Source organism: Aythya marila, assembly GCF_965140915.1.
Source record: "Aythya marila genome assembly, chromosome: 19".
Classification (NCBI taxonomy): domain Eukaryota; kingdom Metazoa; phylum Chordata; class Aves; order Anseriformes; family Anatidae; genus Aythya; species Aythya marila.
In genome coordinates, this window is record NC_139060.1 from 7,765,126 (window position 1) to 7,834,997 (window position 69,872).

General features: G+C 52.5%; 2 protein-coding genes across 6 annotated transcripts in view; both read right to left on the reverse strand.

Moving 5' to 3' along the window:
* Positions 1-1,723: 1,723 nt before the first annotated feature.
* FUBP3 (far upstream element binding protein 3) lies at positions 1,724-39,856 on the reverse strand. 3 transcript variants are annotated; one of them, XM_082775286.1, is made up of 19 exons: positions 39,711-39,856; positions 33,423-33,528; positions 27,240-27,290; positions 26,689-26,719; positions 24,731-24,780; positions 23,226-23,297; positions 22,340-22,397; positions 19,558-19,720; positions 18,596-18,694; positions 16,570-16,674; positions 16,088-16,190; positions 15,320-15,420; positions 14,093-14,234; positions 9,389-9,549; positions 8,478-8,551; positions 7,909-7,985; positions 3,936-4,007; positions 3,084-3,211; positions 1,724-1,989 (listed from the first exon to the last, which is right to left on the reverse strand). In XM_082775286.1, the coding sequence occupies exons 1-19, from the start codon at positions 39,795-39,797 to the stop codon at positions 1,981-1,983; spliced, it is 1,689 nt and encodes a 562-aa protein (XP_082631412.1). In that variant the 5' UTR covers positions 39,798-39,856; the 3' UTR covers positions 1,724-1,980. The 3 variants fall into 3 exon arrangements, with proteins under 3 accessions (XP_082631412.1, XP_082631411.1, XP_082631413.1); XM_082775285.1 differs by having other exon boundaries at positions 26,689-26,722; XM_082775287.1 differs by lacking the exon at positions 27,240-27,290 and having other exon boundaries at positions 26,689-26,722.
* Positions 39,857-50,779: 10,923 nt separating this feature from the next.
* The window catches only part of ASS1 (argininosuccinate synthase 1), a 25,590-nt gene continuing 6,497 nt past the window's right edge, over positions 50,780-69,872 (reverse strand). For all 3 annotated transcript variants that reach the window (XM_082775998.1, XM_082775999.1, XM_082775997.1), the window contains exons 7-15: positions 66,776-66,846; positions 66,361-66,391; positions 62,784-62,874; positions 60,946-61,030; positions 60,289-60,353; positions 56,199-56,330; positions 52,920-53,076; positions 51,586-51,651; positions 50,780-51,076 (exon numbers count right to left, since the gene is read on the reverse strand). In XM_082775998.1, coding sequence (XP_082632124.1) covers positions 51,022-51,076; positions 51,586-51,651; positions 52,920-53,076; positions 56,199-56,330; positions 60,289-60,353; positions 60,946-61,030; positions 62,784-62,874; positions 66,361-66,391; positions 66,776-66,846 — 753 coding nt within the window. In that variant the 3' untranslated portion in view covers positions 50,780-51,021. The remainder of the gene's footprint in view (positions 51,077-51,585; positions 51,652-52,919; positions 53,077-56,198; positions 56,331-60,288; positions 60,354-60,945; positions 61,031-62,783; positions 62,875-66,360; positions 66,392-66,775; positions 66,847-69,872) is intronic.

Below are 69,872 nucleotides of genomic sequence, written 5' to 3' on the forward strand. Positions count from 1 at the left end.
CCCCGGCTGTAAACTCTCCGCTACAGCTGTCTGGGTAACAGCGGCAGAGCTCTTTTGGGTGGTGGAGCACAAACCTTGCGTTTTACAAGGCAGGGCAGAGCCGCCAGCAGCTTTGGCCTGGTTACAGCCTGAAGTCCCCGCGCTCTCTGCCTCTCCCCATCGGCCCCACACTGCTCCGCTGATCCCATCCAAAGGGTGCCCGGCGAGCCCCAGGCACAAGGAACCAAAGCTGTGGAAGAGCAACAAGTTCAGGGTGTTGAAACCAGGGGCTGAGCCTCCTTGACAAGCAATAAAACACTTATACAGCTGCAGATTGAGTCTCTGTGCCCGCTTATAGAAAACTTCCCATTATTAAAATTGATCTTTTGGGCCTGGATGGCTCCAGTTACAGCACCTGACTGGGGAAACACAATGTGGTGGTGCCAAAAGGCACTCTGATGTGACAGGAATGGGGTCGCACTGGAATTAAGGCTCGAAGTTGAGGTATTGGAGTCATCCCCAAGTCCTCACGCGAGCCCCGGGCGGCAGCGGGGAGCTCGGCGCGCAGAGAGGGAGCAAACGGAGAGAAAGAGACGGGAGATACTTCACCCACAAGACACCTTGTGGGAATTTTATTATATAGAGTGTAAAATGCAACTGTCAGTCAAATAAAAAGAACACTTTTTTTCTTTTTAAACACCATGCTCAACATTATCCAATCGCGTTTTCTTTATAGTTAGACATTTCAAGCATAAGGAAAAATAAGGAAAGAACCCAAGAACAGTAACTTCAGTACATTTCAAAACGGAATGTCCCGCAGGGCAATTAAAAAGGCAAGAAAAAATAGCTTCAATTCCGTTTTTTCCTTTAAAAATACACTGTTATCTGTACAAGAAACACTACAGTAAACATTGGAAATCATATTATCCCTTTTATTAAATCAAAATTATTTAGCGCATACTGTGGTTAATACTAGATTCATTTATTTCTCTAGGTAATTTGACAAATATTAGATAAGAAAATATTTAAAAGAAATGAAAAAGCAAAAAACACCTTGGAATTAAAAAATAGTTACTACCTTTTATATGGTTTTATGTTCCACAGTGTTTGTTAAAAGGTACTAATAGCAGGTTCATTTTAATATTAAAAATAACAGTATTTATATTTCTGAGAGCATAGAGGAAGGTCTTTTTCTTTTTTTTTTTTTCTTTTTTTTTTTTTAAACAAGCTTGGAGGTCTTAGATACATAAATGCAACTAGCAATGGAGACATGAAAAAATGTATTGCTAAAAAATTAACACGTTTTTATATTACCCCTTTAGACTCTAGAAATTATACAAACCCTACAAAATGCCCCCCCGCCCATAACTTGTCTGACAGTAAAACAGTAACTGTCTCAATACAGAATTCACATAATTAATTACAATACATATCATAGTTCAGTTTTTTAAAAAATGCAATAAAATCAAAGACAGCCAAGATACAAGAAATTAGAAGTAAAACATTTAATGAATTTACATATTTAAGAATATTTAAATACTGTTTAAAATTTTTTTTCTTTTTAGGATTTGTTACATACCACCTAAGACTTCCAAGCCACTCTTTCTGTTGCAACAGAAAAGATCGAAAATTAAAAGGAAAAAAAAAAAACACACAAAAAAACACATGTTGAAATGTCACAGCTCTGGGGTGCGTTTTGGTGCCTGCAAATTCTCTGGCTTCTCTCCAAAAAGAATCCCGGAGGTTGTTTTTTTTTTTTTTTTTTGCTGTTTTCTTTTTTACAAATTTAGAAACAGAATTACCAGCATGTCCATAAGTTTAGTACATTACTAATTGTTCCTGATTCTTAGAAAAGTTCAGTATAGATTATCCTACAGCTAGTGTTTCACAAACAAACAGAAAAGTCTTCATCAAAATGTTGCAAATCTAGAAACCTCTGTTACAAAAAGGTTTTCTTCCACAATGATTCCAAGAAAAAAAAATTGCCACGAGGACCTTGTTCTACTGCTCCTAGAGAGAGAGAGGGGGGAAATAAAGGAAAAAAGTTACTCGGCGGCGGCAAATTCTTACAGCTGCCTAACCCTCCTCCCCCGACACACACACACAGGTCTCTCCGTCCCCGTTGCAGCAGGGCAGGCTATAACCTCAACCGATGCTCCCAACCGCGATCGCGGAGCTCTCTGCCCTACCGCCTGCCTTCCCCGAGCTCTCTCCTTCCAGGAGCTCGTGCCTTTTATTGAACAACATCTCCCTTCTCTAGAGGCTCGGTCTTTGCGGGAGCGATGAAGAGAACTCCCCTTTTATCACCACTTCTGGGTCACACTTCACCGGCGCCCGCGGCAAGCGCCGATGCCGCACCCGTCTTGCGCTGCTCGACCCCGGCGGCGCGGGGCTGGGGATGACAGCGGGGCAGGCTCCCCCGTGCCTCCCGTATCCAGAGCTGCTGGCTCTGAGGAGCCAGAGGGAAGGCACGACTCAGTGGGGAGAAGCGCCTGACCCCGCTAAGGTGCCCGTGGTTTGCTCGTGCTTTTTGCCAAACGCTTAGATGCTCGCTCTGCAAACCCGGCATGCAGGAAAGCCCTGAATTTATCAGGATAAATCCCACAAAAAATCTCTCCAGTGCTCTGAAGGACAGGTGAGGCAACGTTTTTCTTGGCAGCTGGTTAATTCAAATTGTTTTTCTCCAATAGTTTTCCCCTCCTTTTCAGGGCAGGTAACTCCCCAGGCAAGCACGCTGCTCCTACCCTAGCACAAAGCTTGCAAGAGAAAAGGCGAAGTCTGCACGACGGAGCAGTGTCACGCTGCCTGGATCCATCGTTCGCTTTACCTAAATTCCCCAAAGCCACGAAACAGCTTGGGGATTATGAGGAAAGCCCCCAGGAAAACAAACAAGCAACCCCTTGGTTATCCCCCGAAAAAAACCACCCTGTCCAGGCAAATTAGACTCTGGTGTTGAGGTAACACGACGGTAGCAATCGATAGCAACGAGCAATTTTTCAGGTCCTCGGCCACAAAATACCTCCTTGCTTTGCCACAGGAACCCAACACTCCCCCCAATTCCCCAAGGGGAGCAGCAGCGGGGTTCAGGGAACACGAATACAGACCTGGCTGTGGGCCTGAGCCTGCCCTAGTGTCTGCCCGTAGTAGGCAGCCTGCTGTCTGTAATACTCTGCCCAAGCCATCGTGTAGTCCGGCTGGGAACTTGCCTGAGAAGCAGCGCTGGCAGCATGACCTGGAGGGGACAAGAAAAAAAAAAAAAGGGGAAAAAAGGGAGAGATGAGCAATTCGGCAAGCTCAGGGTTAGGGGTCTCCTCCTGCAAAGCTCAAAGAACAGCCAGCCCCCTTCCGACAGCTGCAGAGCCCTGAAAGAGCGACGCCGGTAGCTGCTGTTTGGATGCGACAGGACAGGCTTTACGCTGGCTGGCGAGTGACAAGCCAAGAGCAGGCAGAAAGCGTTAAAAAAAACCCTTCCCACGGCTGCTGGGACAGTCTGAGGGCCTGCACAGCTCATCTGTGGCCCGGAGGCTTCAGCAGCAAGGTGGCAAATGCAGATCCAGAAGCCGGAGCCACGTGCCTCGTAACGGAGCAGAGAAAGGCAGGCTCAGGTTTTTCCCCCCACACCTCTGCGTGGAGTTTTCCTGCCTCCTGACAACCCACCTTCACCTCTCTGGGTTTTGTGAGCATCAGTGCTCAGCGTGTGCTAATTTTCCCCCAGGCAAGCCAAGTGCCAGCATGGACACGGGGGCTACTGAGGGCTGCAGCTCAGCGGGAGCACCCAGCAGCAGGCAACACGACAGAGAGCTTCCAGCCAAAGAACTACATGCACCATCACCAGCAGGAGGGACCAGAGGGGGTTTGCAGGGGACTAGAAGCTGGCAACGCCAGGGGACGGAGATGCAAGTCGTCGAATTAGTTAACTCTGTTTCGCTCATCTCCAGGAACCCTGTTTCACTCACTCTGTTTTTTGTAATACTCCTCCCATGCTTTGCTGTAATCGGGATGGCTGTTCTGCTGCTGGCTCTGTTGGCCTGTGCAAAGATGACAACAAGGGGCACGTCAATATGGAACAGGTGACAGTTTCCAGCCAGTGACATCTGCTTCTCCACTAGACAGGCCCTGGCGCTACCTGAATTGCCCAGACTCCACGCTTCAGCTTCCACATTTCCGCAGTGTTGGGCGCCCTCAGTTCAGGGAAAGCCAAGGAAAAAGCCCGAGCTCCTGATTTTGTCTCACCTGTGCGTCGCTGAAGTGCCTTAAGCCTAATTCCACCCCTCTCCTCCGCCCCGCTGGGACGTGCTCAAGCCATAACACACCGACTGGGAGCTGCTGGGTTTGCACGTGGACCACCCGAGGCTCTAAGCCCACTCCCAGCTAGCACAAGGACAGCACAGCTCAAACACCTGAGATCCCGGCCCCTCAGCCTCCAGCCACTGCGGAAACGGGCGCATTTTGAGCCATCTCACTTGGATTTTTGGGGTCTGCATCCTTGCCCATCCATCTGCACCACAAGGCTGTGTGAGCCTGCAGCTTGCTGCCTACCCGAGCACAGAGCTCTGCGGTAGCCACACGGCTCCTGGCTCAGTCCTGCAGGAGCAGAGGGGCCACGAACTCTGCACAAAGCCCCGGCAGTGCTGAGGGCTGGGGGGAGCTGCCACAAACACACCAGCAGCCGTGAAATCCAGCACGGGCTGGGGCACTGAGCTGAGACCTGCACAGGCAGACCACGCAGACCCCAAAACCTCAGAGAAAGGGGGGAAGGGTCCCCTCTTTCCCACACCAAGACGCCTTCAATCCAGCACGTCCCGGTGTCGAAGGGGAGCATCCAACCTGCTGGCTGCAGGGGCAGGGAGCCTGCGCTCCCTTGGAGCAAAGGGCCCTCAGCAGGCAAAAATAAACCTGAACGGAAAACACAGCGGTTAAAAAACTGCAAAGAAAGGCAAGTGCAAGCCACTAGGCGCAGGGATGGCAGCGAGGAAGGGGAGAGAGGTGGAGGGAGCTCTCCCAGCCCGGCTGAGCGCCCCTGCTGCATCCCCAGCGCGGCCGAAAGGAGGGCTTTGAAGTGGGGGGCAGGGGGAACACAACACTGCGAGCGTGGTGGGTGGAGGGAACAGGGCAGCAGTGTCCTGTCCGGGGGCATAAAAGCGGGTTAAAAGACTTGACCAACGCTACAAGTCAGGACCTTTGCTGGCAGAGGTCAAGGCTGCCTCAACTGTCCACCTGCTAATGCCGACAAAGGGCCTCCTTCAATGCCTTTTCTTCTGGGAGAATTACAGTCCGCAGCAGGCTGAAAGGACACGCAGCTAAATGCGCTTCACGGCCAAACGTTTCCCCGGCCAGTTAATTTATTTAAGATGGGGGAAGTAATTAAAATCTAAATACATGTGTAGGGGGTGGGGGCCTGCCCCTCCTCCCACAAGGAGGGCACTCTGGGATCTGGCCCTCGGAGCCGGGGACGGCTCAGCCCGTGCTTTGATGGGCTGGAGGAGCCACGAACACGGGCTGCAGCGCTTGGTTTCCTACAGGCAGGGAGGGGAACCCTTCCTGAGGCTGTTTTCAAATTAAAACTTAAAGGGTAAAACCAGGAATTCACCCAGTTTCTGATAATAATCCTCCTGTGCTGTTGTGGGCTCCACCTGGCCTGACTGGGTCGCGCTGGGAGCTGCAGCAGGAGCGAGCGGTGAGGTTTGCACGGGGCACTGCCTTACCCCATCTGTCCTCTCCTTACCGGGACTGCCTGGCTACAAACAGGAGCGTGGAGGATCCTAACGGACATAGAACTAGAGAACTGATCTTCTTCCGTCAGGTTCAACAGCAGAAATAAGACATCTGCCCCCAAATCACATCCTCACGATGCGAAACCCAGCACAGGGGTAGGATCACTGAAGGCAGACCCTTGGGAACCACAGGAAGCTGACAAACTCCCTGCAAAGTGCTTGCTGTCGGGATGCAAGCTGCACTATCGGGGGGAATCAAAGGTCTGGGCTTCTTCTATTAACTACCAAACTCTAAAGCCAGAGGATGTGAGCGTGAGGACAAGGCTGTGTGTTAGAGAAGGGGAGATTTTTCTCCCAGTAGCAGGTGGGTAGGGTAAGAGAACATCTGGGGGAGACAAGGAAGAGGGGAAGTTACTCAGGTGAGTTTCTAGACACCTCTCAAAGCAATTAGCAAAGCATGTTTCAGCATTTATTCAAAGGTTTTAAGTAAAGACAAAAACTACATCTTTTTGTAGGGCTTTCCCTGCCCTACTGACCGCTCTGCTTGTGCAGGAGCAGGCTGATGCCTCGAGCTCAGGAAAGCTCAGTGCTCTGGGGACTGCACAGGAATGGATTTGAAAAACATTTCTTCCTGTAAAACAAGCTAGTGGGAAAATTCTGCTCTTCAGTACTGTACTATTCCACTCCTGTACAAAAAAAAAAAAATCCTTTCAAGCCTGCCACTGCATTTTGCTGTCCTGAAAACCAAGCTACTGACTTTTTACATATCCCTACAGCTCTATGGAAAAATTATGATTTTTTTTAGACTAGGATTTCCGAGGAGCAGAAGCCCTCTCCCAAAGCATTTTTCAGAGCTTAATGCCAAGTCCCTGGTCCCATGCAGGGTTTCTATGTCCAGCTGTAGCACACTAGAAATGCACAAACATGAAGAATGCACCATTGAGGACTTCCGTATTTCAGATATGCACAATTTCATCAACAATAAATGTGATCAGTGCCATAGGGAATCAAAATGGCAATCACTGGTGGCGTTCCCCCAATACTTCCTCCATCCCAGGTACCTCAAACAGGGGGAATTCAGACTGAAGATAATAATCTACTCCAATGCTAAACAAGCCACAGCACCAAAAGACACCTGTCTTTAAAACCCTTCACAATTAAGCTTACCCCCCCCAACCCTTGTCCCCAGCTTTTTTGGTGCTAGCTTTTGTTTTCACAGGAAAGATTCTTATTTCCTGAAAAACTGTGATTAAAAAAACCACTCTGTTGGGCATTACTGCCCATCACACAACCTTTCAGATTAACAAACAGACTACAAACCTGCTCTGCTTAGGACAAACCATTGCTGAGGCAGTTGAAGACAGGACGATGCAGTTACCAACATCACTACCAGCGTTACTTCAGTTATTCTGAAATGGGGAACTTCCATTCCAGCCTGCTGAATTTTGACTGAACGGTTTGGGGAAAAAATGGACACCTTGAACCCTGAAGAATAACAGCCAGCCAGGAGCAGAAAGCCCAACGGCAGAGATGATCTGGGCTCAGTTCCTGAACTCACGACTACCAACCAACATTTGTGCACTGTTATTTTCGTTTGAAAGCTGGTTATCTGGCTGGGTACGTTCTGGGGATTTAGCACTGTGGAGGCTGAGCAGTTCCCATCAGCTCCCAAAAGGAGATAGAGAGGACACTGATACAGTCAACCTCTTCTCCATTTTCTGCACCTACTTCCCAGTCTTTCCATCAGACTGGGAGTTGAAGAAGAGTTCATAAGGAGCAGGTTCAAAAAAAGAATCAAGAATCCATACGGTTAAGAGCACAGAGATGGGAGGGCTCACCGTCATATGTGGTGTGCCTGCTAGGGGAAAGTGGGGCTGGCAAGTGCTTGCTCAGAGAATCCTGGCAGGAGAAAACCTAAAACAGATTTTATTTTTTGCTAGAGAGGAACAGATAGCAAGGACTAAGTTTCTACACAAAAAGGGAAGCAATAAGCAGTTAAGCACACAAGAAACATTACTGTTTTTGATGGACTTTGGCTTATTCTGAGCTCTAACACCACAGCACACCTCCGCATACCTCCTTTACTCAGGAATTCATTTTGCTGTTATCACAGCAGTGGTCTTACGGATGAACCTACATTTAGTGGACATGAAGTGGCAATTGCAAATGGGCAATTTCTCAATTTCCTTCTCAAACCCAGGTCCTAAAAACTTACTTGGGACTTGCTGTCCAGGCTGCTGCCACGTCTGGTAGGTACTGCCCCAACCCTGTGTCATAAACGCCTGAGGACCACTGCAGAGGACAAAAAGGCATGCTGAAGTAGACAGTAACACACTTCACAGGTCATATGCATGAAATTGGCCGGAGAAACAAAATTATTTGCAGTCAGCAACTGCTGAGCGAACAGGCGAACAAGGGAACAAAAGGAATATTTTAGATGTGTAGATGTTAACAGCTAACCATGTGGATGTTGGTCTGTTCATGAAGCCAAGGTGAGGACACTTTGTACTGAACAGCACCCCAGTGTGTGCAGCTCGAGCTTCTTTCTGCACTCACTGCACTAGAAACCAGAATTTTGGAGACACCAATACCTACCTCGCTTATGATTTAGTAGCTGAAATCCTTCCTGTAGTCAAGCTGAAAGGTTTCATCTCTTCTGGATGCTCCCTTTCAAGAGGCTCCACTTACATACCACCCATTCGGGGCCCACCACGCTTCTCCCCATGCTTTTACAGCTCCCAGCCATTCCCCACAACACACCCGTGATGAGATGGAGAAGCTTACTTTTGATGAGGTGTAGCGGGTGCTTGGCTGAACGGGCTTTGACCAAATCCTCCAGGTCCACCCATGCTGGTACCCTGTCATGGAATCCACAAATACTTAATGCCAGCTCTAAGCAGAGGGTGAAGGTAGCTAGTATGAGCAGTAAGAAAGGGGAGAAAACAGCCTGGAACGTGTTCCATTAAACCCAAGCATCTGAAAGAAGTGACTGATCCTCCAAGGACGCAGTTCTCAGGACTGTCAGCACACTCCAGGAGCTCAGCTTCAAAAGCAGCTCTGGCCAGCCACAAAGGGGCTAACAGGACTATGGAACAGATAGAAGTTTTCCTCTGAATAGCTTGGATCCTGAGGTTGGTATCAAGCTGCCTCAAGTAATTCAGCACAGAGGTTGTTTCTCAGTTCTGTTCCCCAATTCAGTATTCTCCTTACTTTCTTTTAACAAGCCTCCCCCTCCAGCAGTACTCCAGCCTGACATTATTAAGCTTCAATACCACAGCGCTGCGTTAAGTGGAAGATAAAAGTCATCCTGGATTTACTGGAGCAAGGGGTTCAGTGTGGTGATGCCAGGACTGTGCCATTTTCACACAGTAACACTGTTGTCTTCCCTTCAAAATCCTATTTGCCAGCCTTCTTATCCCTTATTATAGTTGCTTTTCCCTCTCATACAGCTGCCCACTACACTCAGTGTCAGCAAACAGTTCGATCTTCCTCTGGGACAACAGCAAAAAATTAGTCCAATGGATGCTTGAGGACCAAAGATCCACATAGCTGTTAATGAGCAAATAAATGGTTTTGAAGCTAAATAATGTAAGCGTGTGCATTCTGTGCCATCCTGCACGTCCAGGCCTACGTGTACCTAACAGTGAAGAAACCACTTCTGAAAGAGACAGACCAAGATCAGAGATGCAACTTACACCAACTTTCTCGTCTATGAGATGTCTAGCGAGTTCAATTTGCTGGGGAACTCCTCTGATTGTGAATATTCGTACACCGGGGTCTGTGTTGGGAGGTGGGTTTCTCTGGAGCTCCACGTGGGCTCCTGACTGTTGATTTATGCTCTTGATGTTCTCGCCACCTGAAGAAAAGGAAATCAATACAAAGGGTTTCAGCAATTCCTTCCATAAAAGCATAGAACGAGACTCTGGGAAAGAGGATATGGTTTCAGCTACCTTCTGTGTGCCTCCAGCAAGGCGGGCTGGGGGTGGCAGTAGTGTAAGCAGCCACAACACCTGAGCTCATGTCACTTCTTCCTACTACCTCGTAAGCATGACCCAAAACCATGAGCTATTGAAATGCTTTCTAGGGCACTGATGGTGCTGTTTTAAGAACACACCACCTTCCTGCATGCACACTGCCAGGCTCCCAACAAGACAAAAAGCAACCAGCCACACACCTCGTAGCTTAAAACCAAAGAAAAGCTATCTCAGTGTGCTGTTCAATAGCTTATTCCCTGAGAAACCTCTGCTCAGCACGCTTCCTAGGCACAACACAGCACACACAGCCCTCCACGGAGCAGGATCCCAAGCTGTCTTCCATGATCTCAGAGTCAGTTGTGCATGCAGTGACCACGTCTGGCTACTTTGCCATCTGGATACACCAGAGCACCCGAGTGCTTCGAGCAGGATGCTCCGGGGCCAGCCAAAGAGATCTGATTTCCTGAAGACCTGCTAGGTCCCAGTCTCTTAATGAAATTTGCTTAACAAAAGCTTCAGCCAACATTACAATGGTTCAATTCTTCTTTTGGAAGCTCACACAACTTACAGACCAGCTCCGCTCGACTGGAGAAATTAAAGGGTACGGGGAAGGAAGGGAGTTTACAAATCCTAAATCACAAACCAAAATCAGCAGCCAAAAGGACACGCAGCAAGCACAGTAAAGCAACCAGAGATTTTTGTTCACTTTTAATTAAAAAGCCTCCAAAACCCTCCTCAATTTTGCTCGCATTTCCATCTCTATACATCCAGCACAACTTCAAAACAAACTGTGGATGTCGCAGACACTTGTTCGGTTCATTGTAATGGACTCGTGACCTTTTTAACATTTTAAAGCCTTTCTGGGGAAGGGAGGAGGAAAGCTTGCCAAAGGGCAATTAACTCTTTCCAAATGAATTTTAGAAGATGCATTTAACAAAAGATAGTCGTGTCACACCCCTGGGCAGACAACAGGGATTGTACTGCATAGCCGAAATCGAAGCCACTCATTTTCAGCCACACAAGGGAAAGCCGTAAGATGGAGCTGAAAGTCCAAGAAGTTTTATTTTATTCAATGCTTTTATCAGATGCAGATTTGTATCAAGCCCTTGTTCTTACATATTAGGGTGAGATCTGAGTCAACAGCCACTTCCCGTGCTTAATGAAAGCACAGGAGCCAACACGCTATGGGTCACGAAGGAGAGGGAGAACTTTTTGTGGGGACAGAAGCATAAACACAGGCTGCTGCGTGCACAGCTGACTACCCTGCTCCTTCCAAAAGCAGACTGAAATTTGAAGCATTCTCACCAGACTGGAAGCGAGAATATAGATTTCAAGTCATTTCCCCACTTAGCATTCAGCACCAAGCTGGGAGTTGCTGGGGCTGTTTCCACATCAGCTCCCTCCTGGGCAGCGCCGAAGGATCACGTCCCTTTATTTTCGGGGTTTGCTGAGAGGCCCCAAGCTCCTACCTGCAGCACCAGGACTCGGTCTCCTTTTTCTCCTCGCCCTTTGGAGCCTGCCACTTGCCAAAGCGCCCCCTCCCATCCGAGCTTTCCTAACTCGGCCTTGAGCATGCAGATGAAGTGACACGGCCAAGAGGATGCCGTGTGGTGCCGGAAGGAGTTCACCTTCCCTCTTGACGGGGTGACCCGCTGGGCACATGGTGGCTGTCTATAGCTGCATTCAGCAGCCCTCTCCATTCTTCTACCTGATGGGGGGCAGAAGCGATCCAAGAGTGGCCCCCCAGCTGGACGTGAAATCGTAAAGCAATTAATCAAACCTGCTAAAAGGCAGAGCTGACAAGAGCCAGGCCAGCCACGTTATCTGTCAATATTGCTGTATTTATCATGGAAATCCAGCGGGGGCCCAGAGAGGCTGCGGTTTGTTTCCAAGCACCACCAAACAGAGAAAGCTCTTGACATGTGTATGGTGCTCGTCTCCACCCTTCCTCGAGTCTTTCAGAGAAGAAAAGCTGCACCTACCCACCCTCTAGAGGAAAAAGCTACACACAGGATTTCCAGGGAGCCGAGAACTTGGTATCGGCTCAAAAGGGCTCCAACTCTGAAGCTGAGAAGCAGTCCTCGTAAGAAGAGGGCCCTGGATCTTCTGTTGTACGTGCTGCAGAGACTGAGCTGAGGCCAACTTCCTTGTCTCCCTCTCCTCCCTGCTTCTGGAGCGAGGACACGGAGCTGGAAGTACAAAAGCAGTTACCTGGCCACACCTGATACCCTATCCCCAGGGGCCCAAGAAATGCACTGCTCAGGTGTGAGCCTTGGATACCAAGCTACACGTGCCCGGAGGGCTTGGCCAGATTTCACACGGAGGGCTAGCAGCCAAGCTCTGTATCACAGGGGCAAAAAGAAAAACAAACAAACAAACCAAACAAAAAAACACACAGCAAACATTAACAGCTAGAAACTGCTCAGAAACTAAAGGGGAAGCTGGGGCGTGAGCAAAGGCTTTGAAATTGGTGACTGGTTAAAAACACTAACCCCCAAATTAATATCCCCTCTCCCCTGTAATGCCCCACAGGCAGTGGGAGAGGAAACAAGAAGCAGCAGACAAGGGTGTGTTGCATCAAAAGATGGAGAGTGTGGTACATCCACCCCGTCCAGACCCCAGAAGGTAATGCTGCAGCCATCACTCACTTGACAAAAAAATGAATGCTGCAACAGTCTAAGAGCACAGGCACCGTAAGAGCACCGATTGCAAGGTGGTATTACAAAGCTACGAGCATTCAAATCACCATACAACTAGTAATTAGTCACTCCAGAAAGCTTCTGATCTGGCTGGGTAAGAATCCCTGTTTTGTTGTTGTGGAAACAAAGGTAAAAAGCTACCCTTCACCCCCACAGCGAGCCTGTGCCAGGCCTCGCACTTGACTGCTAGGACATCTAACTCCACTACCTGCATTTATCTTTTCAGCACAGTGCTCTCTGTAGTCGCAAATGCTCCACTTCAGTGCACTGCTGAACAACAAGTGACCTTTTCTGATCCTTTATTAAGGATGACTAATGGATCCGGCAATAAAGTTTCATTATAATTTGATTTTTCCATCCACACAGCTCTCACTTGTGGGCTTAAAATTTGCTTTGCTCGATCTATGCCCAACCGGACCGTTCGCTGAGCTCAGGCGCAATCGCTCTGCAGCATCTGCATAATGGGGAGTGCAGGTGTTTTGCCATACTGAGAAAGTTCCCAGGTTTGTGAGCAGGTTTACAGCAAAGAACATCTGAAACCGACTGCAGATGCACTCCTTGCACGCCCGTGTCCCGTAACCTGTGTCCCTTGTCATCCAGTTCAGGGTACCACAGGGCCCAGACGTGTGAAAGGGATCAAGCAGGGTTGCCCGGCCGTGGAACAAGGGCACAACGTGTTTCATCACGAGCTCAGCCCTGCCCAACAGGACAGCAGGAAACTAAATGCCACTGGAACGTGGCACAATGTCCTCCCGTCTCTGCCTCCTTTACCGTCACGGCTAATCTGTTCCTATTCTACTCACCTCACCTCTGCTGACACTAAAAGCCAACTGTGATTACTTAAATGCTACTTTAGGCATATGCCATTCTTTCTAAAATAAGCAGATGGAAAACTTAAATACAGCCCCTTTGATATATCAGTGTATTAACTCCAAAGCATCGCAACAATTAAAAGCCACAGGGCTATTCCTGGTTCTAATTCAAGTACTGCTGTTACCTGGTGCTCTACAACAATTTGAGACTGCTGCTGCTGCTCTGTTTTTATTAGTGTCTTGGAGGTGGGCTGGTTCTTGAGAGAAAGGCCAGGTGCCTTGTCCACGTCCTTAGCATGGAGAGATTCAACGGTTTAGGCAACAAAGGGGCCTCCGTGGCAGCAAACGTGCTCGCCTGAGCAAGATGAGGTGCACGTGGGGCACCAGTCTGTTCTGTGACAGGCTCAGGCGTGAGCTGTGATACAGACAAGCCCCACCGCTTCACTTTGTTCATCAGATGCTTCAGGTCTGTGGCTGGAAGCAGCTACAGTTACTGCCACATTCAGAGCCCTGCCATTTTATCACACGGCACTCACAGAAATTCATCACGACAAAACGACTGTTCTGCTCGTCCCTGATAAACTGTCCTTTAAATGAGTTCTCTCTAAAAAGGATCCACAAACGAAACTGCCTTTTCTCAGCCAGCTGCTTGTTATAACAGGCTTACTTGACAGCTCTGCATGAAGAGCTCCTCTTACATATTGTGAACAAGGGCCTGGAGAGTACAATTATGAGCGAGAACACCACAAAGTAAACAACCACAAGTGCTTCTCGCTTATTCCTGCGCTGCGTTCACAGGCCACTAAATACCTACAATTACAAAAAACTCCAAAACTCCACTGTCAGGCAGCAAGAAGGTGACCATCTAGAGACAGAAAGACTGCAAGCTCTAATATTTATGTTTGTAGACCTACCTTTGCCTATAACAAGACCACACTTATCAGCTGGCACCGTGTAGGTTATTTCTTGCATGCCCCCAGGTGTTCCAACGCTCCAGTCTCCACGGCCACGACCTCTTCCTCGGGCGACAGCCAAACTTCCAAAGCCATCTCGTTCCTTGGAAGGCAAAAAATTGGTATTAGTGGTTTTTTTGCTGGCACCAATGCACATTAAAAACAAAATAAAGCAAGGTAAGTTAAATAGCATTATAATCAATGGCTCTGAACTAAGATATTCTTGGACTTCAGTTCCACATTCCAGATTTTGAAGTAATTTAAAGAAATGCCAGTGATGTAGGTTTGCAGCTGCCTTCCTGACTCAGGAAGATAAAAATATTTTTTAAATGCATTCCTATGTATCTGCTGAAATAAACCTTTAAACGCGCATCAGCTACTAAGGGACTTTTAGGTTGTGGTGGGGGCTTTCATCATAACAACGAATAGAACTTGGCACTGACTCACGCAGAAGTTACCTTCGAAACCCTTTCAAGTGTCATTCTTCAAAGAACTGCTGGAATTACTCAGCTGAAATGCACATTTTCCAGAACTTCCAAAGGCAGCTTTAAAGTTCAAAGACATTTAAAGGACATAGCTATTTTGGATAACTGATTTCTCCAAAAGCAAAGGCTGTGAGCCCTCAGAGGCTGCCACAGCAGGCCTCAAAACATAAGCGGACAATTACCAGAGTTCTTCGAGCACAGTAACTGCGTACACCAACATTTGTTGCCTCCTCCTGCCTCCCACAGCCACCAGACCTGAGGACTGGAGTCTGAAGAGGCAGCAGAGGAGGCACTGTCTGAGCATTGTTAATACTGTGCTACCCCAAGTGTTACTCAGCCCTTCTGAGCAGAGCCTCCAGCCTCTGCCTCGTGCTAACGCTGGGCTCTATTCCATGGGGTCATCATTTTCAAATAACTTGAAAACAACTCACCATGAGGGTAAAAATGGAACTACAATGAAGCCTCATGATGCTGCCTGAAAAAAAAGGGAACCTTCCTATAGCTCAATGAGCCCAGATCCAATTTAAAAACAAAACCAAACCAAAGCTGGCAGCTCTCTCCTGGGCAGCAGCATGTGTGGTCTACCAGAGGAAAAAATGTAACACTGCTATTCTTCAGACAGCAGGGTCCATCCACACAGCTGCATGCACAAATACTACATTCTCATATAAGCTCTTTCCACCCAAGAGCCTCCAGAACCCACCTGTGCTGTGAGAATAAGCTCATTGATGATGTGTGCTGCATGTTGACACCTATCGGGAAGCCCCATGACCTGTGCGACTCTTTCAGGACTAATCCCATCATCTGTGAAGAGAAGTGACAAAGACTAAATTAAAAGGAGAGAACATCCACCCACCAACAAAGGCTTCCTTCCAGCACCAGCACTGCTAGCAGCACGTTCACAAAACACATCTAGCCCAAGAGCTCTCCCTTCCCTCCACCTTCAGCCACTCTTCCAGGTACTGAAAGGAGACAAAACCCCAACCCCACTGCAGAGGGGACAGCGTTTAAAAGGCAACACTTTCAATGTCAAAAAGCCACGAGAGAGGTTGATATAATTTTAAGAGGACAAAGGCAGCTTTGATAGGTGATCAGACAGCCAAGGACCCAGAGAAAGTTACTTAGAATTAATCAACTCCTGATCCCCAAAGGCTTTAATGTCCTGAAGGAGAATTCTTTAACAGGAAATAAAAGTGGGTTTGGTTACTGGTATTTTGTTTTCCCATACAATTACCAGTCAAGACATTACTGTTGTGACATCTACTGTTTGCAAGTAAGATGTGTAAAATCTTACTCTCTGAAAAACAAAGTGCATGAGAAAGCAGAGAGTCATTCAAACAGGTTTCAGAAAGAGACAATGCACCTTTAAAGGAGGAAAGCCTAGCTGCTGGAACCTCAGAGCAGAATCACCGTAGCGATCCCAGAGTGGAACACTGGTAAGGAAGTAACAGCTCTCCATCCTCACACAAACCTGGTTTAAATTGAATCCTAACTCCAGCATCATTCTGAATCTTTTTGATCATTTCTCCATTTCTTCCTATCACAATTCCAACAGCAAACCTGGGCACAGAGACCTGATGGGAAAGGCAAAGCAGTGTGAAAGCTCAGAACTAGACCGAGTGACTCTGATTTTACAAGGAGATGCACTTAACTACGAGGATGGGCCACATTAAGCTGCTCCAGGCTACACAACCATATCCCTTAAGAAAAACAAACACGTGGCCGCAAATTCCTTCCCCGCTAAATGAACTCTGCACTGCAAGAATGTGGCTTCAAAAGATAATTAGAGAAGCACCATCTGGGAGTCCATGAGAACTCCCCTTTGCAGCCAGACTCACTCTTCTGGCAACAGAGCACATTGCTTTTCAGAAGCAGCTTACAAGTTACATGCAAAATTCGAGGACTTCCACCCACTGCCCATCCCACAGGGAGGTTAGCATGAAGAAAACATACCTCTATGCTGCCTCCTCCCATTCTAGAACTGAAATCATTGCGTACGCCTCGGAAGTCTGCCTGATCTTTCTCTCGGATGATCTCCAGTACCATTTCCCTCGCTTGCTACATGGGGAAAGAAGTTACAGTTAGCTTAAATTTACTCTGCTTGCCATCTCAGCGTTGGGGCCTCAACAGGGGCTAATTTACCAGTCGGGGAAGATCTGTTTTGGTCAGACGTGGAAGATGTCAAAGTGTGCCAGGTGTGCGAGGCTGCAGTTCCTTGTGTGCAATTGCTTACTTCCAAAGGGAGGAGCTTTAGCTTTTAAAATATAATCACTGATTTTTCCCACCAATTTTTTAAAATTAAATGAAGGGAAGGCCCTTTCCTACTGGATAGGGCTGAAATAACAGTATGGTACAAGCTGTGGCAACACAGCACACAGTATATCCACTAAGAGGTAGAGAACATGTATCAAGGAGGCAGGTGGGCAGTACTGAGCTTACTGGCACTCGGAGAAGTTATGCACAAGTCTGCAGCAAGACATTTTCTGAGACAAACGGATATTCTTCCTACCTACACTTGCAGCTCTCCAGGCCTTTTAGAGACTTGCACATAAGCCCAGCTAGTTAAAACATGCCTTAGAAATAAGCAAGCAGTGCCACCATTTAAAAAAAAAAAAAAAAAAAAAAAAAAAAAAAAAAAAAAAAAAGCCCACATGTGAAAACCTTTGAGCCTTTGTCTCAATATATTAACTGTCAATCTTTTGATGCTTTGCTTCTATTTGCAAGTTTGAGGGACACTGGCAAATCTGACTCCTTTCACATATATATTTTTTTTTAATTTTCCATGTCCCCTTCCTAATTATTACATAAGGGGAAAACCCAAGACATTTCAGAGACATCAAGATAGAAATAAGGCATCTGAGATATTTGCTAGTGATTTGAGATGGTTAAGAACTTTGTACATTGAAGCACAGAGTCCCCCAAAACCCAAGGCTCATCGAGCTTCTTAAGTGCCTTCTAAGCATGCTGAACTTTAAGTGCCTCCAAGATCTTCCAGCCTATGAAGTCTCTGTGACTGCTTGCCATAACTTATGGCATGGAAGATGTGACAACAGCAAATCTTGCAAGGTAGAAGAAACCATCTGGAAAGCATCAGCACTAACAGCATGATTTGGTTAAAAGTAGCAAGACTCCCATTCATGTTTTTGCATATCTATACTTGTAGTAAGCATAAGAATTTTGAAAATTATTTAAATCTAAAAGTCCAGTTACATTAAGTGGCTTGAAAAATGCCACCCAAACATACCTGAGCAGCATCAACTGTTACAGCAGTTTATGCTTAGGGAGAGCCTATGAAACAAAGCTATTTTTATTAGAGACAAGAATGCTAAGCTAGATTTAAGTACTTAGCAAGGTATGAAAGGCACTTGCTGAGAAGCGGAACGTGCCACAGCTCAACTTTAATTCCAGAACTCCTATCATGCTGCAATCTTCCAGCCTCTGGCTGATCACAGGTAGAACCCTGACACAAGGAGACCGAAGTACCAATATTAAGCAAACCCCTTGGTTTCAGGAGTTGTGGTTATTTTCCTTTTTTTTCTCTACTTTTAATTACCTGCGTCAATTGGCTGTCTGAAATACTTCTGTGGAAGGTTCACTTTGTCAAATGTCTGTGTAGGTTAGTCACTACGAACCCATTTGCTTAAGTACCACGTATCTACGACTTCTGCTTCAGACTGGAAACCTTTTCACAAACTTTCTCCAAACCATCCTCCTCAACTCTTCTCCTACCCACGTCTACCATCTACATGGAATAAGAGCTCCTAGGTTATACAGTAAACAAGCCAACACTTGATAGTCCTTTTTTAACTGATAGTCCAGTTTTAACTGATTCTACTCATACTTTAACCTTATAGAAGAAACAAAACCAGCAAGGATGATATCATTTACAATTTGATTTAACTGTTAGACATTCACAAATACACTTATGTTTAAGCTTCTCATCAGTACTCTGGGACAACTGCTTACTTATATTACGTACCTGTACTTTAAATGCATCTCCAGTAATACGGAGAGGTTTATCTGCTCCAGTAGGCAATGGACCATCTTGGATCATAATCATTTTCACACCTGTTCGCTCCTGAAGAAAAAGCACAGAGCACTTTGCTAAGCAGAGTCCCTAAAACTAGGGACTATATTTTGGTTACTAAACGTTACGTAGGTCACTTTAGCAGCTTTGCAGAACACTACCTTAGCTCTTCGTATGTATTTATAGCATAAATTCAGTAATAGTCCTGGAGTGTAAAAGATTGCCAGAAAGTGTGCTACTCCTGAAGATCTCAAATACCTGAATCTCTCGTAAAAGCAAAACCCCTCTATTTCACCTGATTATTTATTTTAGCCATTTCCAAAATCTGCAGCTGTCTGCACATAAGTTATTATGTGATCAGCCTTAAAACTACTGGATGACAGAGGCCTAACCAGGGCATCCAAAAAAACTGCATTTTTGACCTAGGTGCTTTTCTTGTGCAGGATGCTAGAATATCTAGGAACATTGATTTATACATAACAAAACATTGAATTAGAAAGGGGTAGGATGAGGAAAAAAAAAGACGACAAACGCCAGCTTCATCACAGATCAACAACAAAAGAGAAGCACAGCACTCTACAACAGCATGGCTGGCATTAAAAACTATTGCAGCAGCAGACTAGAGAGAGCTTTTTCTTAGCTACAGGGATCCCCTCCTGACCAGCGCACACCAAATGTTATCTAAAGCACACGAGTTTCTTTCACAGTTCTGGCAAAACTCCACTACATGCGTAGCTGGGGCCAAACCGATTTCGTTTGTAACACAAGATTGGAGTCCAGCTTTCCGAAGGCAGAAGAGTAGTCCCTGCTGTAGAAGGTTAGAGCATTTAAGGCTCTCCGCTTCAGCACGCTCTTGTTGATCTAGAGAAGCTGCAGTAGGGAAGAGAGCCCTAAAGTAAATGCATCTTGCGCACCTGCAACTGTTTTATTGTTTCACCTCCTTTGCCGATGACTAGACCCACTTTGGATGCCGGGATCAAAATCTCCTGAATCGTACTGTTGCCATCAACATCGTTGTGAAAACCAGGTCCGTTCCGACAGCGATCTACAATCTGCCCCAGTAGCCGTTTTGCTTGTCTTGGAAAAGAATCGAGGGAAACAACCATTAGACAACATTGTTCCACGTCAGCAAGAGACTAGGAACCATTGGAACGTGAAGTGATCGGGGAGAGGAGAAGAAGTGAAAAGATGAAGGAAACCACAGTTAGCACTTTGTTTTTTTTTTTTTATCCCTTGGACGTACAACTTCCCCTATCGTGATTACTTATAAGCAGTTTGATTTTTTGAAAGGGGAAGAGAGAAGGAAGAGCAGCAGCATGCTCTGACACTGTTGGAAGTTAAGGATAATAGCTGAGCTATTACATTTGGGGTGCACATTTTGAGTGAAGATGCTCTACGTCCTGAACTCTTTAAAGCTTTATTATACACGTTGTATAAATTATATATAATATTTAATAAAACTCAATCTCTGTTCTCCTTGGTCAAGCCAAAACAGACACTGCTCCAATAGTACCGCAGCATGTTGGTTAACCTCTCTCTGATCACAGGCAACTGCCTTGCCCTTCTCTGCCTGCTCTTACCAGCAGCACCACTCACACTGTTCTAACACAGCCTCTGCCCCAAACAGCAGGTGCTGAAGCTACACCAGGAAGCAAGGCAAGGATACTGCAGCAGCCACCAGTGAAAGAGACTGGGTTCTTCTACTCCTGGTGAGAAGAGACAGACACAAAGAAGCATTTTGGAGGTTAAAGATACCTCCTCTAAAAATCTTTAGCACGTCAGAAGTAGCTTGCAGGTCCTTCCCTTCATCTCGAGGACTATTATCAACACGTCCCTTTTCTGCACTTTTCCTACAGCACTTCTCAAATAGGTAGCAGGAAGTCTCCAGTTCCCTATTCAGTCTAAAGCAACATCTCCCCTCTCTCCACTTCATATCAGGCACCCTACGAGGACTGTCTTCTACCTGGGAACTTGAAGAAACAGCACAAAATCATCCCTCGCAAGCAGACGTTCACCTGAATCAGCTCAAGGGGTGGTGATCTGAGGCTGCACAAAGATCAGAGCACTGCCCTCTCTCAACCTGCTCACAAAACAAGGCAAAAGATGGAATTTGTGGAAGCCCACTTCAAATATTCGGAAAGAGTCTGAAGAGGTTTTATTTAATCTACCTCTACATTTTGCATAAAGTTATGACCATAGAGACTGCAACATTCAATACAGCACGTAGATCAGATGAGAAGGGGTCATTGGGAAATTAGCTCTGGTAGTTTGCCACTGGATATAACTAATGAAAACTCTCCTCACACAAGATATCTGACAACTTTGAAGGGTTTCCTTACTTTAATATTTCTCTGAGTAGCCTGAAAATATAGTTCAAACAACCAACTTAATAATTTCAGCACAGAAGCAAAGTAAATTTCACCAAATTCCACATACTCAACACTTCGTTCTGCTTCAAAAACTGAGTATTCTCACTTTGTTTTTATTTATTTATTTATTATTATTTTTATTTTGCTTTTTTTTTTTTTTATTTGCATTTAAAGACAGCCTTGGACATCACTACATTTAACTACATATTTCAGAACAATGAGGTCTTAACTATACCTGTCCCCCATTTTGCCCCAATTGCATTTCATCAGGCATTCCAGGGATTTAATATTTTACTCTTGTTCTGAAATATCGTTTTGCAAAGGGGGAAAAGGCACTTCAATATCACCAAGAGTACATCGCCTGCCCTGCAACACGAGCTTGCCAATTATATTTATTCTGGCTCACTGCTTGCAGCATTATGGTAAAGTAAGGAGATTTAAGTACCCTTAGATCTCTTAGGAATGGAAGAATGATGATTGCCTTCTCTTTAGAGAGACAGTCTTTGCGCCCATGTATTTTCACTATCAAATGCAACTCAAAGATTTCCAGATGGATTTTAAAAAACCCACCTACCCAAAGGCTGGGGAGAGAAAGAGCAGCTCCATATGTTAAGTGTGTTCCTGTAAGCCTGAGGATCCTGGATCCAGTTCCAGCAGGAGGTCCTCAACTGGTTTGTGAGAGTCTCAAACTCAGCTCCTGGGAAGGGGGAGGGAGGAAACACTGTCCCTAAAGTTTCTATAGGCCTAAAGAGTAGAAACCCCTGCTGGCTGGCCACGTGTCTCTACCATGCAGGGATCAGAATTCAAGACTTGGGTTCAGTCCTTTGCTTCTTGTTGGCAGCAGTGCAGAGGCAAGCACGCCCAAGGGCCTCGTGCTCTGTGCAACACCACCAACACCTCCAGGGTATTCTGGAGTGGCACTGACAGGCTTTGGAGGCCTCATGCAGACCTTCTTCAGCTGGAAGGACGTCAGCTCAACAGGAGGGAAGCGAAGGGGAGAAGAGAAGGGGCCCTTCAACAGCTTAGCTCAGTATCCTGGAGAGCTGCAGTTAGAAAACTGCATCCTAGGTGCCCTAGGAGCAACCTTGCCCTGCGGAGGGGAATTCCATGGAAATTTCTGCAGAGGGTTCAAACTACAACGGGGGAAAAAAAAGCCTTTGAGGTGCAGTTTAAAGCATCAGACCAAGAGGCTCTATGCTCCAGAGACCCTCAAGTTTCTCTAGGCCAACAGCTGTTGGTGTGGCTAACCGAGTAGCACCACTGACAGAGCACAGCATTAGGGAGAAGAGAGAGAAGGAGGAAGGAGAAAAATGAAATCAGAACTCACTCAATGCTCTCTGGCGGGCCGGTGAGTACGCAGGGCCTCTCGGGCATCCCACCGCTGTCTGCCAAGGAAACAAGAGAACAACAGGGGTTAGATGCTTCCTGACTCAGCACCCAAACTGCCTTCACTAGGCAGGCAGAAGAGTGATTACTCCTTACACAAGCTAGAGAAAAAAAAAACCCACACCACATTAATACATGGAATTCAAAAATGGCAGCGGTTTTGGTTAACGATCAAGTACTAATGAAAACACCCCCCTCTGCACACCAAACATGCCCATGAATTCAAAGACATCCAGGGTCAACATATTTAAAATATTTGCTGGGTGTCTGCATTCTTTAAAAGCCTTCCCTGCCAACTTAAGGGAGGTTTAAATCCTAGACTACGTTCATCGACAGCTTCCTGCACAGCACTTGTAGTACAGCCTTCAAAGCAAACAGGCTGCAGCACTAGCAGACTGAATAGCATGGTCCTGTTCTTATAATGGAAAGTGGATCGTACAAAGATTTGCTGCCATGCTCCCGAAATGTTTTCTGCCAGGAGCTGGAGCAGATCAAACCATCAGAGACAAATTGCACGAGCTGAGCGAAGTGGTACCACCAGGAGAAAACTAAACAGCTGCAATTTCTGCTTTAAAAACAACACAGATTGTCCATTTGCACTGTACCCATCCGTTGGTCAAAAAGACAGTTCCTTAATTTGCTACTTTCACCCCCAAACCACCCCACAAGCCTGCTTGCTCTGCTCGTAGGGAGCCATGCACGTGAGCTTAGCGTATCGCCTGTTAACGGTGATAACACATTAGGACCAAGGCAAGGCACCTGATACGGTGGACACAACATCCTTCAACACTAAAACCCCTTCACCTGGCACACAAAGAGGCTCTTACCTGGAGCAATTTGAATTTTGCAGCCAGACTCTGCCTGAATCCGTGAGATCTGCTCACCTCCCCTGCCGATTACTGAAATGAGTTCAAGAAGCGTCAGAACATACCGGCTTCCCTGAATAACTGCAGATCACCTTCCCCCTTTTACTCCACTGCAGCTATCTATAAAGGAACAGTTTGACTCCAGGATTGCAGAAGAGGCATCCACAGCGTGAACAAATTTAAAAAAACACAAACAAACCGAACAAAAAACCCATCATGCACTGGAACAAATAAACCAGTTATTTGGGGTCCTAAAAAAAGCCAACAACTTCTGCTTTTATTTCTTTAAAATTCATATTTTACTACCTCTTTTCGAGAGACATGCTATTTCCCTGGTCTGCACTTAAAACTGCTACATACTGAAATGCTCATTCAAACCGTGAGTGAAAACAAGCACCCATCTCCCTTCACATTTAGAGGCAGCAAATAATGGCCTTCCCTCTGTGCATCTTTTTGCAAAGCAATGTGCCTATCCGTGTTCATCTCCTGCCCAGACTGCAAGAGAGCAAATCTGTCGAGTCTAACAGGTATACCTGGCTGGAGGACACCCTCCCAGCTGTGGATCCACCGCCTGCCCGATGTGCCTGAAGCAGGATTGTGCTCAACACACAGCTGAGACACCAGCCGAGTCCTGCTCAGGAGCTGCAGAATCCCTCCACCATCCCTTCCTCCCCACGTGTGGCCCTGGGACTGATAAATAACGAAGGCTGGTGGGAGGACAGACTGCCTCCTCGGGAATTCCACAGCTACAGCTTTACGGTGGAGAGTCGGGAGAAAACCTGAGGCACTGAGGGGTAATGATCCTCTCTGTTATTTGCCTTTTCGCTCTCTGTATATCAAATGGGAAAAGATGCACAGAGATCTAGCAGGGAAGAGCCAACGCAAGCACTGCAGTCACAAAAGCAGGAGGCTGCCATGGAAAGGAAGAGTAATGACCATCAAGAGGAAGAGAAATTAGGAAGAAAGCAGCACCAGCAACACACGTCTAGGAAAAAACCTCATCTGAGCAATGCACGCTGGCTGCGCTTCCCTGCAGCAGTGACTGTAGGAAAGACTTTAAATTCTGCTTAACTTGCCTTGAGCCAAGCCTTGCTTTAACATTTAAATCTTCTCTTCCTCCCTCAACTCCCACACTTTTGCATACTCAAAGTAAAATATTTCAATGAGGGGAAATAAATTAACTTCTGACATATTTATGTGCTGCATCAGTTGGGATTTCAGGAACAGAACCACTACAACTCTCAGTAACCTGTACCGGTCTTGTTCTTATTACTGGACCACCAAGCTTCTCCATGCAGCATGCACCTGGATTTTAAATACTGATCATCTGGTCCCCATGAAGAGAACACCAGACAAAGCTTATCCAAAGCCAGCAAGCACAAAAACTCATGAACACGTTTTATTCGGACAGAACAAATAGCATTCTTGCACAGAACCACCATACCAAAAGCATCCAAGGTACTTACTAAATCCAACCATTTTATCAGGCACTTTGAACTCTTCTGTTATTACAGCCCTGAAAAAAAAAAAAAAAAGGAAGAGAAAAATCAAAGAGTCATTACAAAAAACAATTTGGAAGATGACTGTGCTCAGCTGTGGAAAACAGGCAGAGCATCAGGCTTTTGAGCGCACACGCAAGTAAATACCATATCATAGGGAAAATCTTTTGATTTGGAAGGGACCTCTTGGTCCTGCTCCACGCCCTGGCTGCAGAATGGACATAATTCCTCCTACACTGGATAGGTTTCTAGTCTACCATCCATTGTTGTCAATGGAAGAATGTTTTTTTGGATTTAACAGAGTAACAGCAAAGTTCCTGCAATATTTAGCCAAGACCTTCCAAGCCGCAGCCTCTGCCCACTCCTTTTTGATATGCTCTTGCCAAGAGAGGTTAACCGATGCCAATCCTGATATGAATGCCCCTTCTGATATTCAGATTGATATTTTAATCTGTCTGTCCCTATAATTCTTTTCCTTAGAATTTATAAAACCTGGTTTTGATTATCCTTTAAAGTCTTCCTATCTCAAGACTCGCATATCTGTTGCTCTTTGGACTTTCTCAGTATGTCTGTGCCTCAAACCCAAAGCAATTACCTAAGACCTGGCCACAATGAAGCGGAGAAGAATTACCTTGTGGGTTTTTTGTTTGCCATTTATTTCTATCTTGTATAAAACACGAGACTGAGCGCAGAATTTGCCAACTCTCTATGCTGGCATATGCATTATATACAATTTGTTCTGCAATCTCAGGAGCAGTCAAACACCTGCATAATGAGCTCAATGCAGGTTTTGTGGTGAGGCGTATCAAAGCCTTCCCATGATTTACTTCAGATCAGTTAGGGAAGGTAAAAAAAAAAATACCCACCAGACCTCGCCAGCTAACCTGCAGATAAAGCACCCTCCAGTATCCTAAGGCTCATGAGCAAACCCAAACCCTGCCATCCCTATCTGCAGGGGAACGGACCCCACCTGCTCCAGGAAGGCTCCGAATTCCAGCAGTTTTAATCTGGAACAAACACGGCCTGTTGCCAAAACATCCCATCCTGCCTGATTTACAAACCACCCTGCGCTGGAGCAGCTGCACGGAGAGCCTAACCAACCACCAAAACCAGAAAGAAACCATTTCAGGCTTTTAACCTAAGCAGTTCCCTGCATAAACACCACTCCTGGCAGAAGACAGGTAGCTGCAGAGCAGACAACACTGCCCAGCCTTTTCTGTGCATCCCTAACTGTACGTGAGCTCTAGGCTAACAGCAGCACCACGAAAAACTGATTTTTCTCCAGCTTTTGACTAAATATTCCTTCTCCTTTCTGCTGAGGGCCCCAGCAAAAGCTGGTGATGATGGAAATGCAGTACTCCCGACCTGAAGGTGAATCCAGCTCTAGAAATGCTCTCCCCTTCCTGCTCAAAACGAGACAGGCAACTCCTTGAGAGCAGGATTAGAGAAAACCTGAGAATTTTACTTGTGTATTAGATGCTAAGGCGTGCTTCACACTTGCTTTAGTCTCCCCAAACCATCTTTGACAATCACAGGAGTCATCCCAGGTCATACTACATTAACAGAACTGGAAAGGGAAAAAAAAAAAAAAAAGATCCACCTGCCTGTTTAATACTTTCAACTTCTGTAAAAATGCCAGAGTTTAACTCCCCCCCGCCTTGGGCAGGGGAAAGGAGAGGAGAGAGAATTTATTATTCTTGGTCCCGCAGGTTTACAGGAATCAAATTCAAGTTTCACTTCAACTCTTCTTTCTTCGTAACAACAAATAGCCTTTAAAGGGTTAGCAGAAAACCCTTGCTGGAGAAAACCCAAGCCGACAGTTTCTCCACATTCTCAACCTCTGACTTCCTAACACTACTACAGATGGTGGATCAATAAACAATTAGAATTGATCAATAAATAATAAAACATAACCCACTGCTTACCTTTGATGTACCAGGGCCCCTAACTGGTTACCTACTGTGGCAGAGAGAGAAAAAAGGAAAAGAAAAAATCAAAGCATTAGCACGGATAAACTAACTTCATCCCTATAGAAAAAAAGAGTTCTTACCATTTCATCAAAAAGAAAGAAAAGCAAAACAGTAATTTAGGTTCAGTGGCTGAAATGAATGCGTTATGTGGTACAAAACAGGAGGGGATTTCTTGATCAACACACACCATAGCCCAGTGTCCAGCTGAACACAGGATAGGGAATTGATCTGTGTCTCCCCATGCTGAGAGTCATGGGAGAAAATCCTGCCTGCCCAAATCCAAATCCCTCCAACTAAACCTCCCTCCTTCCCATTTAAACCCAAAGTAGTTAAAAAAAAAAATAATAAAAAAATAAAAAAAAGAGAGAGAGGGGATGACACCGGCTGAAGGGAGAGAAAAGGATTTTCAGGCAGCTTGGTATGTATTAAAAAAAAGCTAAAATAAAAGCAGGGCAGATTCAGAGCTTTAGTCTAGGCAAAAAGCATTACGGATTGCTTGCACATACTTCTCTCTGTATCTCTTATCTGTGCTCCATGGAGCCCACTTACACGGAGACCTGTTAAAGGAATACATCTGTTAAGTAACCTCGTGGCACCAAAACTGTATTTTATTTTTTTTTTTTAAACACATTTTCCTGAACGCACACATTCCAGGCATATCTGCGATGTTAGCCAGTGGTCCACGTCTGATGAGCGCTCATCTCCCCAGCTGACAGCCCCCAAACAGACTTTTTTTTTTCCCCCTACCCCCCCAGATTAGATCTTTCTTCCCAACGTTAATGGGGGAAAAATATCATTAGACAGCCTCATGCCAAGTGGGAACACATGCCCTGCTGGGCTTCCTGCAGGACTGCGCCTGCAGCAACCCCGCTAAAAACCCACCATTTGGTCCTAACAACCAGTTGCAGATTATATTGCATGCCTGGAGGGCAAGAGCAGAGAAACAAATGGGACTGGCCGGCAACGTGTGAGCTGTGATAATAAAGATGCTGTTCCCAACCACCTTGCAGCAACCTGCACATTCTTTGACCTGAAACAAATCCGCAATCAGCTGTCAGGGTTCGGAAGCGGACGTCTACCACGGTACGTAAAGTTTGGGGCCAAACACTTTGCCTCGAATAAAACAGACCCGAGAGAGTCAATAGTGTATTTCTGTGGGGTGTCGATATCTCGATAATAGGTCGGGACCAAAATATTGGCAGCCCGTGTATTTTATTACTCTCTCCAGTTCAGCGATAAGGCAACCGCTGCGTTATTGACTCCGTCGGATTGGTCTTTGCATATTCTCACCCTGAATATAAAAAGTCCTAATGTGATAACTGTCGATGCCGCAGCCAAAAAAGGCGGGTGATGTAATGGGGAATATTTGCCCTGGCTGATAAGCTACTACTGCAGAACTGAGCAAATATGGTAAAACTAATTCAGTATCTCACCATCTTGCCCCAAACAGCACTCAGGGTAATTTTTCCTATAGGCGGTAAGCCTTGTAGCTGTAGTACAGGATTGCCCTTGCCAGGACGAGGCCACTCATTACCCCAAGATGCCCAAAAGAGGGGTCTTAACACTACGAGGCCGTATTTAAACATCCACCTCGCATGGCCATTCACCTCACCAGCTCTCCTGCCTGCCTCTCACGCTGCAGCCGCTGCCCACAAATTACGAGACGGATACACATCCTATAATCAAACCCCGAAGTTCACGCAAGGAACGGAGGAGCCATCACTTTGTAACACGATCCTGCGCTTGGGAAAGACAACTTGTAAGGGGAAAGCTGCAGGGGCACCAGAAGTGGCACCAGCCGGGCAGGCAGCGCTGTCGGTGTAGGTAATGTGCAGCCCCCAGCTCGCTCCAAGCAGTTAGCTGCTCACCACCCCAGCCATATCCCCCTGCCTTTATTCACTTCTTCTACAAACCGGTTAAAAACCAGCTAAGCCACAGTAACTCGTGCACAAGAGCATCCCCTCCACGTGCCACAGACCTCTCCAAGAGCCGGGAAGCAAAGCAGGCAGAGATAACCGGGAGGGATCTGCCTGAAGTCAGATACAATTTCTCTCCCTTTGGGAGGAAAATGGATGGCCGGAGCTCCTGGTCCCAACAATCTGCAGTTTGATTCCTTCTCTACCGTGCCCATTTTGCTCTGGAAGACAGAGACTGATGGAGAGGCGAGGCTGGGGCAGAAGACGCCTGCGGCAGCGCTGAGCTCCACCACCTCCCTCCCTCGCGCCAGGGAGGGGACTGAACTCTGACAAGCCACGTAGATATTTCCCCCTTTTACATCTATTGAGTCCAATTTAACCGTAACTGCAGTCATTTTACTGCAAATAAGGAAAAACGCTGAATAAAATAAGCACAATTTCCTGTTAATGGCACCTGCTGGTTGATAACTCTTCGCTCGTCTTTAGGCTTCACCTTTAACTGAATTGTACCTAACAGATACTCAAAACAAATGCAGATTTTCTTCCACCCCATAAAGCAGAGCAGTGCCTCCCACTAAATTTACGTGCATGATGGGAATTTACAATCTCATGGAGAATATTGCCGTGCCTAGAACAAAACCAGAGCAGCTCATCCCCCAGAAAGCAGTGGAAAAGGGCTTTATTTCATGCTTTCAGACTGGAATTGGATCATCGTCAATTTTAGAAAGGTACAATGAAGATACTAATTACTCTGTTGTTCATCATTAAATACTGGTGTGTTGTTTGTTTTTTTTTTTTAAATAAATGGCCAAAACTTATTTTCCTACCTGCCCTTGCTGTGAATCTTTAGAGATTCTTCCCATTAGATTTCCTTATTAATAATGGTGATGTGCAGAGTTGCAGTTTTGAAGGAAGCTGCCGTTTTGCAACACTAAACCTTTCGCCAAGAGTCCTGAATTTCTGTCCTGGTCCCACCACTGCTACCGATGGGTCAAGGAGCATCGCTGCTAACTTGTCTGCAGGACAAGGAGACAGGATTTCCTCGTGCCCACAGGTATTGTCATCAAACCAAAGTCAGAGCAAACGAATGCTGTGTTTGTACAGCAGGACCGTGTGATGTGGGAGAGCCTCGGGGCTCGAGCAATCACGTCCTGTTGCACTAACACAGACCAACGTCGTGTTGGATGCACCACAGAAGCCTGGAGAAGGCAGGGGTGGAGAGAGGTGGTGGGGAGGGAAGGGAGGCTGCTTCTTCAATGATGGGTTTCACGTTAAATAAACTTATTAATTTGTGCTGGTAATTTGATGGACTGTTCGTGTGAAGAGAGGCCAGGAGCTGCTGTTGGCCATGAACAGGAGGATCTATCCTGTAGGATATCTGTGTAGGGTCCCATGAACTGGGATCTATCCTCAGCAGCAGCCCCTGAGCGAGGTGCCACTGGGGTCTCCCCGCAGCATGGAGCCAACCCCATCTCCTGTCACCTCCAACCTCATTAGCAGGACTCCAACTCCTCCCTGCTAATTGCACGATGACTATTTCCATTCTCTGGAAACAACCCTAAAGCAGCAAGGATAAAACAATCAGTCTCAAACCTCATCTAGACCAGCTCACCAGCACCAGTCCCAGCAGCTCACAGATTTGGGTGAACGTCTGCTAAGGGAAATGCAAAAGGGACTCACATGTTCTGGTCCCCAGCACTATGACAAGACTATTTTTTTCCTGGAAATACTCTAAAAGCAGCTGAATTTGTTTCGCCCAGCACGCTGTCATCCTGTCTTAAGGCCACTTCCTAAGCTGACATCAATCAGCCGTGCCAGCAGCTGTTTACGAAAACAGACAGGCAGAATTAGATTTTCCTGGAAGACAGACGGTTCTCTTGTCACCTTAAATACTTCCATATTCTCTGAATCCATTTCTCCAGCAGCATTTGTAACGGAAGTAATTTTCTATCAGCTACACGGGGGTAAGGATGCAGCAAGGACTGTGCACAGCCACAGCCACACAGTGCACAGAGGTAAGCAATCCTGAGACTCGCCACCAGATCTGCTTTCGAGCTATCCAGGGTAGCAGAACGTATCCCAGTCCCTGCACTGTAACATTTCCAGAGCATGATAAAGACAAATAATCGCTTCTCAATGACAGCATCCCCAAAACATAGCTCACAGCAGGAAAAGCAGGGAAGTGTGGGCACGCACTCCTGACTCCCCTTGTTCTCAGGACTGAAGATCACCCCGATAGGAAATGTTTTCCTAATTTAAGTGTCCTGTTAAAAGGAATTGCCATCTTTCAGATGCCTACAGCCCAAGTGCTGCATTATAGGACTTGGCAGCAAGAGCAGGTAGCCCATGAGTAAGGCACGAATCGTACCACGAACACATACTGAGAGAGAAGCACCCACTGCTCAGGGCTTCCTCTGCCAGGCTGCACCTTCCCAGGCTTCTTCAGAAATAAAACCCGAGGTGACCAAAGCAAAAAGAACAAACACTTCCCTCGCTCCTGCCCTGACAAGTCCGATTTCTCTGTGAGATTCCAATCCCTTAAAATACCACTTCCATTATTTCAGCTCTCCCCTAAGATCTCACGGATCAGATTTCGGGGCAGGCAGTGGGAAAAGTTACACAGCTTACAGATGCACGCGAAGGACCCAAGGGCAAACACACACCTTGGAGCTACTTTGAACCGCGTTACAAACAGGGCCCAGTGCTGAACTACAGGGTGAGCGGGCACTTGTAGGTCTTTGCATCCCCTGAACCCCAAATCCGACACTCGAGAGCCCAGCCCCTCTGGATGGGGCTCCAAGAGCACCACCTGCTACGTGGGATCGCCTATCCCAGCGCAAGAAACCAGCTGGAAGGTGCATTTATGGCCCAAACTGCAACTGTATTGACATGGTTTGTGTCAACACAAACAGGGTTCAGCAAGTAAGAGTGCTCACGCGTGGAAGTACAGAGTCCAACCCGCCCGCCACTGGGCATTGCAGCTACTTCATTTATTAAAAAATTCTCCAAGACACCTCGCTAAGAGGTCAGGTTTCTCAAGCTCAGTCTGCTGACACAATGAAACAACAGGGAGGGCTAATGCTTTGGGTAACTAGTTCCTAGAAGACAACTTGGATTCTTCTTTTTCAGGTGCAGCCACTTGGCTGAGCCACCCAGACAGCCCAGTGTGGTGCAGCCTTCTCCAAATTGATGCTAAAATCAAATATTATTGAAGGCAGTGACAAAATAGGCCCTATTCACGCCTCCTGCTGCAAGTGTTTCTGGAATGGAAGGAGCACCTTAAGAGGACATCATTTGAAGTGATGTCCACATCAGTTGAGTACTGCTCTAAGGGAGCTGGAAAGGAAGAAGAGGCCAGGACATGTTTGCAAGCCATTTCTTTGCAGTCGCTCTAGCCTAGCAATTCAAACCACACTAAACACATCTGCCTGATCACAAAAAAAAGCAGCGAGTTTCACGGTTCATCGCCTGACAGCCAAGCACCTTCCCACACCGAAACCAGCACGAAACAACAACACGAGGCCTCCGGCTTCTCGCAAACACGGCGATGCTCCAGCTCGAGAGACGAGGGGCAGGGGCTCACACAAACCAACCCACTCCTTCCTACGACACCAAACCGAGCAAGCAGCAGCCTCCTGCTCAAACAGAGCCAACGCCAGAGAACAAAGTGGGTCGTGGCATAGGTTCAGACAGCAGTGATGCCAGCCAGCCAGAGGCTCCACATGAAAGGAAGGTCTGCCCATGCTCCAGCACGCTTTTCGGCACGAGCAGCAGACGTGCAGTGTTTTCAGCCCCTGCCTCGTGCAGCTTTGTGTCAGACAGAAAACAAAAAAAAAACAACCAACTTTCAAAATGAAGCGCTGGGAAAAAGCTTTACGCTTCTCCTAAATGTCTCTGCAGGAAGGAATCAACCTGCAGAACTGGCTGGATGAGTAAAAACACTAGATAAGGACGACACAGACACATTTTGGGGGGATAACCAGCCACAGGAAAAGGTGAATTCTATACGTACAGCAGCACAGATACAAACACTTTCCTTGTAACAGCACACATTAGATTTGTAAAGAAAAAAAAAAAAAGTTCTTGTTCCCAACATCAAGAAACTACTTATTTTAGAAGTGTAACAATTCATACAACTCAATACATTTGCCAGATTTACCCAGTAAATTATTCTTTGGTTGTAACCAGTGTTAATGCTTCAGAGATTTAAGAATTCTCAAAGAATAACCACGAGAAAAGTCACACCTCCTATAGGAAGTTTCCTTCCAGCCCAAATCCACTTACATCCGTACCATTTCTCCTTAAAATTCACATAACAAGGCAAAACAATCAGAACTCAACAGCCATTCATCTGCTGTGCTATGCCCACTGCTACCCATGGGATGAAACGGATATAACACTGCCCCTAGGCACTGCCAGCTCTCAGAAAACAAGGCTTGCCAGGGAAGGCCAGCTTGCTTGCACACACCTGGTACTGTGCACGCGGGTTCCAAGCAGCCCCCTCCCCTCCTCAGACCACCACGGAACAAGACTTAAACTGCAGAGTTAGATGGCTAAACCCCAAATTCACGAGCTAAGAAAAGAACGGCCTCAAATCAGGAATACCAATGCCCAGGAGCCCCGTGCTACGCAAGACCAAACAGCACGGGGAGTCGTGCGTAACATTTCTGAGCACAAGCAGCATTGATTTCTGTCCTTAAAGCAGGCAGCTGCCTCCCGCACGCCTATTTCAGGAGCCGCACGCACAAGGCTGGCTCAGCAGAGCCCGCTTACCTCCATCATCCAGGGGCCGCTTCTGCACTCCATAACCATAGACCGAAGGGTCCACGAGTGTTGTAGAATTATTCAAGTGAGGAATATCTCCGATTTTAGCAGCAATCTGTAAAAAAAAAAACAGAGGAGAAAAATACAGTTAGTGCATTTTTAGTTTCAGCCACCAGAGCTACCCGTTCTTTCTCCCAACAAAGCCTTCACCCCAGAGCAATCTTCTCCCAGCTCTTTTCTGTATAGGTGGCTTTATAAAAAGCCCTAAGCAAGCAGCACTTTATTTGTACAGTAACCAGCCTTCCTCTTGCTTTGGCTATTTGTTTAATTAAGATCACGTTCGCCCGGCTCCTCTTCCTGGTCACGAGTACGTATTTACTGCCTGCGATATTATATTCAGATTTGTTTGTCCGTTCAGCTGAGGAGCTGAATCCAGCAAAGAGCTGAGCGAGCTCCCCGGCTCCGTCCCGGGGAAGCCACCGCCGTGTAGGAGGACACAGGCTCCTGCTGTATCTGCGCACATCCAGAGCCCCAGAAACGCAGACGTGGGCATCAGTGGGGGTGAGGGGAGGGGAAGGCGAGGAATGTGAAGATACACAGCACAAGGACGGGGCTGGGAACTCCTCGCTGAGGGCCTGGCTCAGCCTGAGCTCACTGCATGAAGAATAAACCACTGGGCAAGCTGTTAGCACAGAATTAGCTGCAGTTTCCTGCAGCAGTCAATGCTTGAGTGGCTGTGTCTGCCTGTGCCTCTGCTCCCAGCCCTCAGAGGAGCACCAGCCATTCCCGGGGGAGCTGGGACACCAGGAGGACACAGAGGAAAGAAGAGATGCTCCGGCATCACAGTGAGGGCACTGGGGTGAGCAAATAAAACAGGTGAGAGGCTCGCACTCAGTAAGAGTGAAAGCTGAGCTCGTCTCTGACACGTGGGACACACCAGGATCAAGCTGTCACCTACTCCCCCAGCCAGGTCTAGAAGCCATACGGGTGCAGGACTTTGGGACTGCTCTGAGCTTCTGCAGCCTTTGGGGCACCCTGGCACACGTAAAGGGCTTTGCTAGAGCAAGCAAGCGCAGAACAAACGAGCTGCAGGAAAAAAATATACATATTCTGTGTATTCTACTGCTTTTGCTGCCTTTCCCAGCAAAAAAGAAAATCACCAGATATAATGTGTGCCTGGAGTCTGATCACACTCTATTACAGCTGAGATTTCACCGGAGAAGCAGCAGAAGGAATAGATGGAAAAAGAGCATTTTACACAGATGTGCTTTAAACGAAGGCAAGGGCAAACGAGAAATATAACTAAAGGTGGCTCTAAAATTTAAGTTTTATTGCAACAGAAAGACATCCGCAGTAACTCTGGTTGTTGACACCATCAACTGCTGCAGAGGAATAAACAACTGCCCAGGATGCAGAACCACAGGGTAGGGAAAAAACGCTGTTTGAAATAACCTCGGAAGATTGAGGGCACTGCTTTTAGAAAGAGAATAGAAAACATTCCCTTCAATGCCTCGCATGAAAAGGGCTCCAAGTTTTGACCATTTTCTCATTCTGACCATTCCTTCCTGTCCTCTTTTAGAAAGGCAGCAACTTCGTTGGATCAGAAGTGCCAGCAGCCCGAGGATAAAATCCTGCCACTTTTCCCCACAGGATTTTGACTGGTTTTGGATGAACAACTGAAAACACAACACCAGACCATGAAACCCCCAGCTGGACTGACCTAGCCCCCAAAAAGGACGAACTGTTCGGTCATAACCTCATTTTAGAGTGGCAGCCCCTTACCCACAGGCTTCCCCATCATGTTTGGGATGCAGAGGATTTTAGTGAAGGTACGAAGAGCACAGGTGTCTCCTGACTACTTCAGTGCTGAAAAAGACTTAAAAACGCATTTTGTAGCCGTCTGTTGACAGCTTTAACACCGTAACATCCAATCCAAACACACTCCAAGAGGAATTGTGGTCGGCTGTAACACACCCGGGCTTATTTTGGAACATTTGATTGTAGAGTGCCCTTTGTGAGATCTTTCTGCTAGTGGTTATTTACTCAAAAAAAAAAAAAAAATTATAAGATGTGGAAGTGGCGAGCCGAGAGTTTGGAACTGAAATCACTCACCGCATGCACATGGGGTAGGAAAAATCTTTGTGGATAGCAGGAATTGGCCTAGAGAAGGAAGCTGGCATTATGAAGGTGTGAGCAAACATCACCAGCCCCACGGAAGGCTTTTGGCTCTGAGCTTTATAAATCCCTGCTCGTGCTTAGCGCACAATTATCTCTCCAGCACAGAAGCCTCAAAGTTAGAGGACAGAACAAGAGAGGCGATGCAATTTTCACACTATCAGCTTTTGGGATGTTTTTTTTTTTTTTTTCTTCCTTTATTGAAACTTGCACCCTTATCTCCAAAGCCTCCCAGCTGCCACGGGATTACACGCAGACGACGCGCTGCCTCCCTCCAGCAGGAAAAACACCCCGCAAAATCAAGAGTTAAGCTTCCACAGCAGACACAGCCATTAAAATCTATATTTTTTTAAACTTCTTAGGTCTGACCTACAATGGGAACCTCCGTTTCCACTACAGGTTCAGCGGGGAGATAAGCACAGAAGTTAGAACAGAGCAAAAGTAAGCAGACCTAGCCCTTATCTGAGCAGATGACCTTGAGTGCCGTACTGCTAGCCACAGCTTTTGTCCCTCTGCATGTCAGGCTTTTTTTTTTTTTTTTTTTTTTAAACCCAGCGCATCCATTTCACTGAGCTCTGAAATACGCTGGAAAAAGCATCTCTACCCCAGACCCGTTTCTGCACCGAATCCCCTCACATTAAAGCTCTCCAACGAGCATTTTAAAGGACACGGCATAAAGCTCGACTACAAATCTGCAATTGTAAAGCCAAGAATAACTAAATAAACAAGATTTGCCTGAGGCATACATGTTTTCCTAATACCTTACATTTCTGTCCTCCTATACCTTCACTTCCCTTTAGAAGTGGTGCAATACCCAAACACTTTTAGATATGGAACTTGTCAGCTAGGCACAATGGGACTCGAGCACCAGTGTCTGCAGAAGTCAGCTCTCAAAAGGGCCTCGCTTCTGGGAAAGACCTCTCCCTGCTGTCCTGCAAAAGAACAGCAAGCAGGAAAAACACCAGTTTGAGATGTTAGCAGGATAGAAAACAACAAGGCGCTGGCATCGGACCCGTCAGTGCCTCTGCCACCCTTCCCATGCAGACAGAACGCTCACTTGCATGGTAGCAGTTCCCCCAAAGCTCTGGGGGAAGCAGCAAAACCACCCCCAGCCATTGAAGGTGCATCCCACAGGTGGTTTCCCTAATTGCAAAGATCTAAAGCTTCGAGGATGACCTGAAAAAGTACTTTTCTCTCTGCCCTTTTGGAGTAAGTCTCAAGGTCTTTCTCTCCCTGTGGAAATCAGAAGTTGGAGCCTGCCACCAGGAAGGCCTTTTAAACACACGGCCCGTTGGCTCTCGGGAGGCCTGAGGACGTTCGCTCCCTTTCGAGGTACCCAAGCCACCTCGCTACGTACGGGCTGCCAAGCTGCAGACTCTCCTCTTCACATCATTCTTGGAAATTCGGGTGCAGAGAACGTATGGGAGGTTACAGGAATGCCACAGGTAGGAAAAGGGAATCACCAGGTGCTGGAAGGGCACACACTGTACAGGGAATGAGTCTGCCACGAGGGAAAAGAGAAGGTAAGAGCCAAGCTCCGTCACTGAGAACAAGGCCCGAGGACAGTCCAAGAAAAATCCATTTTTATCCAGAGTCCTGGCAGCTCTGCTTATCTTTTTTTACTCAGAAGGAGAGCAGACATCCTTTCTCCTGCCCCCAAATGCCACCAAAGCAGCCTGTGCCTCTGCGTGCAGATCGCTCACACCTACAACCCAAACATCATCCGCTCACCAGAGCCGTGCTGCAGAAGCTGCAGCAGAGCCCGGCTCAGACCTTCAGCATTCACCTGGAGAAGCCCTTTTCGATACGCCTCATATATTGAGGAGTACACACACACACCCCCCAAGAAAAAAAACCTCCAACCAAGTCCTTCGAAAGCAACGTGAGTCATTTCCTCCGGCGGTGCTACAGATTTCTTACTCTCGTGTTAGCTCAGGTCCCGGTGTGCTTGAGAGCAGTCACCGTGATTGATCAGGGAAGTCTTCCTTGCCTTGAATTATTTAGCTATTAATAACTAAGCAGAAGAAACCACAGCTCAAGGTTTGGGTAATGGCTCTCACGAGAGCTGAACTGAGCCAGTTTCATTACCAGCCTTCAGTGCAAAATTAAACTTTGGGAGAGTTCAAATGTCAAGGCAGGGATGCCGGGCCAACACAGGAAGCAAGAACTGAGACTGCCGTGTTTTTTCTCCTGCCCTCTCCCTGCTTAAAGCAGAAACAATATTCAGAAAAGGCTACAGCACAGGCCAGGAGTAAAAGCTGACCTCTGTGTAGCAAATCAGGATGGGTCAGGCACGCTACAGCATTAAGTGTGGTCAGTGAAAGCTCTGCCACCACCTCCAGAGAAAGGCTGGGTGTACCTGCCTCTACACCCCGCCTGATTCTCAGCCAGGGCAGCCAGGTGAACCTCTCTCCACCGAGCACTCCCCAAATCCCACTCTCATCCCTTAAATATTAACAAAAAACGTACATTCAAGAGGCAGCAGACAACTCGCTGCACAAAAACGTAGGCACTGGGCTCCCAGAACGAGTGCAGAGAGCACATTTCTCACCACACTTGTCTCTAGCGTGGAAGATGGGCTGCTATGCCCACAACTGGCAGCTCTGGACATTTTGACAGATTTCAGCTCAGACCGATGTCACACGCTCAGGGAATCCCAATGTATTCTTTCAAATATAATGAATTTCGGAGCAGCAAAATCGGAGTAAACGAGCAGGGCTAAGCTACAGAATTCTTTGATATTCCACCTCCTTCGTGCATCAATGTGAGGCTCCTCAGCCCACCCTACAAACGCAACAGGTATTGCCACCGATTTTTGGATAGCCCTGAGTTAGTTGAGCAGAGGCGTCCCACTCAACCTGGTACCCACCAGACAAATGCTGCGTGGTGTGACGCTTCCAACACACTCACAGAAAGCTTTCAACACATCACAACTGACCAGCCAGGAACTGATGATCTCCTCGCACATCGGTCATCGCCAGATTATTCAACGGAAAGCCCGAAGTAATATCATCAGATACCCTGGGATGTTTTTGCGAGGGGAGGCCTTCGGTTACAGGCGACCAGGTCAAGGCAAACACAGCTGCAACCCCTCTCGATTGAACTGCACAGAGCAGATAACCCCGGGCAGACAGCGCAGCTCTCAGACATCGCACGCAGTCAAGGCCACGGGGCTTTGTGAGCCACCGAGGAGCGACACCTGGCCTCACCTGGGGGGCAGCTAGCACACAGCTCGCCTCCTGCGGTACTTCTAAGGCAGAAACGAGCAGATGAAGGGCGAACTGGCTCGTGAGCTCTTCTAGGAAGGTGCAGGGTGCTCCTCTAGAGCACCTGTACGTTTGCTGCAGATGGTGCAGAACAGGCTTTGCTGCCACACTGATTCACCAGCGAGCCGCGAGTGACGGTACGCCGCTCAGATCCCTTCAGGAGCTCCTAGGGTCCGCCTTAGCTCCTTCAAAGTCTCTCAGCTCAATGAGAAAAGCGAGCCTGGGAAACAGAAGGCGAGTCTCCCTACCTGGCCTGGAACACTGGAAGGAATAAAGTCGGTGTGCTGGTACTGCTGGCAGCACGGAGCCGTGTCCCACCTTGCTCCCACCTTGGAAACACGAGCAGCAGGGACAGCAGCAGCCGCTCGCTTCTGAAGCCTCTTTCCCCAGAGCACAGCGCAGGCAGGACGCCAGACCCCATGGGGGAGGCTGGGACACCCCAAGCCCTGCAGAAGGCTGCCGGTTAAATCCCATCTCACCTCTCACACTGCGAGCTGCCATCTCACCCCTGTGACTGCTTGGGACACCCCTCACCTCTCCCTCCACGGAGAGAGGAGCCAGACCCTGCAGCGGGCCTTGGGGGCTAACCCAAAGCCCCCTTATGACCAAAAACCCTCGGGAGGGCCCCTTAAGGCACCCTGGGGGGGGCAGCGGCGGGGCTGGGACACGAGGAGGGGAGGACCCGGGGCCACGGTGAGGGGCCTGGTGTCACCCAGGGGGGACCCGGTGTCACGGTGAGGGGCCTGCTGTCACGATAGAGGGCTCGGTGTCACGATAAGAGGCCTGGTACCACCCCCGGGTACCCCGGAGCGGGCCCTGCCCCGACCCCGGGGCCGCCCCCAAGCCCGTCGGTTACCTGCCGGACCCGGTGCAGGGCATCGGCGAACCCCTCGGCCTTGATCCCCACGGGGGCCGGGCTCTGCCCCTGCGCCAGCTCCGCCATGGCCCGAGCCCCGCTGCCGCCTCCTTCCTCCTCTCCTCCTCCTCCTCCTCCTCCACCGCCGCCGCCGCCGCGCCGTCCCGCCCGGGGACCCGCACCCGGAAAGGGAAAGAGCCCCCCGCTTCCGGCGGAAGTGGGGCGGGAACCGGGGCGGGAGAGGGGCGGGGAAGCGGGGATGGGGATGGGGATGGGATGGGGGGGGGGGAGCGGGAACGGGACCGGGAACGGGGCCGGTGCTGGTCCTGGTCCTGGTCCTGGTCTCGGTCCCGGTCCCGGTTGTAGGCACCGCGTGCCGAGGAGCGGGGCCGTGTCCCCGTGTGTGCAGCGGGACGGGGGTGGCGCAAGGAGCAGCCTGCGGGCCCCTCGGGGACACGGAGCCACAGAGCCCGCACTGAGACCCCACAGTGTAACAGAGACACCGCAAACACACAGAGACCCCAAAGAGCACCCACAGAGCCCCAACAGTCCCACAGAGCCACCACAAACCCACAGAGACCCCCAAAGAGCCCCCACAGGGCCACCCACCTACCCACAGAGACCCCACAGATGCCCCACAAAGCCCTGACAGTCCCACAGAGACCCCACAGAGACCCAACAGAGACCCAACAGTCCCACAGAGCCACCACAAACCCACAGAGTCCCCCAGAGAGCCCCTACAGAGCCACCCACCCACCCACAGAGACCCCACTGAGCCCCAACAGTGCAACAGAGCCACCACAAACCCACAGAGACCCCAAAGAGCCCCCACAGAGCCCCAACAGTCCCACAGAGACCCCACAGAGCCCCCACAGAGCCACCCGTGGCATGGGCTGGGCTGGGGGCAGCTCATGGATCACCCACCAGCCCCCCCCCCGGGCACAACGCCTCCCCCCATGCCATCTGCCCAGCGCCCCGTCCTTGGGGGCTTCCAGAAATGGGGCACCCACAGCCACCCTGGCATCCCATGCCACCCACACCGCACAATTCCTTCCTTGTGCCACCTAAACCAGCCCTTGGGTTACTTAAAGCCATCCCCCTTGTCCTGTCACTGACCAGGAGACCCTCCCCAGCTTTCCTGCAGCCCCCTGTAGGCACTGGAAGGCCACCACGAGGTCCCCCCAGCGCCTTCTCCAAGCTGAACACCCCCAGCCCCCTCAGCTGTCTCCTCACGAGAGGTGCCCCAAGCCCTCAGCATCCCCATGGCCTCTGCACCCACTCCAACATCTCCACTGCTGCAGGCCGTGAGGTGAGCACAGTGCTCCAGGTACATCCAACTCATCCCAGGGCCGGTTTCCCAAAGCTGCCAGGCCAGAGCATTACATTCAAGACTCAAGCTGTGACCCAAATGATGCAAATGCCGTGTTTCTCCTCCTCGGCTGCCCGCACCAGTAGGGAGAAATCACTGGGGCTGACGAAACCACCTGGTGCCCCTCCAAGGTGGTTCTCACCCGAGTACCAACATTTTCTCTTCTCGGATCACTGCAGTTCTTATTCTTATGCAAAATGAGTGTTTCTTTTGGGAACAGGAGCAGGACTTGATGGGGTTGGATTTAAATCAACCAGATGTGTGCGTCTGCATCACCTCAGCGTCACCAACACCTTCCAGCCACGATGAAAGCAATTTCTCCAGCCACTCCAGAGAGCACCCAGGGCTTTGCTTCTCCCTTTCTTTCACGCGGGCAGATACTTCCCCTCTTTGCAGGCTGTGCAGGCAGAAGGCTGTGCCAGGAGGCACACATTTGAAGGCTGGGTGTGCTGGGTGAGCTTCAGGCCAGGCTGGGCACAGCCGGAGGAGCTCATCCACAGGCTGGGGACAAGTCACCGTCCCCAATGCTTGGCCTGGGAGCAGAGTTGGGCAGCGTGGGGCAAGCAGAGAGGCCAAGGCCAGGTAGAAGATGCAAAGTGGTTTTCCCAGGGAGCAGAGCATCAGCTCCAAGGAGCATCTGAGACACAAGCCCAGCTCCCCGCAGCTTTGGGCACCATTCGGGGCCGGTTTCCAGCCCACCACTGTCCCACTTGGACCAGGCACTGGTCTGCTCCTGTGGGCCTCTCTGTGTCACGGGGGGCTGCTTCATAGGAAAACTACTCCAAATCTGGCTGCCCTGCTCAGGACTGGCTCTGGGAGCCAGGTTTTGGCAATGCCAGCACCCAGCAAGGGGAGTGGGTGCCTCGGGGGCTGCCTCAGCTCACCCCAGCTGTGAGGGTGCCAGGAGGGTGCAGCCAAGCCCCTACAGCAGATGGGGCCACAGAAGGGAGTAAGATGGAGCCAGGCGAGGCGGTAAGAAGACATCAGACAGCCATTGAAAAGGAGGAAATTACAGGCCTTAAACACTCCCAGAAACAAATTTTTGATGTAAATCTTCCTTTTGAGGAAAAAAAAAAAAAAAAGGAAAAAGAAAGGAGTGATTCTACGCCTCCATCATCCTTCTCCCCCCGCTGTCCCCACTCCGAAGACACACACACCTTCACACACGCACACACACTGAAATTAGTTGTGACAGCTGAAATTCTCTTCTCATCGGACGACGTTTGACAGGGTACTTAAAAAAGGAGAGGAGAAAAAAAAAAACACACACAAGAAGAAGAAAAGGGAAAGTGGTTTGGTGTCGCGTGTGGGAGGCGGAGGGGGGTGATGGGGTGGGGGATTTCAAGTGATACAAGGCGCATAATTCAGGCTTCTTGGATTGCAAAAGCTCCTCTTACCTAAAGGGCCTGCTGCCTTTATTTTTATCCAAATGGCTCAATTACTGCAAAGCCCCACAGAGAAAATTATGGATGTTTGCCTCTATTTTTCTCCCCTTGTCTCGACAACTGTAGATATTTTGTTTTCCTTCTTTCCATCTCTCTCTTTTTTTTTCTTTTTTCTTTTTTTTTTTTTCTTTTTGGTGCTGGTGGGTGCGGGGGTGGGAGGTGGCCAGGGACCGGGATGGGGGCTGGATGCGGGGGACATGGGGTGAGGGATGGGGTGCTGAGCACGGTGGCCCTGCCACCGTCACCCAACTTGTTCCTCTCCCCATCTCCCACCTGTCACCTCGCACCTTTTGCTCCTCGTGTCCCCCTCATTCTCTCCCTCGCTCTTACCCCGTTTCCCACCCTGCTCCTTTCCTCCAGCCCTCTCCCCCTTCGATCTCCCCCCACCTCTCCCTCCTCTCCTTCCCCCGACACCCCCTCCCTGTGCCTCTCAAAGCCACCATAATAGCAGCTTGTTTGGCACTTCACTTGGTCTCAATGAGAAAATTCCCCCCTCTCCCTCTTTTTGCCTTCGTTATTTCCAAACCCTGCAATAGCTCCTTTGCTCAGGGCTGCGGGAAGTGCCCATTTTTCAACATTTTTCTTTGGCTTATGTTTGTCATCCTCTGAATTACCGCACCGGGGAGTCCAGTCAGCCCGACACCGGGCCCTGCTATTCACGCCTCTCCTGCTCCTTGAGATCATGTAGGGAGAAATTAGTTATTTATTTCGAGCACCACTGCAGCGCACTTCCCAGCAGAAGTGTTTGCTTGGATCCCCGCAGGAGCAGGAGGCTCCGCAGGGACCGATGGTTCTGGCCAGAACCGTGGCCAGGGCAGGGCAGGGGACGTGTCCCCCCGGCCAGGAGGGGATGGAGAGGGTCCCCCCCATGCTGAGCTCCTTCCCTGAGGCTCCTCCTGGAGCAGATGCTCCCTGTGGGAGCTTCCAGGCCCCCTTGTCCCACGAGGACATTTTATTATCGTGGTGTTGTTCCCCAGGGTGTGATGGGTCACAGGAGCACACGCGGCTGGGGAAACTTTGCACACCAAGTGGGAATGACCACAGCAACCCACAGGACTCTGCTGGGTGCTGGAAGGCCGGGCAGGTTTGGTTGGTGGAGGAAAAACCTTGCTCCAGCACAGCCCGTGGTCGCTGGACCCGGTGCCCAGCTCAGCTCGCTGGGTGCAGACCGGCTCTGGGTGCGCAGGAAAGGACGCACCAAGGGCACCGCCTCGTGCCACCAGCACATTTTGCTAACCCACTGCAAGAAATCCACCAAAGCAAGGATTTGGTGAGGCCTGGAGGCAGCGAGTGCCAGCCCAGCACGTGTGTGGGTCTGCAGACAGCTGGGCTGCAAGGGTGGCACCGCCACCGGCCACGGTGCCATCAGGACGAGGGCCTGGCCAAGCTGCAGCTTTAAAGACTGAGGAGAAGCAGCAGGAGGATGAAAACGCCAAATTGGCCCAGTAGGTAGACCTGCTATTTAAGTGCAGCGGAGAAGTGAGCGCGAGGAATTACAGGAGAGATGATAGCGCCCTGACAGCTGCCATTTCCCACCGCCAGCCTCCCCTAATGGAGTCCTAATGTAGTGGTGGGCTCCTCGCTGACAGCCCAGCCCCAGCCGGGGCTTGTCTTTGTGCTGGTGACAGATGGGACAGTCCGGCAACAAACCTGTAATCCTCTGATTTCTGCCGCCTCCGCTTAACCCCTTCTTCCCCCGCCACCCGCTCGCTGCCCAGGTGTGCAACCGATGGGGCCCCCACCACCACCCCGCTGCAGGGCGCCGGGTCCCTGCGTCCCGGAGGACACAAACGAAGGATTTGGGGAGCGGGTGGCAGCCTGCGGGTCCCTCCCCATCGTTTGGTGGCTGCTGGCAGGTGGCAGGGCTCAGTTTGGGTACCAAAGCAAGGCAGAGCTGACTGTGATGTGGCTCCCCGTGGGGAAAGGAAAAAGGCAGAGCACATCCTGGCCAGGTTCCCCATCCTGGCTGGGTTCTCTGTCCTGGCTGGGTTCCCCATCCTGGCCAGGTTCCCCGTGCCGCTGTGCCCGGGTGACATTTAAGCGTGCAGGTGAGCCGGGGCAGGTGTGCTCCGCAGCTCTGCGCCCCCCCGGGGGGCTCCGGGCTGCCTGCCCAAAACGGTGGCCAGGGGCTGTGCCACCAGCCGCAGGGGATGCCGAGGGGGTGGCAGCAGGAAACGCTGCCAAAGTTTCCTGGCAAGAAAAGAAATGCTAGTCCCTGAGCTTGTCTTGCAGCTCCGAGGGAAAAGCAGGCTTGCTGCAGGATGCTGTGACGCAGAGGACAGGGGCAGAGGCACGCTCTCCCCCCCGGGGATACAAGGGACAGATTAAACACCTGGCGATCCTCTCTCCCCCCATCCCACCACCAGGATGGGCCCAAAAGGATCCCTGGGGAGAGATTTTTGGATGCTTCATTAGGCAAAGGGTCAAGCCCCTCCACCTCCATCCCGGCACTGAGCATCTCTCTAACATCCAGCTCCGTCACCCCAGGATCTCACGCACCGGGCAGAAACTCCGCAGCCCTGCAAGGTCCCAGCTCTCCCCTCACCTCTTCACCGATCCCCCTGCAGCATCCCTGCCCTATTTGCTGCTGGGGGAAGGAGCTGGGACAAGGCAGAGCTCTGCTTGCCCATCCTGCTGGCACACGCAGGGGGACTCCAAGCTGAGCCCTGCTCCGCTGCGCTCCCATCCCTTGGGCAGCCCCCTGGGACCTGGCCACGGACACAGCAGATAGAAAACCCCCATCCCAAACCCCTTCCCCTACGGGAGAGGAGCTGAGCCTACGGGGCTGATCCCGGGGATGCTGGGGGCTTCGGACACCCCTTGCCCTGCAGGGAGCCCGGTGCTCCGGCAGCATCCGAGCCTCCCTGGCAGGAGAGCGAGCTGCAGCGCACGCAGGTACTCGGCACAATTAGCCAACAAGTGGCTGTTTTGTGAGGGATTGTTGCTGATGTGTTTTAAGTGGCTTTCTGAGTGGAAAATGTTAGGCGCTGGAGAGGCCGGCAGACAAAGGGGGGGATGCATTAGGTTTTATTGGTCTGGTTTGCACACATCTGACATCACTCTATTAAGCAAGTTCTGCCCGGCTTTGGGGAAAATGAAAAATAAAACGAGGAAAAAAAAAACAAAAAAACAAAAATGGGGGGGAGGAGGGGGGGGACGAGGGCGCGGGGAGCGCGAGCGATTCAAACAGGCAAGCGGGGGCTTAATAGCAGGAGACACTGGAGCAAACTGTGTCAACCAGATGGGACCCGGGTGCTGCGGGAGGAGAGGGGAATTAGCCAACCCGCGCTTTGTTCCAGCAGAAAGCGCGGCCCTCTCCCCCCCAGGAGCTGCCTACGTGTGATATAATACAGCCCCTTTCAGCCGCTAAGCTGGCCAAGGACAAAAGTCACCGATAAATAGCGAGAGGGAGAGGCTGAAAGCAAAAGGCAGAGCTGCCCACAGCCCCGCTCTCTCCTCGGGCCGCCCGGCGCGTGCGCGGCCCGCGGGCAGCCCCGGGGACTTGTGCCAAGGATGGAGGTGACAGCGGGGGACGAGGCTGGGCAGGGACACCGGGCATTTAGTGGGGCCACTGTGGCCGTCCCCGTTTTCTCTGCCTTGGTTCCCAGCTGGGGATGTGAGAGCGGGGACCTCGTCCCAGAACTGGTGGCCCTGCCCAAGGCCACCGCCTGGGGACACCGAGCCAACGTGTGCGTCCTGTCCGAGCACCAAACCCCTGGCCCCAATAAAATGGTTGAAACACCAAATTTCTCACCCAGCCCCAGCTTTCCCTGCAGCCTCGTGCTTGGAACCACGGCCCCATCACCACATTTCTCCCTGCTCCACGGCACGAGGAGCCTTTTCCCCTCCCGTCCCCCTTCTGGCACCCGGACACGTCTCACCGGGAACCACAGACTGGAGTAAGGAGACCCCAAAAATCCCCGTCTGAGCTGAAAGCCGTGGCCAGAGGGGGGTGGGGGGCAAGCAGTAAACCAGCCACAGCATCATGCAAACAAGCAGGGGCCCAGCCCCTGCACCCGGAGGGGGCTGACAGAAATATCGATCGCAAAAGGACCCCGGGCGAGGCGCTGGGTGCGAGGGGGGGGTCAGGGAGCAGCGGCTCAGCTGGCGGCCCCTACGGGTGGTGTGGGGGGACCAGGGTGGGCAAGGGGAGTGCTGGGGGCCTGGGGATGCCCCACGCGATGCCGAGGGGCTGAGGCCAAAGTGCTTTCGCCAAGGGGAGGTAAAACAAATCGATGAGGGGCCGCCGTGACACGCTGACCCTGGCGCTGAGCCGCGGCTTTAACGCCTGCCCGTAAATGTGAGCGGGGCTGGGGGGCACGGAGGCAGATGGCCGGGTAGGGGGGATGCGAGGGGACACTTGCTGGTGGGATGAGGAAGGGGAGAGTGCTCCCAAATTGAGTGGAGACCCCCGGGGAGGGGAGGCTGGGGAGCCCAGATGCTGGCACGGGGACGGGTGCAAGGAGCAAGGTGCCCCCCGCAGCCGAGCATCGCTCCCCAGCTGGTCCCTGCTCCTGGGCACGTGCCCTGCTCCATTTGGGGGGGCTTCAGGGGACACCCCAAGGTTTCTCCAAGCCCATTGCTGAGGGGAAACGTCCCCCAAAAAGAGCCGTGCACAGGGCTGTGACAGGTCTCGGTTTCCAGCCCTCACCTCCCCGCTCCCACCTGCTGAAGCGAGGGCAGGAAGGCACCAACGGCCGCGGATCCTATTACCGGCGGCCAACAAAACCTACAAAACCTACCTGTCCCTTCCCAGCCCCTCTCCCACCGCCCTTTCCCGGGGGAGGGGGGACACAGATCCGAGGGTCCCCCCCTGCCCGCCACGATCGAGTGACCAGATGGACACCGGCCTCGCGCGGCAGCTCCTCTGTGGGTCCCTTGTCTCCCCGCAGCCAGCTGAGCTTTGACGCCCTGTCCCCCCGGGGCAGCCTTTTGTCACGGGGGCGCAGAAGGGGCCCCCCGCGTCCCTCTGATCCCCGCCACCCCCCACCCCCGGCAGCATAAAGCTGGCTTTCAGGGACCCCCGCGCCGGCGTTGGGAAACTCCCGGGGAAGGAGCAAGGGCGCTTCTTGTTAAACGGGGAGACAAAGCCACCTTGTTAAGGGGTTTACAAAGGCGACCATCTCCCCCCCTCGCCTGGGAAGCCAGTGGCCGGCGGCTCCCAACCACACCAGGGGGATGCCTTTCCCTCGGATAGATATAAATACTTCAGAGCCGTGCTTGGGGCACCTTTGGCACCCCCCCGTAGCCATTTGGAGCTGAATCTCCGAAGGAAAATGGGGTCCAAATACCCATCCTGTGGCCCCGTTGGGTTTTCCCACAAACACGCTGCTGCTGCTGCTGGCTGTGCCGCAGGGGAGCAGCGTCCTCGGTGCCGCAAGGCTGCCGCCTGCCCCAAATTACAGGGCGGGCAGTAGCACAAGGGGATTTTCTCCCCTCCTTTAGGATAGGTGGGACGAGGACCCCCCCCCCCCCGAGGTCACTTCGCAGATGGGGAGATGGAGCCCAGCAGGTGACAGGGACAGGGTCCCATCGGGACAGCCCAGCAGCCCCCGGCCCATCACCACTGACCTCCCCGCTTCCCTCCGGCAAAACGCCGTCCCTTTAGCTCTCGGGGACCTGAGGATCGTGTTTTCCACGTAAAAATACACGTTTTAAGCAAAATCCCAGCAGCCTCAGCACAGGCGCACTGTCCACCCCCAGAGTTTCCTCCGAACCCCTGTTTATTTTCTCTGCCTTCTGTAAGAAGAGCCCCTGCTCTGAACAAAGTCAGCGGGACCTTTGGCACAGCCTGCGTGGGACCTTCCCCTGCTCCTACAGCATGGGGAGCAGCGAGGGGCAGCTCAGCCCCCCCAGGACCCTCTCCCTTCGCAGTTTTGGGGGGACTCAGCACATCGCAGCCATGTCCAGCCCCCCCAGGCCCCGCTGCTCCAACCTGCACGTTGTTCGGGGTTGTTCTTAGCAACGCCTGCTCTAAAACCCACGTGCACGTTAAACCTTAAACCCGGTAATTACCTCTACCTCCGGAGAAAGGGGAAAATTGATTTTGCCATAGTGATGCAGCAGGCTGCAACAGCCGGCATTGGCTGGCCAGCTTTTAAAATCCAGGTCTGCACGGGGCCGGGCAAAGATTGCCCTGGAGAAAAGACCTGCCCCGGGCTGGCTCCAGCCTCTCCATCCCTGCCTTCCCCCTCCTGCATCCCCCCAGCCCCATGGGGCCCCGCTGGAGCGAGCTGCCCACGCACGCACCTGCCAGCAGTCCCCAGGGATGAGCAAATCCCCGTGGGGTGAGCCCTGTCAGGGAGCAAGAGCGTTGCCAAAAAAGCCAAATTATCACCAAGGAGCTCTCTCGCCCCTGCTTCTCCCTGCGGCACACGCTCGCCTCCCACCTCCGCTTGCAGGTGGCACTTGGAGGGGACCACATCCCTCCTGGCATCGTCCCCACAGCCTCCTCCCTGGGGAAATGACATCCTTGGGCAGGGGGACCAGAGGAGATGGCACCTTGTGCGCCTTGAACAAGCAAACCTGGCCACCCGTGCCATGCTCCCGAGGGCGGTGCTGCCACCCTGGGTGCGGGTCCCTCTCCAAGTAGCCCTGGGCCACCTCTCGTGGGGCTCTGCCAGGCTCAGGGCAGCTGTCCCTGGCCGTGACCAGCCATAAATTGGACCGCTGCGGCTTTAAAGAGCTGTGCCTGCTCCTCGGCTTGCTGCAGGGCTGGTGGCAGCCGGGAGAGCCGAGGACACCTGCGGAGATCCTGTACAGCTGGGGAAGATTAGCCTTTTCCACTAGACAAGACCCATTACCATGTTCCAATATACCATCACTTCCGCTAGGAGAGCCCGCAGATGAGATATCGATTGCGGTGACCCCAGACGAGCCCTTCCCTGGAGCCTGGCAGGGTTGTGGAGCAGCCCCACGGCACGGCACCCATGCAGGAGGGAAGGAGCAGAGGGCAAAGATGGGGTGTCCAGAATATCACCCCCTTAATGCTTCTGCTGGGGAGCTCCCAGGTGGTTCGGGTGCATCCTGCTGCTCCCCCCGGTGTTTTTTTCCTGCTGCTGGCCACTGCCGGGTGGCCCTGCAGGAGCCCGACGCTGCTCAGCCCCACTGGGGAGGGGAGGTGCTGGGAAGCTCCAGAGAGAAACCATAAAAACGTGGGGACTGGGAGGGCTAACGGTGATTTAAGCGGCGCAGTAATTAAACACGGTGTTGGGTTTGGAGCAACCTGGTGGCAGCACCCAGCGGAAAGGGCAGGCGCTTGCTGGCTCTCTTCTATCCCCCTGCTTTCACCCCAAAAAGACTTGCACCCTCCTTAACCTGGCTTTCCAGCAGCACCAAGCTCTGCTTTCCCTGCGTGCTGCCTTTCCCTCCCTGGGACCTGCTGCCCAAGGAGCACCCAGGGGAGGTCCCAGCCCCGGGGTCTCAGCTCCGCCAGCAGAAAGCAGTGGGGATGCAGCATCCCCCCCCCCCCCCTCTCCGCACCCCACAGGGGTCGGACAGGCTCCAGCAGCCCAGAAAACCATTTCTCCCCCTCTCCTGACAGCCCTCCGCTGCTTTCTCCTCCCAAGATGGTAGCTGCCAGTAATAGCAGGGAAAGTAACATCCAAGCTGGGAAAATAACATGTTATTTTCCCAGCGGTGATGTCAGAGCTTGTCACGCTCGCCGGCTCGGCAGCGGGGTGGGCAGGGCACGCCTGGACGTCCCCACGCGGCCACCACCGGGCCTGGCTGTCCCCCTGGGGCTGCAAAAAGCCCTGTCCCCTTCGGGGGGGCAGCTCTGCCCTCGCTGCCTGCCACGGGATGGGGTTGTCCTGGCTGGAGACACCGACCCGTGGGCACATCCCTGACCACGTCCATCCTCATCCTCGGCACATCCCAGGTGCTGGCACGGGGAGGAATTGTTTTTTTTTTTGCCTCTTGGCATCTGGCAGCACCCTCAGCCCTGTGCGCACGGGGTCCCCACCACGCTGCGCCCCCCGGAGCTGAACTCTCCAGAGGGTTTTTTCCCCTTTCAGACAACCCCGAGCCTCATCCCCAAAGACAAAAGCGCCGCGAGCAAACCCTGGGAACCGCAAAGCGCACGGGGACGGGGACGGGGACGTCCCCATCACCGGGCACTGGGGACACCTCTGCTCCCACAGAGGGGTCCCGCTGCTGCCGAGCCCCCGGCGTCCTTCGGCAGCACTTAACCCACTACAAACCCCACAAAGCCCTCGGCCAAGGCGTGGAGGAAGAGCAAACAAACAAGGCAGGGATAAAGCCCGGCGCTCGAGGAGCGGCCCCAGCGCGTGGCTGGTTTTTATTTCCTTCCCCACTTCTCCTCCGGCCGGCCACCTTTTCCATGATTGCATTTCACTCGTCGGGGGCCCCGTAACAAAGCCATCACCTCGGCCGCCGACTCCGGGAGACGAGTTACAATTACAAATTACCACCACAATTAGCGGTGGTTCTTCGAGAAATTAGAAAGGGGAGCGGGAGGCCCACACGCGATTGATTGCTATTCAGCCTGCTTCGCGGTGACCTTGCTCTGAAGACGATGATATTCCTTTAGCCTGGAAACCAGATTAAAAAAAAAAAACAAAAAAAAAACAACATAAATTAATTGTAAATTAACAGTAATAACACACATTTCCTTTCAATTAATTTAAGCAGAATGAGGGGGGCGTGAAGAGCAGGCGTTTGTTAAGGCCTGTACAGTTTAATTATATATTTTTTTTTTCCCCCCATGAGATAATGTAATTAATTTATCTTGGAGGGGTGGGGGGACATCGCGGATTGGGGAGAACAAAGCGGTTAACAGGCAATGGAAAAATTAAGAGCCCATTATGTAAATGCAGCATGTTTTACAGCATTTAGCTGGGGGGGTGAGCAGGGGGGGAGGTACCGCGGGGTCTGAGAAGTAAGTAAAATAACGAGGCCGGGTGCTGGGGAAGGCTGTAATTAGGCAGGGCTGGGGCTCGGGGAGGCTGTCAGCGTCCCGGCGGTCGGTGGGGGCTCGGGGCAGGGCTGAGTCCTGGGGGGGACGGAGGGGGGGACCCCGGGAGGAGCCCCCCACACCGACCTCAGCGAGTTGATGTTGATGAAGCCGGTGGCGTCGGCGGGCTCGTAGTCCCCTTGCACGTTCATGCTGCGGAGAGAAAAGCGGTGTCACCCCTGTGGGGACGGGGATTTGGGCTGTGCACGGGGACCGCGGGGAGGCTGGAGCTGCACGGCCACGAGCAACCAGGGCACGGCACCACGGGCACGTTCGCTGGGTGCCCTGCTTCCCCGCTGCAGCCCCAAATGTCCCTCTGGGGTGACGCCTGCCACGCCGTGTCCCCAGCCATCCACCAGCCTCGGGGACATCCCCGTGGCCATCCCGCTCCGGGCAGGGCACCTCAGCCCCAGCACATCCCCTTCCTTCCCCCAAAATCCCAGCCCCGATGGCTTCCCACTGCCCCCCAAACCCCGTCTGCCTTCCCAGAAACCGCAAACCTTAAAGGAGAGGGGGGAGAAAAAAAAAGAAAAAAAGAAAAAAAGAAAGAGTTTACAATGATTTTACCTCCCCTGACGGGCTACAGAAAAACCTCTGTGCTTTTATTTTTGCTCATTCGAGTGGTTCTGACCTGCTCTATAATTACGTTACTTTCTACCTACTGTGCAGAGGCATTTCCACACAGCTCTGCCTCTCACAGCTTTCTCTCGGGTTCCTGTGACGCCGTCACTCAAAGGCTTTCAAACCAGCGATGTAGAAATCAAAAAGAAAAGGAAAATGGTTGGAGACGCAGGGAGAATAAGTGCCCCTGCTTTTCTCTCCTCTCTTTTCCCTCAGTCCCACCCCCCTCCATCCTCCTCTTTTTTTTTTTTCTTCCCTCTTTTTTTTTTTTTTTTTTTTTTTTACTTTATTCATTTAATCTCTCCAAGTGAGAGTGCGAAGCATAATGAAGGGTTGGGATGGATTATTAGGAGCTGTTGATTTTGAGGGGGAGGGAAAGGGGGAAAAAAAGCCAGAGAAGAGAAAGAGAGAAGATAATTTGACATTTACTCCGACTGATCTAAACTCATTCGGGTGTATTTATGGCTTATAAAGTGTTTAGAGAGATTGAAAGGGGCTGAGGGAGGGCCGGGGAGGGGGGGGAGCGAGCAAGCGAGAGAGAAAACAACGCGAAGAAAAGGGAAAAGCCAGAGGAAAAATATATATATATATAATATTGACTCCAAAACACGGCTCGTGCTTGGCTGGGAGGAAAGCACGGGCTGTGACGGGTGGGCTGGTGGAGAGGTGAGGGATGGGATGGGATGGGATGGGATGGGATGGGATGGGATGGGATGGGATGGGATGGGATGGGATGGGATGGGATGGGATGGGATGGGATGGGATGGGATGGGACCCCCGCAGACCCCGTCCCCACTCACCTCACCAGCTCCTCGTTGTACAGGGAGCACGGGGACGCCCTGCCCAGGATGGAGACGTGGCCCTTGAAGACGGAGAGGCGCACGGTGCCCGCCACCGCCTGCTGCGAGCGCGCGATGCAGTGCCGCAGGAACTCGCCCTCGGGGCTGTGCCAGAAGCCTGCGGGCACCAGGCAGCGTCAGGGGAGGGGTGGGGAGGTTGGGGGGCTCCCTGGGGACGTGGAGGGTGTCCCCCCAGCAGGCTGGGTCCCGCTAGGAAGCCCTTAGGGGGGTGTTTAAGGAAAAGGATGGGGTTCTGGAAGAGGGGAATGAGGTGCAGGGATGGGCAATCCCAGGTATCGTCCTGCTCCATCACTGCCCCCCCATGGGGTGCTTCCCCCCCACCACTTTCAGGGCAGTTTGATTTTCCCCTCCCATCGCTGAACCCTCCTTGGAGCACAGGGTTTGGGGGACACGGGCAAACCACACGGGTGCCCGTAGGGAGCTAGCCACCGTCCTGTTCTCCACCTAACCCCAACCACAGCAATCAGCTCCCCTTCCCGCCCCCCCCAGCATCCCAATCTGGGCACTGGGGTGACGCACACACAGTGTCACATCCCCCAAAAAAGCCAGCAGGGCAGGCGGTGGCACGGCCACGAGTTGAAGCCACCGGGAGCGCACGGAGGGGCCGTGGCCCTGCTGCTCCTCCTGGGCACCCTCCTGTCACTAAGAGGGGTAATTAGGCAACAAGCCCTCCAGACCCCGAATAAAGCCTGGGAGATGGAGAGGGAGATAGAGGGGGAGAGAGAAAGAGCCCATTCAGCGCCCCCCGGCCATCCCCTGCGTTATCTCTCCCATCTCCCTGCCTGCACACCGGTGCCCTCTCACCTTTCCTTTCCCAGCTGGGACTCAAGAAACAAACCCAGGCTTTTGTTAGCTCCCTGCACCGGCCTCCCTGCAAGGAGGTTTTGCAGTATTTGCCATCTTTTTCCCCGCCTCAGCTGGGATAAGGTGAGGGGAGGTGGGTGCACGGCTCAGGTCTGGGGATGGAACCGGCGCCACGTGGGCCTGAACGTGCCGGGCACTGGGGTGAGCATCCCACTTCTCACCAGTAAAAGCATCCCCGGTGCCCTGAACCCCTTTCAGCACAGCCAAATGGTGCAGGGCCCCCTTCCTTGCACACAGACAACTCCACCGGCCGAGGGAATAAACCCCTCTTCTGGGTAAACACACTCCAAATAAAACTCTTCTAATGCCAGGGCTGACGTAGGGCTGCTGCATCCCCGCAGCAGGGAAATAAAAAAAATAAATAAAAAAATAAGATAAATAAATCCAAGACATGTTAAAATAATAACCAGCTGCTTAAATGCTGGCTCCGGCAGCTCCAGGTGTGAGGAATCCTCCTCCCTCCTCGCCCCCCACCACCCACAAATTCCCCCCGTGCAGTGATCCATCCTAACGCCTTCCCTGCTTTGTCAGCCCTGGACATCCCAACCATCCCAAAACCACGTCGTGCAGGCAGACAAAGACATTTTGGTACCTGCGGGACCGACCCTGCCCTCCACGATGGGATCAGTGGGGAAGGTAAACCCTAATCCTCCCGAAATCAGGGGCTGGTGTCCATAATGAGGTCTCGCAGGATGGCCAGCTTGAGAGCCTGGCCACCTGGGGCCGGGAGGGACCTTGCAGCACATTGGGGCTCACACAGGTGAGCTGAGGGATGGGAGGAGAGAGAATGGGACCTTGAGGACAACGCTCAAGTGATGCTTAAGCCTGGGTGTGGACTGAGGGACCAGAGCCTAGCAGCTAAACCCGATGTGCCCGATGCAGCACAAGCAGGCAGCAGTGCCAGCCAGCCCACACGGCTGCAGCTCTGCGTTAAAACCCAAACAGAGGACACAAAAAAGCTCTGCCAGACTCACTGCTAGCTCTGCGACCAGCTCCACACACGCCAGCTCTGCTGGAAGCCAGCCTGCACGCCTCCAGGCTGCCCCAGCCTTCCCTGCCCTCGGCACCCCTGCATCTGTGCCCAGCTTTGCCAGCACTAAACCACTCCGGGATAACTCCTGGCGTGCTCAGAGCACTCCCAAAGGAGCCACGAGGTGCCCTCGGTGATGGCAAGTCCCCAGGCTGGTGGGAGAGGAGCTGCAGGACATCCCAGAGCCCCTCGCCCAGCGGCAGGAGCAGCCCCTGCGAGTGGTGGGGATGGAGAAAGAAATCCCCCGGCACCCGCGTGGCCCCTTCATCCTGCGCTGTCACAGCTGCGAGTGTTTGGGAATAAATGGTTTTATGCTTCAGCTAAAATAAAGAAATAAAAAAAAAGGGCAAAGTCTAACAAAAGCAGCCAGGGGCTGGTGCAGCATCAGGGAGCCCAGGGGAGCAGGGGCTGCCATCCGAGGGGAAGGCGGCGCTGGGAAGTCACCGGCGGCGCAAAGCCAGGCGCTGCTGCGGCCCCAAAATCAAACGGGGTCAGCCTTTAACAGGCACTGATATTAAACAGCAACCGAGGGAAACTCAGCCCACGCACGTGGCTGAGCAGCCCCGCATCAAAGCCTCCATGTGCGCCCCAGGAGGAGGGAGAAGTGCGTGATTTCTGTCCCTGTCCGTGGGTCCCAGCCGGCGTCCCCTTGTCCCTTAGTGTCCCCATCACCCCCTGGCCCTGCCGCACTGAGCAGTGCCACTGTGTGGGTGTGCACAGCACGGCCTGGGGAAGGGGTTTTGGGGTGGGTTTTGGTCAGGAGGGGGCTGCCACTGCCCTGAGCCCACTGCCCTGGTGCCAGGGTGCTGGGGGAAAAGGATGGGGGAAGGTTTGGCCAGGAGTGAGCAGTGTGGGGATGAGGGGCAGGAGGCTTGGTGCTACAGCCAGGTGTGCTGCCTGGGCCAGGGTGATGGCACCAGGCTCAGGGGAATGCCAGGAGCATCCCCTACCAGGGATCCCTCGTGGAAGGTGGCATCACCTCCTGCCAGCAGCCGTGGAGCCCTTTTACCCCAACAGCAGGGTGTGGGGACGGGATGCTCTGGAGCTCACTAAATCACAGAACCCCAGACCCGTTTGGGTTGGAAGGGACCTTAAAAGACCACCAGGACGAATCCCCCTGCCGTGGGCAGGGATGTCTCCCACAGGACCACGTGCCCAAAACCCCATCCAGCCTGGCCCTGAACCCTTCCATGGACGGGGCACCCACAGCATCCCTGGACGTGAGCAAACCCCTCTTTTTTTTTTTTTTTTTCCCCAGGTCTATCTTTGACAGCCACACCTGAATTTTGTCACCCCGTGGGGCACGCTGCAGGGCCTTTACGTACCGTTGTACACCAGCTCGGAGAATTTCAAGGAGAGCCCCTGTTTGATTTTCCGCACCTCCCGGTCCATGGTGAAGGCCTCGATATCTAAATGCGCGTGGTATAGGATCGTCCCCGCTGGGGTCTCATAGATACCTAGCCATTTTTCCAGGCAGGGGGAAAAGCAGAAAAAGAGAGAGAAACGAATGAGACCAAAACTGTCAGCAAATGACAAAAAATAATGACTTGGCTGACAGAAGGAGCTGTGGTCGAGCGCATTCAGTCCCAGCTTGCTGTAAAATGCATCTGTCATTATATTCATGCTGGGGCCGAGACAGTCCACTCCGCACCTTGCGGAGAAAATTTCTAGATTCCCCTCTTTGAAGAGGCACTCTGACGAGGCTAAATGACAGGGTTTGGGAACCGATCCCCCCACCGATCCGTGCCCAACGGTCTGCTGCTGAAAACCTGTAATTAAGCGAACGACGCGGGGCACAAGGCGCGGGGAGCGGAGGGCCTGAAGTACCCTCCTCTCCCCTCGGCTGCCAAGCCAGCCCCGTGCTGCTGCCGCAAAGAAATGAGGGCCAAGAGAGCAGCACCTCGGCCGGGGCTGGTGAGACCCCCACCAGCCCCTTCCCACCCGCCCCTGGTTGTGGGGAAGGTGCCGGGTTGGAGGGCGGGGGAATTATTGTGGGGTCGGGGGGCAAAAGGCACGGGTAAGGCACAGAGGGAGAGCTGCTGCCTTTGTTCCGGCCACTCAGGGTTTGTGTGCTGTGGAAGGGGTTTAAATCTTGTTTAAATATGATGGAGACCACACGGGGCTTTTGCAGACAGCGCCTGCCCTTGCTCGGGGTGGTTGCAGGGTCACGTCCCTGTGCCCTGCATGTGGGCACCGTCCCCTCTCCAACTGGGCACCCACACTGGGTGCCCGGTTGCACGGCCCTGGGAATGGCAAAGGGCACCTGCACGTTTTGCTGGCGTGCACAGGGACAAGCCTGTGGCCCTGAAAAATAAAAAATTCTGAGCTCAGCGATGACAGAAGTTAGAGGAACGCTGCCTCCAAATCGCCACGTCGCCGAGAGCTGCTGTTGGGCAGCCTCAGTGAGCTTCGTGGTGCTGGGACCTGCCACGGGGCACACAGCTCAAACACCAAAATCCCCTGGCCCTTCAGTGAAAAGGCTGGAGGAGAAGAGTCCCCTGCCTTTCCTCAGCACAGCCAGCAGCCCCAGGACCCCCAGGCATTACGGTGCCCACGCTCACACCACAGCGGGCACAGCTCCTGTTCTGGGGGCTCAAACCCCCAAGCTGCCTTCACCAAACCTCATCCCCACCAGGCTCCTAAAAACTCAGCGTCCTCCAGGCACGGGATGGGAACTGACCGACCCCACGGGGGCCAATTCCCTCCTGTTGGACCACACAGCAGTTCCCCAGCCCCATCCTGGGGGCTCCCCAAGGACCCATCCCCACGGGCACAGCCCTGCACGAGGGCTCCAAACCCTGGCTGCATGACCAAGCCCCCCGCAGACACAACTGACATCCCCTCTCCTTCCCCTTAACGCTAATTTGGGCTGACCAAAGGTTCAGTTTTGCCTCCTGCCCCTCTCCACCCCCCAGCTCGCCCCATCGGAGCGGTGAAAGCAGCACAGGGACCGCTGTGCCGGGAGGGGAGGTGACAGCCGAGCTCCCGGAGACACCTCGGGAGTGACACTCGCAGCGTCTCCAAGTGTCTATTTTCATCTCCCCGTGTTTACAGGAAAAAAGACAGAGGTGTCAGCCACGCAGGCTGCCGGAGCTGCAATCACCCCGCAATTACCGCTGGGGAAGGGGGGCTTTGGAGAGGGGGGGGGCAGCCCCGCAGGCAGCTGCTGCTGCTTAAAATTTGCTGGTTTGTAAGCTCCAGAGCCTTCGCTGCGCCGAGCGCGGGTGGCAGCCTGGTGCTGATGCTCGTGGGATGGGACATGGTGTAGGGGAGGGTGAGGCCACCCAAATCTCTCCCCCACCAGGGCAAATATTTGCAAAGTGGGTGCAGGATTAGGAGAGGAGGGTGCGGGTTCAAGCAGGGCTTGCTGCTGGCCTCCTGCGTCGGCGCGGTGCCTCGTGGCCTCGCTGGGCGCATCGATGGGGAGGAGAGAAAAAAAAGAATAAGAAAAGAGAGGAGAAGCCCCAGCTGAACAGAGCTGGGCTCTTTAGGCAGCAGCCCTCCCCTCCTTCCTGCCTCCTCCCCACTGATTTCATTTACTCCACTTAATTAGCCCCCCTCCGGAGTTAAGAAGATAATTTGGTAACGAGGATGGGAACGGGCGCAAGGGGCAGGGAAGGCTGGCACTTGCCGCCCTGCCCCATCAGCCCCCGTCCTCCCAGTAAAACAAACACCTCGAAATCCAGTTAACAGGGCTTAAGGGGCTGGCACAGGCAAGCCCGGCGCGCCCCTCACCCATTAGTCCTTAACGAATTTCAATTAGGAGCTTAGTAAAAATCAATGCAAATGAATTTCCCCTTCCCAAACCGTGTGGGTTCAGGAGGTGATGGTGAGGAGGGAAGGTGGCCTGGGAGTGCTCGTGGGGACCTCAGCTGTCCCCGTGGCCACGGGCAGCCCCAGCGCTGTGCCCGTGCCTCAGTTTCCCCTGGTGAGCACGGATCCTTGGGCTATCAGGGTCCTGGTGACCCCGCAGAGCCCCGAGCTGGTGCCACCAGCAGGGTCACCGCGTCCCATGGGATGTTATGGGATTGTCACCCGTGAGCCCAGGCCCTGCCCCTTTTGGTGCTAACACCATCAGGGGTCCGAAATGCTACCAAAAGTGGCTCCTGGCCACCCCCTGCACCCCAAAACCCCCGGGGAGGCAGGTTCCAGCAGCACCCCCCTGCTCCAGCCCCATCCCCACAGGGGCTCCCCTCTCGCTGAGCATCCTGGCAATCGTGGGACACAAGAAGAGCAAACTGGGGGCAGGATCCTACTCAGAGAGAGGGAGGAAAGCCCAGGGCAAAGTCTCATCCCCCCCTCGTTGTCCCCAGAAACCCGGTCCTCGCCCAGCAGGCAGCGCTGCCGCAGAGCCCTCCTGTGCCGGCACACCAACACGGCAGCGATCGCTCGGCAATGTCACGCAGGAGACAAACGTGACAGATAAATGGGGTTTGGAGAAATTATTAAATGCTGCAAGGGTCACTAGAGCATGTCAGCGGCTCTTTAAAAAAAAAAAAAAAGGAGAATTTGACAAATTACTCAGCATCCTGCATGCAAATGTGCAAGCTGGTGAGTGCGGTTTGGGGGTTGGTTTTGTGTTTTTTCTTGTTGGCTTTTTTTTTTTTTCTCTCCTTTCTTTCGGTTTTAATTCGATTCTCCAAACTCTCACAGAATGATTTGGGGTTTTGTTTCTCACCTTCCGTGGTTGATGCTCCGGCAAGGTGCCCGGTGCCCCGCAGCAGGGGCTGAGCGCCGCCACCGAGCCTTATCAAAATATTTGCTCGTGCCCTGCCACAGAGGGCAAGTTTAAAGAAAGGGAGCCTCTAATTAGGTATTAATGAGATTTAAAACAAAAGAGCAGGGACAAGAAGGGGGAAATGGTGATGAGCTGTCTCGTTATTCCGTTCTACCAGGGGCAGCTCGCTGCCTCTGGAGGTTTCCGATGGAGCTGATCCCCAGGGGTGATCGATACTCAGCCACAGCCCCGAGAAGGCAAAAATAAATCAAGGGATCAGCTTCCAAAAAACTTGGTGACTTGTGTTTGCCTCCCACACTTTGTCCCTGTGTCACACAGCCCCGTAGCAGCACCCTCCCGTGCGTGCTGAGGCTCACCCACCAAGCCCCAAGCGGGGCGGTTTTCCCCTTGTGCCAGGTGCCACCCCCAGCCTTGGGGTCTCTGGTGGCACCGGGACCCCCGGGCTGGCACAAACCATGGCACTGGCAGCGAGGGGACAGCTGCCTTCATAAAAAAACAGTAAGAAATCCTCATAACCTCCAAATCCTGAAGGAAATGGAGCAGATGAGGGCTGCCAGTGAGGCGGGCACCCGAGCACCCCAGCGATGCTGAGCATCCGTGAAATCCCACCAGCGTTTTCCCCTTTTTTTTGGCTACTTTTATGGCTGGGATGGCACTGGGGGTCAGTGACCACTCACCTCGGGACTTCATCCCCACGAAGCGGTTCTCCACGATGTCGATGCGCCCCACGCCGTGCTTGCCCCTGCGGAGGAGAAGGGCCCAGTGGCGTTGGTAGGGACCCCCATGTCGGAGAGGTGCAAGGCAGATGGTTTTTTGCTTTTTTTTCCTTTTTGCCTCCTTTTTGCTCTGCCACCCTCTCCTCTCCACATTTGCCATGGGCAGAGCCCCGTGGCAATGGGGCCAGCGGAAAATAAACCGGGCAAGGGGATGGGCACTGGGGACTGGCGATGCTGCAGCTGCGCTCGTGATGGCCAAAATCATTGAAAAACCACTTAATTAACATTTAAAAGGAGAACTACGTGGCAAAGCTCAGTCCCATTCATCTCCGGGGAGTGTAAAGGTGGAGGCACAGAGGAGGGCGCCTGGCACTGGGTGGCACTGGGTGCTCCAGGAGCACTGCCCTGGCTCCTGGCATGGGACAGGGTTATCCTCGACCCCTCAGGGCACACCATAAATGCATGGGGAGCAAAACCCTAAATCCCCCCATGCTCCCATCCTCGGCACCAGTGTGGCACAGCGGGGACAGCACCGTCACCACCAGGGACGTGCCCGCCCGTTTCCACCCCAAACTGGGGACCCCTGGGGGAGGCGGCGGGGGGCCGGGCGGCACTCACGCGATGTCGTTCAGGTACATGAAGAGCTCCAGGGCCGAGCAGCGGACGGCCCCGTCCCCGACGTTGGTGACCTTCACGGGGACACCTGCGGAGGGAGGTGGGCAGGATGAGGCCGGCGATGGTGGGATCCCCCCCCGGCATCACCCTGTGTGCGCTAAGGAGACCTGACAGATATGAACCCTAAATAACTTCTTAAAAAGGCATATCCAAGCTGCTGCCCGGGGAGAGGGGAGCGAGGGGAGGGGGGGGACCCACCTCGGGAGAAAAAGCGAAATAAATAAATAAAAAAAGGCCATAAAAATGTCCCCCCTCACCCCCCACACCCCGCTGCCCACCTCCACCCCTCTCTTTCCCTTCTCTTCTTTTTTAGGGCCTGTGAAATTGCAACCAGGCCCTTAACTAATTGAATTTCACGCTCGGCAATTGTCTTAGGGCGCAGCACCTTCTGTCCCACCAGCCCCTGGCGGGGGGCTGACAAACGAGCCACCCGCCGCCGGGGGGGGGCACACGCACGCACACGCACGCACACGCACCCCGTGGCGGGACGCTCCCTGGGAATTCATTATTGCACTTTTTTTTTTTTTTTCCTTTAAAAAAAAAAATAAATTTAAAGGCCCTGGGTGGGATGGAGGAAAGCCGGGGCCGGGGAGAGGGTGGTGGCGGCGGCGGCGGGGGGAGAGGCTGAATAGAAAAAGAGGCATTTTCCTGAGCAGTGTGAAATGAGCAATAAATGTATTAGGAAGCTGACAAGGGGGCTGCGGGGCCCACAAAGAAAAGCGGCGCGGAGTTGGAGGCTAATCCCCCCTCCATCTGCCCTCCTCATTACCATCGGGCGCGCTCGCGGTTGCCAATCAGCGCTCAATGCCTCCCTTTCGAGCCTTTATCACGGGGCGCCCGCGAGAGCCGTGGCTGCTGACGGGCTCTGTCAGCTTCCCCGGGCCTAAACCGTAACCCCCCTACCCCCGCCTCCTCTTCGCCAGGGGTTTATAAACTCGGTTGTAAATTGCTATTAAATGTAAGTTGCGGCAATAATGAACCTTAAGCCGCTTCTCGCCCGGGCCCCCCCCCCTCGGCGCCCTCCCCTCGCCCCGGCTCTTTCTATTCTCGGCCTTCGCCGGGGCATTGGCCGGGGTCCGCGCGGCGGAGAGCCGACATTGTCGGGGCTGTTGTTGGCGAAAGCTGCTTAGCCTTTAAAATAGTTAATAATTAGATTAAAACTTCAAATAAATTAACTAGGGGCTGAATGGGGAGCTGGGAGGGAAGGGGGGGTGGGGGGGGGGATCGGGAGGGGAGGCGGATCGGGAAGCCGGAGCCGGGCTCCCACCAGCCCTGGGGGATGCGGGGAGGAGGTGGCACCTCGGAGCAAGGGGGTGGCATGGGGACACCCATGGGTGGTGGGGGTGGGGGTCCTGTGTCCCCTTTGCTAGGCTCCAGGGATGGGAAGGGGTGACCCCCCCGTGGCAATCCCATGGTTGGCCCACGTCCTGCTGCAACGCTGGCCAGGGCCACCTGCATGTCCCCAGGGCCACCTGTGTGCCAACCTGCAGGACAGGGCCACCTGCACCCACTGCTCTGGGATGCCCAGGGAGGCATTTCTCTGCCCGCAGGGGGGTCCCAGTGCCCCCCATTGGAGCCCCATGGGACAAGGAGTCACAAGGGACGTGCCCAGGCCCCCCGTGCCAAACCCCAACGTGCTCCAAGCGCTGCCCCAAGTTGCCGTGCCCCGAGTCGGGGCTCGTCCCACCTCCACCCGAGGGATGCTCCAGGCTCACCAGGGAGCAGGATCCGGCCCTAAAAGAGGAAAAATCACCAAGGGCAGGCTGGGGGGAAGCTCTTACCCTTCTCAAACTCGATCTCCAGGACATCCGGCGTGTCAGGAGAGGTGGCCGGGTCGCAGGTCTTCGTGTAGAGGCCGGGGGGGGCCGGATTCTGCAAGGGGAGGGAGACAAGGGAAAGTCGGTGCCGTTGGCACAGCCAACATCACCAGCATCCCCAGACCTCGGCACGCTTCACCCACCGCCCCCCGTCCCCATCCCAAAGCGAGGGGGACGCAGAGAGTGCCGGCACAAAGCAGCGCCGGAGCCGGCGGGGGCCCCGGGAACAAAGGGGCCGAAGAAATCAGACAATTTTTCCCCTCAACTTGATCTCATCTTTTTCTTCGACGCCCCCACAGCTGGAGGTGGAATAGCTGCGGAGAAGCAAGTCAGGCAGGGAAAAGTGCGACTTTTTTTCGGTCAGTGCGGAATAAGCCGGGCTGCGGCCCCGCCGCACTGACCGAAAAAACGAATGAGGAGGCCTGACCCCAGCAGGTGCTCTAGTCGCATGGGCTCTTTCACAGTGTCCTCGAGGTTAATACACACGGGGGGAAGACGGAGGAACAAAGCAAAAACCCATTTCAGAGCGCATCAACCTTTATGTATATTTTCCCCCAAGATTTGTCGCCAAAGGAGCATCTTATCTCCGCCAGAGCCGGGCCGCGGGGGTGACGGCGGGGAATTGAAGCACGTATGAGATGAAGGAGGAAAAAGTAATAATAATGATAATAATAATAATAAAAAGCTTTCCGTCCCGGAAAGCAAATGCTTTGCAATTTAGTGAAGCTAAAGCATCCCTCGTGGCTGCTGCCCCAGCCAGGTGGGCACCAGGCTGTCACGGTCACTCGTGGTGGTGGCACTGCCTCTTGTCCCCTGTGCCACCAGGGAGGGGACCCCAGCTGTGCCCACACACAGACTCTGTGCTGGGAAAGGGAAGAGAGGGAAACTGAGGCACAGAGAGACCCAGACACCTGAAATAGGGGAGAAAAGAAAGGAGGCACCAAAGCCAGCTTGTGGCAGTCACTGGCAGCCACACCGAGCCCAAACTGCTCACCCAGCCACAAAACCCGTGGGATTTGGTCAAACTCCGAGGGAACATTTCCAAAGGAAACCCATCCACCTCCACAGCCACCTGCTCTCTGTTCTTTGCTCCAGGTGGCTCATCGGAGCATCCCCATCCCTTTGAGAGGCTCCAGGCCTCTTTCTGCTGCCCTGTTTAACGCCAGGTGAGCAGGAGCATGAAAACCATCCCCAAAACCCCAAGCAGCTTCCCACTCTGGGATCATCCAGCTATGTCCCCGCCACACAAAACACCCCACATTCAGGCAGCTGGGGGTGGAGTTTCTCCAAATGGAGCCTCTCTGCATGTTTTACACGGTAATAAATTGGTATTTTCCCCCAACAGGTGAGAGCTGGAGCCCCTGGCACTGGGTCCTGCCTGCGGCCAGCCCCGGGTGCAGCCTCTCCTTCTCACATCTCCTCCCTCCTGCTCCTCGCCAGAAAAAAAATGGATGAGGTAGAAAACAGGTTAAAAACCACCAACAACAAATAAAATGCAAAAGGACTTGCTTGAAAAAAAAAAATAAATAAAAATTTTGAGGGGAAAATGAATTTCCCTGCGGAAATTTCACCTAAAATTTAAGACATGAGGAGTGCGTTTTGGGGTGAAAACTCCCCTTTACTTTTGGCTCCAATGAATCCCCGAGCCCAGCCGTTCCCAGCACCCTGTCCTCCTGTCCCAGGAGCGCATCCCGGGGCGCAAGGCGCTGCCCTCCCGCCGTGCCCCATTGGTGCCCCTTCCTCTCTTTTTTACACAACGCACACGCGCGCGCCTCCCTCGTGCCCCCCAAGCGCGCGCACGCACGCACAAATTACACGGGCTGCGGATTTCAATTTTACATCAGCTGGCCTCTCCTAGCCCTGATCATACTTATTAACCAGAGAAACCCGCTGGAGATGATGAAAAACTTGGAGTTCAAAAGGAAGGACGGGGCGGGGGGGGGGGGGGGCGAGAAATGGAAAGTATTAAAAACTCTTTACTAAACATTGGAAGTCAAAGTCAGGTAGTTTCCAATTTTCTAAGCCAACTATGAAAACCCCTATTAGATAAAATAACTAAATAGAAATAAAAGTGACATTTGGCTTGCATTCCATCATTACGGTGCGAGTCTGTCCTCTTTTTATTCTCTCTCCTAAAAGCACAGTTCAAATGACAAATAGTTTGTTGCAGTGTATCAATGCCTCCTATTTATCCCGCCCCGCAGGGGGGCTAGTCCTGCAATGTCATCTTTAAAGGGGAGAGAGGAAAAAAAAGAGGGGGGGAAAAAAGGAAGAGTGTGTGGAAAGAGAGAGAGGGAGGGGGGGAAGAAAGAAGCAAGAAAAACGGGGCAAGAAGAGAAGAAATTGGAAGCAAATGGTCCATGAAGTAAACCATGATGCAGAGCTATCGATGCCGCAAATGGTTTATTCATCCGGCTGATATTGTTGTGCCCGGGACTGAATGAACTCTTTCAGAGTGCCATATGAAGTTAAAGCAAGTAAATTTCTATCTTTCTCCGCATTAGCTGCCTCATTGCCCTTCAATCGGGCCTCACAGAGGCAGAAAATAGCTCAACCATCTGCTTTCAAATCCCTCCCTTTGGCAGGTCTCCGGGCTTTGGGAGGGGACCCTGCCGCGCCTGGCACCCCGGCCACCCTCATCCCGGGCTGGGAAGGGGCTGGAGGTGCCACCACGCTCGGCACAGCCCTGTCCTGGCTCTGGTAGGGGGGGAGACGTGTCCCTGACCCCCCAGTGGCTGCCCGGGGTGTGGGGGAATGGCCCATCGTCTCCTAAAGGGACCCCATTTTCTGTGCTGCCTTGGGGACGAAAGGCAGGGTGCGGGGCGAGAGGTGCGGGGTGCCCACGGGGTGCCCGTGGGGATGGGGGTTCCCAGTGGGGCACTGCAAGGGGAAAGGTGCCCCCCTGGAGAGCACCGAGGAGGGAGCAGGGTGTCAGCCTCACCTTCCTCATCCTCGCATCCCCATGCTCTAGGTGCATGCCTGCCTGGCCAGGAGCACCAGGGGTCCCCCTGCAGCTCTGCCGGCCTCTCCCCGCGCTAATTAGTGCTGATGGAGAGCTGAAGTGGCCGCCGAGCATCGCAGCCACAAGAGCACTGCCACTGCAGGACCACCAGGCTGCAGGCACCCCCATGGGGACCACATCAGGGCTGCCACTTCCAAGCCATTGCTTTACCCCAAATGGAGATGAAGGGGAAGCAAAAGGGACCCTGCAGGCTGCAGGCACGGTGTGGGAGCAGCCCGGACCCCTCCATCCACCCCAATACGAGGCGTGGGGCAGCCCCGCTCTCCACCAGCACCTCGGGTGTCTCATTGCTCCCTTAGTGCCATCCTGTGACGTTTTCCCCTCCGCTGCCATCACCCTGAAACCGTCCCGTCCCTGCTGACGCCGGCGGCAATTAACGTGCCGGGAGAGAGGCAGCGGGGCCGGGCGGGTGGCAGGGCCTCCCCCGCCGCACGGGGCCCGCCGTGAAATTGCCAATTAGGCTGCAAACACACGAGACGCCCTCGGCCCTGTAGCTGCCACCCGCCCGTGATCGATTACCTTGGGGTTCTCCAGGATCCCGGCTTCGTAGCTGGAAAGGAAAGAGAGAAAAAAGTCACTGCAGCGCCAGCACCCAGCGCCCAGGGACCTGCCCGCAGCAGGGCGACCCCAAAACGCTGCCACCACCCCATGAGGATGGGGGTAAATAGGTTTTAGGGCTCTTTGGAGCTCTTAGCAGCAACCCTGCAAGGAGTGTTGGGCTTTGGAGAGCCCAGGAGCTGCCACGTGGGACACGGGTGGCTCTGTAGCTATAGGAAGGGAGATTTTGGGGCCAGCCTTGTCTGGCTCGTTGTGGCTCAGGAGGACTCAAGCTCTCTGCTCTGGAGGTGTGAAGGATTGTCCTGGCCTCACAGAGGGGGACGTGGTGGCCCCAGGTTCCAGGTCCTTGCCCCGCAGGAGCTGCCCGACTGCTCACCTGATGTGCATGAGGTTCTCGTCCATGCTCCAGGGTGTCTGGGGGGTCACAGGCACCGGGATCCCGTGCTTCTGCAGGGAGAAGGGAGAAACACTCAGCAACCCTGTGGGGCGAGCCAGCCTCTGCTACTGGCACAGGACCCGGGGGGCTCAGCCCCAAAATCACAAAGGCTCAACCCCACAGGCAGTGGCAATGCTCCTGTGCCTCTGACTGCGCCCCATCAGCTCCCCCCTCGATGGGCACTTCGGGGACACGGTGCCCCAACCCCATACCGTGCTGCCAGGAGGGGAACGGCTGCCCCAGCCCCACCACGAGCAGAGATGGAGCCCCAGGGCATCCTTTAACCGAAGTGATGGAGATGTCAGCAATTTGTGCTTTTTTTTTCCCCCCAGATCCAGGTCAACTCATTCCCCCGGCTGGGCTCCTCAGCGACAGGAGGTGACCTGGGGACACGTCGCCAGCACCGCAGGATGCTCCCTAGCCTTCGACAGCACCGATCCTCTGCCGAGAGGGGACAATACCCGTGTCCCCACAGCCTCGTGCACGCACAGCCTGGCACACATCCCCAAACCCACGCACCCCAGGCTCACACCGCCCTGGCACAGCGGTGCCCGGGGCCCCACACCAGCTGCCTCCCCGGCGCGCAGCGCACAGCACCGAGCCCAGCTCCCTAACAAGGTCAGCGGCGCACTCAATTATCCCCTGACACTTCAATGGGGGAAATTGCCTGTGAAGACGAGGTGAGCACGCAGGGGAATTAGCGGGAGAGGTGACGGCAGCGAGCTGCAGCAGCCGGAGCCCTCGGAGACGTCGCCCCGCCGGCGGCATCGCGCTCCTGCTGCACGCGAGCCACGGCTCTGAGGTTGGGATTGAGGGTTTGAGGCTGGGTTTGAGGGTTTGGTGCTGAGGATCCGGGATTTGGCTGTGCCTTGGGGTGTGCCTGCAGCCCTTGCATCTCCCCGGGGCTCTGCTGCTCCTGCAGGACTGCGGCACGGATGCCACCGAGAGCTGAGGAGCAGGGTTTGTTGGAAGATCTTTGTTGGCGGGGAAAAGGGGAAGGAAAGGCTTTGGTTTGTTAACTCACAGTCCTCAACCTACCCCCCAAGAGCACAGCAAGGTGCTGAGATGCCTCCTAAAGCTGCAGAGGGACCAAGCTCAGCCCCACTGCCTGAGCCAGCAGGGACAATTCCCCGGTCCAGGCCGTGGTTCTCCACCCTCCTGTCCCAGGCTGTGGGGATGCTGGGCAGCCTCAGCCCGGTCCCACCCGCAGGGCTGCAGGTGAAGGGCTCTCTGCTGCCCACGGAGCCTCCCGGGAGGGCAGGCAGGGCGCATTTGCACTTCAAATGGCCTCCACACCACAAGCTCTGACTTGCAGAGAAGGCAAAAAGCAGCTTGCCGGGCGCAACTGCTGCTGCTCTGCTGGTTTCTCCAGGTGAGAGTGGGAAAACACCTCTCCCCGTCCCGTCCTGTGGACACGCAGAGCTGCACATGCCTCTCACCCCCACAAAAACCCTACCCCAGCAGTGCCCTGGCCGCATGCAGAGGACAGAGCGAGGGCTGGGGGCGCAGACCTTGGTCCCAGCTGGGGACCGACCGCAGCACAGGCATGAGCGTGGTGCCACGCTGCCATCAGGACCTGGCCCTTGTCCTCATCACAAAGGCCTCCTGGTTATTGGCAGAGGCCGTTTCACCTTCATTAATTAATGCTCAGCTCCTTTTATCCTGAGGGGCTGTAATCACAGGCTCTCCCCTTTCCATCATTCACATCCAGCTCACCAAGACTCACCGCTGCCCCTTTTGGACCCGAATGCCCTCAGGACCACGAGCCACCAGCCCTGAGCGAGTCCCTCTCCTTCCCACTGCTGCTCCTCCTGGCAGCCTGTGCTCGTGGGGCCATCCCCTTCACACCCTAATTTTCCACGGGATCACTTCAAGTGGGGTCCTCAGCATCTGGACCCACGAACAAACAGCCAACAAGCCTGGGTGGCTTCGGCCAACCATGCCACCAACCGAGCAGAGAAGTGGCTTCAGGGCACAAGCCCAGCTCCTTCAGCCTCGCCCTGCCCTGTCCAAGGCCAAACACCCAGGTGCACCCAGGATCTCCACCTCCTCCATGAACACCTTTCAGCCCTGCAGGTTGCATGCACAGTGCTGCAGCAGCTTCTTGCTGAAGCAAGGCGAGAGCTGCGCTGCGGCTGCAGGGATCCCCGCTTCCCCTGGCAGCATCCAAGCCCCAAATGCCATCGCCTCATGTCTTTTCCCTGAGCGCCGAGGTGAGCACAACCAGGCACTGGAAGGATCTGGCCGTGTCTCCCTCCTCCTGCACGTGAAACAGAAAAAAACTCTGCCCCCCCTTTCTATATTTTTTCTATTTTTTTTTTTTCAGATGCTGAGCATCAGAGGCCACGAGGTGCGGCAAGCCCTCAACCCCAACCTCTTCTCTTTGAGCAGGGCCCCAACCCATTTCACTTTCCTTTCCCCATCCCCTTTCAAATGAAAAAAAAAAAAAAAAAAAAAAAGGAAAAAGAAAAAGAAACCCACAACAAAACCCAAACCCAAAACACATGTTCCATTTTCCCCGTATAATAAAAACGCCGCGCTCTTAATAACTCCCCTATTTGACAATTTGTTTGGCAACATATGGAAAGCTCTCGTAAACTCGCCCCTCCGCCATACAACAACAGATGGCAAACACAATCCTCAACACGCCGCTCCCGGCGGCCCCGATGTGCTCGGAGGGCTCCTCGCCCCGCGCCGTGGCCCCGCACCTCGCCGTCCCCGCGCCGCCAGGCGAGCCTAGACGGCAGCTATTTAAAAACCCGAAGCAATTTTCTGGTTCCTGCACAGCGCTGCCTTTTTCCCTTTTGATTGATTGAGCCGAGTTGTCAAGCATTTCCATGAAGTCGCTAAAAAAGAAAGGTACCCTGGTGGGCACGTAAAAACCTGATGCAAAACTTCTAATATGTTTTATTGCAACTTGTACTTCAAAAAGGAAGAGACAACAAAGGCGAGCGGATTTGCTTTGTCTGTTATGCGAGTCGCCGAGCTGGGACCCGCGTTTCCTTGGAAAACGGGTTACAATTAGCAGGCAGGTAAT

Excerpts from the sequence above, each read along its gene's own strand:
- FUBP3 (XM_082775285.1), bottom strand. The coding sequence starts at position 39,797 with ATGGCGGAGCTGGCGCAGGGGCAGAGCCCGGCCCCCGTGGGGATCAAG. Across the intron at positions 23,298-24,730 it reads TGATAAAATGGTTGGATTTA|TAATCGGCAGGGGAGGTGAG; the intron begins GTAAGTACCTTG and ends AACTCATTTCAG. Across the intron at positions 8,552-9,388 it reads TCATAGACGAGAAAGTTGGT|GGTACCAGCATGGGTGGACC; the intron begins GTAAGTTGCATC and ends ATTCCATGACAG.